We start from the raw sequence: 72,089 nt of genomic DNA, 5'->3' as shown, positions 1-72,089 counted from the left end.
GGTGGCGAGGGAGCTGTTGTGGACGCTGCCCACTCTATTCTGCCGCCCTAGGCGGCCGCCTAGGTCGCCTCTATGGATGCACCTGGGAAATGGAGGCCACTTGAATGGTTTGTGAGCACAATAAAGTGCACACAACATGCCATATTATCTGATAATTGAGGGAAATAATTCCAAAAAGCAATTGACTGTGTAAAGCCACATAAAACAAAACAAAAATACGATGTATACGCCGAGCTCAGCAGCTAATCAGCCGGAATCAGCTGAGATGAAGTGACGGCGACCAGCGAGACCTAGCTGTCACTCAAGTTTCTTTGTACCAGGCTGTAAACACCCTTTTTTCTGCTGAAAGTTAGCCATTTTAACTGGGGTCAATAGAAGTTTGCTCTATTATGGAGCCAGGACTAGCGAAATTACGATTACACATTAGGGGATGAGCCCTACTAAATGAAACACCATGTGATCCTCCAGTAAATGATTCACTAATTCAAATGATTCATTCAGAGTGAGTCTCCAGTAAATAAATCACTGACTTTACAATCTTTTCTGAATGGGGATCAGTGTGTGGATGTTTTCACCTGGATTACCGTAAATTATCAGAGTATTTATTAGAGCATGACAAGTTTTGGTAATTCAACTCTTGCAAAATAAACATTCATCAGTAACCACACAGTCATCCACTTATTTCCAGTTGTCTCCCCATTCAGACCTCATGCTCATTGACAGGGAATAAGAAAAATAATTATGTTGAGTATACGAGGTAGAACATTTGGGTATGCTAATAAAGCTCAGTTCAGACCAAACAATTTTTATTGATGCTTATGACAGCCACTGTGTCAGATTATGCCATTTCGATTATGTCCTGTACCTCAAACAAAGCGATTGTATTCTGACAATGTTCCATGCTAAATTTTAGTTTCCTGTCTTTTATCCATGTCACGTTCATTTTTCGGTCGAACCGCATTAGATTTTTCTGGATGTGAACCAAGACCCATTGGTTTGTTTGTTTATTTGGTGTGCACCAAGGTTTGGATGAACCCTCTGAGGTTCTCCAGGTCAGAGTTTTTGTTTTAAACATGATGCCACTCTGGTCAGTTTTATCTTGACTTTTCTGAGCACATTCAAAAACAACTTTTCTAGCAGCCTCTCAACATCTTACATTTTGTTAGAAGCTTGTGTTTGAGAACACAAAAAAACATATAAATCACTATGAATCATACAATGCCATGAAATTCAAGCTATTTTCTCTACTTTACTGTTATTTTCTCCTTTATATCTGTAATATCAGAAAAGATCAGCAACCCAGCACATCAGAGGTGAATATGCACAAAAGGGCAAAAACATGACGCTAGTTTAAATGCCTTGTTCAAATCCCTGTGGAACAAAATTCGAAATGTTCAAAGCTAAACCACAGTAAGGAAAATCCTCTTCAAGTTTTTTTCCCCATCATCTATGGCACACCAGAGAGCAGGATCGTACTTTGGACGTCTGCACCCTTCACTTCATGAAATATTAAAGTCTAAACACACCAGACAATAACTAGCATTCTGCGCACTGTCCTATTTTAGTGCAGCATCAGAGACACATCTCACAGAAAACCAAACACTCTATGACACGATAATAACTAAAGCATTTATATCCCATTAATGGCTTTATCTCTACAGAATAAAAATGAGATCAATATGCAATTACAGTTAAATGACGGACAATAACAAAACAGAATCGATAAAAAGTGATATTTATATATCACTTTTTAATTTATATGCACATTTGTAAAAATCCCCCACTCCCCCCACAGCAGCAGAACTATTTTCAACATTGCTAGTAATTAAAAATATTTCTTAAAACATCTAATAGTCCTATTGAAATTATTTCAGAAAGAACACACAGCACTGAAATCTAAAGTAATTGATCATCAGAATTCATTTTAAAATATTTTAAACAGATCATTTTTAAAATAACAATAATTTAACTATCATTTATCAAATAAATGCAGGTGAGGGCAAATTCAGGATTTGCTAATGTTTTAGTTATACTCACCTGCATTTATCTAATAAATGCAGGTGAGTATAACTAAAACATTAGCAAATCCTGAATTATGGTGTATATTAAAATTGTCACATTGATTATAACTAGGGATGTCCAGATCCGATCAAGCGATTGGAAATCGGGCCCGATCACGCGGTTTAAGACTCGATTGGAATCGGAAGTCCGATCAGGACTCGAATATATATATATATATATATAGAACACAGAAGCAGCTTGAAGCGGAAAGCAAACAGAGGGAAAACATGCAAACTCCACACAAAAATGCCAACTGACCCAGCTGGGACTTGAACCAGAGGCATTCTTGCTGTGAGGCGACAGTGCTAATGTAACTATCAACTACTATTTTTCTTCTGTAGGCTATGGATAAAATATGGTAATTGAAAGAGTTTAATCAAATGAATTCAACTTTTGGAAATCACCAAGCGACGTCACCACGTCACTACTTTATAAATCCAATAGCTTTTCAGTAGCAAAGCTATTTTTTTAGACAAGTAGCGCAGTAGCGTCCACACAAGCTACATTTACCGATTTACATTTACCGCACATCAATAAGTGACAGCACCAATATTCACGGACCTGTGAGGCCGGTGTCTAGCTAATGAAGGTAAATCCATATGATGGCAAAAATTACGACTTCTTTTTCTTCCTGTTTTGCAATGGTTGACAACAAACTTCTTTGATGCGTTGCTGCCACCTTTCGCTCTGGCCAGTGACGTCGCAAATCAATCATTGGGCTGACACAAGAAACTTGCTTGATGGAAAGATGACTGAGGGAGAGGAGTTATATATACTGTATATATATATATATATATATAGTTTACTGTAGTAAAGGCTAAAGTACACTGCGGTAATTACTATTATTTCATGATAGTTATTAATGATACTAAAGTATTTAAGTTAGTGTAATTTAATGCTTATTCGTAAATATTTCCCTTTACTATACATTACTATAGTATTTTAAATGTGTAACACCTGTTTTTTTTGTTTTTTGTTTTTGCTGTTATATACTATAATTTGTTTCTGTTTGGTACAATATTATTTACAGTAAATAACTAAACTGAACAGTTCTGCCTCATATGATTCATTGACAGTTTAAGTGATCACTAAGATATGAATGATAATTGAAGTTGCTTCAATTTAAAACTGAAAATTGCAAAAATAGCTTAAATGTAGCTAAGCTACTTTTGCAAAGTAGCTTTTAGCTTAGCTTGATACATTTCCCAGGGTGTAGCTTTTAGTGTAGTTAAGCTACATTTTAAGTAGTGTAGCTAATAGCTTAGCTCACTACATTTTTCAAGCAGCTTGCCCAACACTGGTGATTGAACTAGGTATTGCACTCCTGGATCAAAACACAGGCAAGCGCAAGTTGCCAGATTGACACGACTGTACCTGAATAACGAGCCTAAGGGCTGATTTGAATTGTTTTCTAACTAACAGCAACAGCACGCAATAGAAGAAATATTTTTTCATACTAAAAATAGATTTTGGTCAGCGCCAATAGCCAAGTGGTTAAGTGCACTGACATATAGTACCATGGTGCTCACGACCAGAGTTCAATTCCCGACTCGAGGTCCTTTGCCGACCCTTCCCCTCTCTCTGCTCCCAATACTTTCCTGTCTGTAACCTCCACTGTCCTATTCAAATTAAAGGTAAAAAAAACCCTAAAAAATTATTTTAAAAAACAACAAAAACTGAAATTTCTATTTTAGAAACGGCTTCTATTTCTCAAAGGTAAACAACAGGATGAACTACAATCACCTCAGGTACACCTCATGTGCTTTATTCAGTTTAAATGCTAACAATGTGAGTTTGAATGCCATTTCACATGACATTTATTGCCATACTACAGCAGATAGTTTCACCTCACATCTAGAAGATAAAATAAACCGTGTGAAATTGAACTTTAGAACTGTGACTCAGTGCAAGTCAAGTTACAAAACAAATATCAATCATTCAGCATGTACATATAATAATGTTAAAGAGGTTTAATATGTGTTAATTTGATTATAAACCTTACCATTTCAATGGAGTGCAATGTAGTTTTGTGCTTCTGTAGTTCTTGTATGTCTGGTGCAAACAGCCAAATTGCTTATCACTGCAAATCTCATCAAGTGTTGTTAGGACACCGGGTTACAGTACAATGTAACCTGCTTACCTAATGTTTACGCTGGTAATATTTATATTATTTGCTAATTAATAACCACATGTGGAACTCTGAATCTGCGTCTCATTTCAGAGTCTGCTACTGTCCACCGGAGGTCGCATTTCGTTCATGGATGCATGCTTTGAGAGCCTTCCTGACTGAATCTATCAAATACACTGTTTGCCAGCAAGGCATCAAGGGGTGCTGAAATATAATATTGGCTAAACTGACAGTGGGCAGGTTTAATTAACCAAAACAAAGACCATTCACACAGGAAAAGCACATTTTCAAAGCAGAATAACTGACTTTAGCCTTGTTTTTCAGATAAGCAAGTGTTCACTTATTATGTTTCTTAAATATCTGCAAACATACGATGGTATTTTTTGCTTTAAAGAGTCAAAAATCTACATGAGGTTTAAAAAACACCCATCAATTAGAATCTAAATTCTGCTCAAATTAATCAAATCAATTCCTTTCCTGGATAATCCAATTCAGTAGGTCTATGCTTTGAATGAATGCCATTTCCAAACACTTTTGGAGCGAAAAAAAAAACATCCAAGCCACCCAGAAAGACATATGAAGACTGCAGATTGTATTAAACTAGAGTCGCGGTGCCAAACTGAACACATTTTTGCTGATCAGTCTAATTAACCTATCCTGAGTGAGCCACCAACTCCAAATCACTTCCCATCTGTCAGCGCTATGAAAGTGTCATCTTTCCCCCCCACCTCTGTTTTTTCCAGTGACACACCAGCAATCAGCCTGATTCATGAATGTGTGCGAGTGACTGTCGCCGTCCGCGTATTAGCACAGCCAGATATAATTCCCGCACATCCATTAGCATGATGCACTTCCTGTTCGGGGTCTATTGTTGTCCTGTTTCATCACAAGAAAGGAAGGTGAGCCGCAAAGTGCTTTGTAAGGTCAGAGTTATGAATGTGTTAGAAGCTGTTAGCCAGGCCAGAGATATTCATCAGTGAAAAGAGTCTTTATGAGAACAGTGTGGCTGAAAGGTGATGAACCACAGTCGCTCTCTCGACCCACTGAGAAAGATGATTTGTTTTAGATGAGAGATGGGGGGGTTATTTCTTTATCTAACAGTATAGCAGCAGGCCAACTGTTCACACACAATGTGCAAAATCATACACACACATTTACATTGTCTAAAATAAGTGTATAATTGTTACAATAACAACACTATTTTATAACTTTATTTAACCATTTTTAATAATGTTATAATTTATTTGAAATAAAGGCCATTAAAACTATGGAAATTATAGACTAAGCAATCCCAATGTGATGTTAATTTAATTTTTGTTTTGTTTGTATTATTATCATTATTATTATTAAAGGTAATTTCAAAATAAGTTTTATTTAATTTAAATACAATACTACCACCACTACTCCTAATAATAATATCAATAATAACAACAAAATTCATTAAACAGACACAATTTAAATTAGTATACTAAGCAATCTTGGGGTGGTATTATTTTTTTTATTATTGTTATTATTATTACTAAAATAAGTGCATAATTGTTATATTAACTATTGAATAATTTTATTCAACCATTTTTAATAATGTTATAATTTAATTGAAATAAAGGCCATTAAATAGAAAAGAAAAAGAAAGAATATTATGTAAAACAAAGACAAAGCAATTCCAAGGTGATATTAATTTAATTTTTGTTTTGTTTTGTTTGTATTATTATTATTATTATTAAAAGATAATTTCAAATGTATTTATTTTTATTATTAATAAAATAATATTTAATAGAATAGTTTTTTTTTAATTATTCTAATTTACTTTTATTATCATTATTATTTCTATTATTATTATTATTGTTGTTGTTATTATTATTATTAAAAATAATTTCAAATTTATTTCTAATTATAATTATTATTAAATTATTTAAATATAATACTACCACTACTACTCCTAATAATAATATTAATAATAATATTAATAATAATAATAATAATATTAATAATAATAATAATAATAATAATAATAATAATAATAATCAGGGCTTGACATTAACACCCACCAACCGGCAGAATGTGGGTAGATTTCAGCTGTGGCGGGTTAGACAGACACTCCCATTGCCTGGTTGAAAATAATTATCAAATTGGCAGGTTAGAATTTTAGATTATGATCGTTTGCACGGCTGAAAAAAAACAACTGTTTGCGAGAGCAAAAGAAAGCAGGTGAATACTGAATGAGAGGATGATCAGGTGCACGATGAGACACAGGCTCTCTCGTCACTCATTGACAAGGACTTTAGTGTCACACGCACAGCTGATGTGATGAGTCCTTAAAGCTCCCGTGTTCCGTTTTCTCTCGCAAAGCAACCATACTTGGAATTGCAACTGGTGCGATCGGTCCTCTTTGAAATAGACTGGAAAAAGCAATGCTAGCGCATCTGCAGTCCTGATCCTTTCTAGGGCTTGAGATTTTTTTGTATCCATCAGCAGTTGTCGCTTTCGCATTAACCATTCTTTGAACAGATTAGTAATGGGCCTCACATTAACCTTGTGCGCACGATCATCCTTTCATTATCGCACGCAGAATGTTTTTCACCATTTTTGTTAATATAGTTTAATTATCATCCTTTACAATAACCTTGCTTTAGTAGGTTTTATGCATAGTTAACTGGTAATATGGGACCTTTAGCCTGAACAGACCACTATGTGTAGTTTTAGATACATGAGAATATTTTTTTTAAATGTTAATTGTTTTTTAAGAACATTTCTGTTGAATAAAAAGTGCATGTATACAGCTATAATTAGCTTGATTTGACACATTATTTAATATAAATTTGTGGCAAGAAAATAATCAGTTTGGTGTGGCCAGAGAAAAAAAAGGTAAATCCTTATAGTGTTGAGCCGTGAAATGTCATGGGAAATAAAACTAATTGCAATGCAACACTGTGAAACCACAGCCCACTTGCTTATGCTCAATGAGCAAGGTCACACAACACACAAAAAAGTTAAATGAATGAGGAGGCATGTGGACATAACACAAAATTTAAATCAAGTAATTTTAGCATGCCGAAGTCAAATTTATGCATATAAAATATATATTCCCAACAACAAAAATGTGGCTAGTGAAAGTGCAGACTGGACAGTGGAAAACTACTAGCCATAGTGGCTGGTGATCAAAAAAGTTATTGCCAAGCCCTGATAATAATAATACTAATGATAATTTATTATTTAACACAGCATCAAAATTATTTAAAATAAAAAGTCATTAAAATTTGTGCTATTATTCTTAATCTGGCATAGAGTAAAGATTTTATAAAAATACAGTTCAAAAAAGGTGTTACTAATATTTTATTAATAGATCATTGGATGGATGGATGGATGGATGGATGGATGGATGGATGGATGGATGGATGGACGGACGGATGGATTGATTATTATTGGATGGATGGATGGATGGATGGATTATTATTGGATGGATGGATGGATGGATGGATGGATGGATGGATGGATAGATTATTATTGGATGGATGGATTATTATTGGATGGATGGATGGATGGATGGATGGATGGATTATTATTGGATGGATGGATGGATGGATTATTATTGGATGGATGGATTATTATTGGATGGATGGATGGATGGATGGATGGATGGATTATTATTGGATGGATGGATGGATGGATGGATTATTATTGGATGGATGGATTATTATTGGATGTATGGATGGATGGATTATTATTGGATGTATGGATGGATGGATTATTATTGGATGTATGGATGGATGGATAGATTTATTTAATAATTGTTGTTGTTGTTGTTATTAGTATTATTATTATTATCATCATCATCATCATCATCATCATCATTATTATTATTATTATTATAAAATTTGAAATCATTTTAAATATTACAGCAGTCCTGTGAATGGCAATTTTTTGATTTCAACAGTTCTTTTTCAAAAGCTGCAGTATGGGAAAAACCCGTCACTAAAAGGTGGACTAAAAAAAGCAGAGTGTGACAACAGATGTATATCTTTCAAATTCATCCGGCACACGCACATACGCTGGCAAATCTGAAAAAAGCAACAGTCTGTCATGCCAGATTTGTGTTTCCCTTGCAGATGGTTTGTATGTTACAACTTGTACCCTTAAACCTGAGTCCTGCTCACATCCTCATCCATATTCATCATGTGCATAAGGAAATAATGCAGCAATTAGACATAGCTGCACAGAATCTAAAAAGCAATACTGGGAGTTTCTAAAGTAGCAGCACTTTATTTTAAAGTCCAGTTCCACATGTACTAACCCTGAAACTATCCCTAAATTGGTTACTTTATTTTACAACCACTTCTTTGGGTAAAAGAAAAAACTGCATGTAGTGAACATTAAAGTGCAACAATTTTAATTACTCCAATGATGATTACTCTAATGAATAAACTACTCTAATGATGATTGTCATACCTCATTTCAATGGTGCTAAATATTAATTGTTTAAGTCACTAAGGAAGAGGTTATTTGGGAATTAGGGTGGTGTTTCTTCACAAAGACTGGCCTTTGTGAATCATTTTCATGTTCGATTGATATTGCACAGGGAAAGTGGGACACCCTCATCATTTCAAACGCATTTCAAGTGTTGTCAGGCTTCAGCTTCAGCTTAAGATCACTGCTGTTAACCAGCTAAAGAAAAAGGAGTCAATTAAACCATGACAGACAAACATGCAATGAAATCTCATACTGTCAATGATCACTCCAAACATTCAAAAGCAAAAAAAAATTGCATCCACTTCAAATGTGCATCTCTGGCATCTTATTCCATTGAAACCCTGTGTGCCACCTCAGTACACTTCAGAATTAAAGGGACCATTTCCAGGGTAGAAAATTACTGCTTGATTTAATAGCAAGAAATAGTTTTCTCTGATCTTAAATAATGACATCATATTATTAATTATTAAAATTAGGGATGTACAGATAAAATCACGTGATCGGAAATCAGGCCCGATCCTTCCTGATCAGGACTCCAATATATTTTCATTAATTTTTAACACATCTATATTTATGAGGTGGCACAGAGTTAGACTTCACACAGAAACAGCAACGCGTACAGCATGACATCACTTTGTTGCAGAGACGCTATTGGTTAAATGCCGGCAAAGTAGAACACAGAAGCAGCTTGAAGCTGAAAGTGTGAGTATGTCTGCAGTCTGGAGGTATTATAAAGTTGATGACGACAACATTGCCATAGCAAACTGTGGGATATGTAAACTTGGGATTGCCTGCCAGGTATTTTAAGTTGAGGTGCTATTTGTTTTTATATTAGATTTTTTTTATATTTACTGTTGCACTTAAGACCAAAAGTGAAGAATTGATGTCATTTATTACTTGATTGTTTAAGCTACCTCACAGAAGTGCGAAAAACAAGGTGAACTAAATAAAAAATTTGAAAGATCCTGGATCTGTTTCTTACTCTCTTTTTTATTCTTTTTTCTTATGTATTATAGAAGTATCAGATCGGGTTTCGGTATTGGCAGATACTCAAAATCAAATGACTCGGACTCGAGGGGAAAAAAACCTGATCAGGACATCCCTAATTAAAATAATAAATAAATATAAATATAAATTTGACCACCCCTATAATGGTTCATACCATTGTGAATGCATAATCGTGCCAATCAGTCTATGCGAGAAGTGATTCAACAGTCTGAAACCTGTAGATCTAGAGCACAGATCGACACTGCAAGTGTTCACAAGACACTTTTCTTGTAAAATAGGAGTCTGTATAACCTAATCGTAAAGTAAAACTTGACTCAGTTTGTATAGTTTTACCTACAGAGTAACCTCTGTAATAGCTAATTAGAGGTTACTGAAAATACCTCAAAATTAAGAAAAACATACAAACGAAACTAAAATTTTATTAATAAATGTTTTATGTATTATACAAACTAACTAACATTAACAAAAAAATTGATGTCCTGATTGATGTCAGTGTCAAACTCACCCTGATCATTTCCACCAAAATTGAAAATTGACTTAAAGTTTACTCACTCTGGTGGTTCCAAACCTTAATGAAATTCATTTTTCTGTTGAACAATAAAAAAGATATTTCGAAGAATGGTGGGGAAAAAACATATTATAGGTTCACACAGAATGCCATTTTCCATTCCAATGTGCTACTTTTTCATTGTTTTTCAATGAAAATGAACTTGACGATTGTGCTTGATCATTAACTCACGTCTCAAAACTTTTGAAGCACTGCAATTTTAGGCACCGTGTTACGTTAAAAGAACTGCAACTTTTACATGCAGCGCTGCTCAGTACTGTCAGTTCCAAAGCAGTGGACCAATTCAAAGAACTTGGAGGCGGAGCAAGGGTTCCAAGTTTGTTTTCACGTGATCAGTGGCTGCATTTTAAAAAAAAACACAGAATGAAAACATTCCTAGCTTAAATAATGTGCACTTTAGTGCAAGGTTTTAGATGCAAAGACGTGTTTTGTGTTAATGATCCCTATGGATGTTAATGGCTACCCATTTTCAACATTTTTCAAAGTATCTTCTTTTGTGTTCAACAGAAAAAAGAAACTCAAACGGAGCAAATGACGAGTAGATTTAGATTTTTGTGTGAACTACCCCTTTAAAGCTGTTTTTGTTGTCTGTGCATCGGAATGTATGACATATAGATTGAATCAGCACTGCTAAAGCACACGACTCAGCGTCTCTCTTGACAGCTGATGCAAAATACATGATAATGTTTGCCTTGTTTTCCATCACACTCCACACCCACAACATACCATCTCTATTTCTTTGTTCCCTACAGTTTCATGTAACAAGCATCATCTGGATACCATTGGGAACCAGTATGGTAATAGTGGCACTTGGTCAACTGTATGTTCATGTTGACGCTTAAGGCATCAGGTTGGTCCTCTGAGGACCAATGAAACAAGGTGATAAAAACAAGGTGAAGTCAACAGCAGAGCACTGGTCTGTGCTATTAACATACTGTCGCTCTAAACAGATATGAATCTCTGCACAGAGCTCGTCTCTATTACTGTTGGGCCCATAGATAGAGCATAGATCGCCACTGCCCTCTATTGGTACAGTACTATGATCCAAAAAAAGCTGATGAGATGCTGCTGACTGTGATTTAATATGCATTGATATTGTGACTCTTGATGCTGTCATGTTAATAGTTCTAGCTTTGGATATAGCAAACCAGTATTAATTATTATTGATACCAATAAATGAAATAAAGGACTTGCAGAAAAACAGCCCAGGCAGGCATGTTGACTAGTCTTTGCCAGTTTAAAGGAATATTTTATCTATAAATGCAGCTAATTCTAGTGCCCAGTTCTACATGTGGGAGTAAAAAATAATAATAAGTAGAATATCTAAACTGGTATGATGATGAATATGGTGATGATGTAATTAAAATGTACACATTTTAAAAACCTATTGTAGGCAGTCAATATATATCTTTCAATACTGAGTTGGGGAACATTTCAATAAATCCTACATTAAAAAAAAAAAATGTAGAATTTGCATGTTTGTTTTATTAAAATGTAAAACTGTTTTTAACATAAATCATACATAACCTTAGTAAGAATATAATTTGATTTGTAATATTTATAATATGGTTTGAAAGTCAATATTGAAAATCAGCCTTAGACCTTGATCTTCCCGATACTCGTGTCATCATTACCCATCATATCAGTTGATTATTTTAATTTAAACATATCCTTTGTTCAAAAGTCCTTCATAGTTTTAGTTTTATTAAGTATTGTTATTTTAGAAAGCCAATTTTGCTAAGTGTCGATATGATTAGAGTATATCTTGATTTAAGGACAGGTAAGACTTTGAAGTATGAATGTACAGTGTAATGTAAAAGAATTGAGTGAAAAAGAAGTGGACCCAGCACTGAACCCTGGGGTACACCTTAAGCATATTATGATAATTCTGTCAACATTTATTTAACGTCATGTTGTGTCAAACATCTATTATTTCATTTCCTCTGGGGAATAGAGATATTTTGAAGAAGGCTGCATTCACTACTTACTTGTATTTTTTGTAAATATATTTACTATCTGTTTTTTGTCCTGTCTCTGTATTGCTGTTGCACTGTAGAAGCTCTGTCACGAAAACAAATTCCTCGTATGTGTGAACATACCTGGCAATAAAGCTCTTTCTGATTCTGATTCTGATTCTGATAGAATTCAATGGGAATGGAAACAAAATTGCTCTAAAAACAAACCAACATGGGCAATATGGGAAAAACAGCCAACTCATCTTGGTTTTATCTTTAGCAGGGTACCCTTTTTGTACATTATTTGAGAAAGGCAATGTGTAGTTTTAATATTTGCAACTGTTAGTTAGCACAGCATCAGCATACTGAAAGACTCTACTAACATAAAGTATCCAGTTAACTGTGTAAGAGTGCAAATTATCATTATGCATTTGTTTATATTGCAAAACATTTTCACCAAGAAGGTCCATACGGATTCCAGAGTCAGATACTGATAATATTGTTAAAAATATTTAAGTCTATTTTCTCTGGCTCTACTGCTATCAGGCTCTCTTTGGGACCTACTCTCTCCCTCTCTCTTTTATTATTTTATACAGTTATTTTGTAAGTAATTCAGTTGTAGGCATAGCAAATTAATGTCATTAACTAATCTCATTTTCAAGTATTCTGTGATTTACGTTTGATTTAACATCAACACCTAATTGCTCCACATTGCAATACAATACAATCACACAATAGCAATGCTCACCCACATTTTCAGCTATTATAACTGCCCTTATTTCCATTTTTAGGATAAGGGTGCACTCACTGCTATCCTGAACCATGCCCAAGCACGTTTCCCGGTTCGTTTGACAAGTGTGAGTGCTCAGAATCAGGCCCAGACGCGGTTCAGTTGGCCAGCCCTGGCTCAGTTGGAAGAGATGTGCCAGAGCATGGTTCGGTTGGGCTTTGGTGCAGTGCACCACACCTGAGCCTGAAACTGCAGATGTGACATCACTTTTAAGGGGCTGTTTCATATGGATTTATTAATCATTCTTAATTTATTTTCACTGAACGCCAGCTGTCACAGTTTATTAAAGATGCAAACCCCTCACTGCACGATAGCTGCACCTTCAGCAAACCTCCTAATACCTGCAGCACGATGACTTTATAGTAATTTATGAGCATCAAAAGTTGTGGATATGCTCTGCAAAATATTTGCTTGCATGACACTGCATCACAAATGACTAAAACAATATAACTAAAGCAATGTCCACTGTGCTGAGTGAGAGCGCTTCTCTTCCTGTTAAACTGAACAGTCGCATCATTGATGACGTGAGCATGCTCAGGTTCAAAAGGAAAAATGCCATGTGAATGCAGGCCGTTGGGGGAGAGGGGAGGGGGGGAACAGTCGCACTTCGGCACAGTTCAAGGCAACTGTACCTAGTGTGAGTAGATTGCAGGACGATGGTTTGACTAGAAATGTACAGTTTTTACCATCATACAGATAACGTTTTAATCATTCGACAGTTTGATTCGCTGCAGTTGAAACCCATCCTTACAACTGTGAACAAAAAAAAATCTTTTAGTCAGTTCTTGGTAAAACTGGTCTACTTCTAGTCATAAAATTGACTCAAGGCTTATTTGCAGCCATTCTAACAGGCTTATGAATTATGAGTGCTATGGATTTGTACAAGTCAGAATGAAAAAGGTTGAAGAATTAAAAAAAAAAAACACTAGCTCCATGATTTATGATAAAGCAATGTGTCTGAAGTCAGTCCATCAATATTACTGATGCAGAAAGCAACTCGCTTTTAACTCAGAGATTCCAGTTAAGCTACAAGAGCCTTTAAAGTGAAAGAGTTCACAGAAAAATTGCCCTTCTATTACGTACAGCACTATGCAAGCTTGCATATATATTACAAGTTGAAAGAGTATTTTCAGAATATGTAAGCAAGATGTTTAATAAAAAGGCAAACGCCCCAGATCCACTTTGGTTACACAAATGGATGATCGTTCAGTTTCTTTGACAGCATTACATTCTTTGCTCTAGTTTAGCTTTATTTTTCTTCCCATCTTTCCTACAAACAGACTATAAAAAGAGAACTGTAATTGCTTTTGCTATTATAACCTCAATTAGTCAATTTGTTTTAGTCATATTAAAAACACTCATGACTTAAAATCAAGTCATTTAGACGTTACTCCAGGAGCATTTTATACTATATGACAGCACATTTTCACAGTGTAAGATCATACCTGTATATCTTAGGTGTTAATGGACAGGATACTGGTGAGTTTTCTCCAGAGACTGTCAGTATTCATGTGTAATTCTTTTGAAGTATAAAACATCCACATCAAGTCTGGAGTCAGCACAATTCACACACCCTGACGGCAGAGCAAGAGAGAAGCAAAGTGAAATGCTGCTGTAAACACAAGATCAGAGGCAGGATTTTGCTGCTGCTCTAGGACACATCTCTCTGCGCTCATTTACTGAGCAGTTGTTTTGATGTCAGCAGGAGTTAAGCGAACATGCCAAACTTTTCTTCAGGAACACTGCCAAAGAGTCTTCATAAAGAAAAGAGAAAACATTCTAGGTAGCAGTAAACGGTGAAGTAAGCACAGACACGACTGAATCATTTGCATATAAGCAATGGCGTCTTACAATTTATTAGCTTTGGGCGATTCATTGAAAAGTAATCGAAATCGATATTCAGAACCTATAATCTATCACATTTTTCCTGGTCAAATTTTTTCAATTACTTTCTTTTCCATGTGTGGAGTCAAGGGTATTCAGCCATGTCTGATATCTGGTCAAGTAGGACGATGGACCTAGTTTTGAGCCTTACTTTGCACTACAGTGACGATGATTGGTAGCTGCACCAGAGATGCTTTGAGATGACAAATTTTCATTACATTAAAATTATTATTTACATGAAAATATTCGTTTACAGAAGATGCAAGAAATGCACCGTTTAAAATATTATTTACAGGATATACAAGTTATTTTATTTAGATGAGATACTGCTTATTTTCTACTTTTAATATGAAAAACATTGAAAATAATAATTATTTTATATTAAAATTATATATTTTAAATTTTTATAAAAAAAAGTTTGTTTTAGGCAATGCGTGATTTAATTACAGTTGATGTTTAACGTTGATGTTGAATAAATAATCATAGATAGTTGATTTAGATAGTGTTTAGATGTACATAGTGTTTCCTTCGATTATTTTAAAATCAAGCAATGCACCCTACATTTAAAATTCTCTCACTTGTAATATGTGATCATATTTACTGTACTAACAGCCCATAGCCGTGGGGGGGGGAGGGGTTTGGAAGACCCACCCCTTTACTGGCAAAGATCCAAAATTTGTCCCAAATGAGCTCATTTGTCCTATTTTGACCGCTATGCCATCATAAATAGTGAAAATAACCCATCAAAAAAGGCTTTAAGACAAAGCAGAATCCTCTGTTGGCTGGACTTAATCAGTTTTGGTCAATGCTAACAAGTATTTTCACGTAACTGAAGTCATATTTTGCTAATGTATTGTTTTTAAATAAAGAAAACATTTTACAAGTGACTTTTATTTAAAAAATTTTACCTTATTATTTAAAATAATAAATTATAATTATTAATAAATTATTTAAAGCTAGTGTTTCCCCTAGGTTTACATTTGGGGGCGGGGGGGGGGGGTGGTTGTTGTCAATTTAGTAGGACTAGCAAGGAGACTATAAATGGTTGTGTCTGGTTTCCTCTCACAACTGCCTGTTTATGCTGTCTACATATTTGACATGAAATTTTATGTAATTTATGTAGAATTTTATTTGGGCAGAGTGAAAGCGTGAGACAGAGCTGAAAAGCATGTACAAGGCTCGAAATTAACTCATTTACTTGGTTGCACTTTAAAAATTTAGGAGCACCAACCAAAAATGAATGAGCACCACTGCAAATTGTTTAATAACGGATTTATTGTATTTGAAAGCAACAATCAGCACTAACAAAAATCAGAAACAACTATCCAAGTAATTCTCTGATGACTTACTGATATTTGCGCAATAATTCCAAAATGAATGTCTAATAATTTTAAAATATTAATGTTGACGATGACGACAACAAAACAAACAATGAATAACATTTCTCACAATCATTCTGCCTTAAAATGTGCTTGAAAGTACGTTATCTGCTATATAAAGTCATACTGTTACATTATGAAAATAAATAAATTATGGTTTGCAGTAAACAAAAATTAAGCATTGCTGTAAGAAATATTTATTTTGCACTATTGTTTCATACGCATGTCAATTTAATAAACAAATAATATTTCTAATACAAAACAAACAAAATATTATAATAAATCATTCATTACAATGCTGAAAGCTGAAAAGCAGTCATCAGTAACTAAATAGAAAAATAATATACATCTCAAGAAAGAACAGACAAAAGAAAGCAAGTCTCACTTCTGCCACTCTTTAAAAGTTTTGGTTTGGGTTTGTGTCATTTTAAATGCTCAGTCTCATGCTCTGTTTTACATTTTTCTGTGTTTGTGGAAAAAAGCAGGCGAGTCAGCCGGCCCAATATATAAGCAGGCAGAGCAGGATTCTCGCGAAGACCACTGGCACAATACCGTTCTTTGTCATGAGCCGCAGTTTCACTTTAAACTTAAAGGGCACCTATGGTGAAAAATCTACTTTTCTACTTGAAGAACTTGAACAAATCTACTTGAACAAAAATGTGTGTAAGTATAGTGTATAAACTGTCATATTGGGGTGAAATAAACACACCCAGTCCTTTTTTTTTTTCAAATTTAACAACATAAAAACGGTGGACCAATTGGAGCTGCTTTCAGATCGACCGCAACTTTACGTAGGAGAGCGGTCCCCCCGCCCACCAATATTGATTGACAGCTGCGCGCATTAACATGTCCCGGTAGTCACGTGTATAATCATATAATCAAGACAGGACGAGCGCAAAGCAGCTGGGAATAAAAGGTCTGTTCAGTTCGCTAGGATCATTAATCATCATCAAACGTGATCAAGAGTGAGTTTTACAAGTTGAAAATATTTTAAAACAGAGCATGTGTGTTATGAATTACAGCGATTTACTTCAGATGCACTTAATCAGCACAGCCGCGTGTCAGAACTATTATAAAGGAAGACGCTTCAATCGCGGTTTGGAGACGTTAAATCAGGTTTATTTTTTACATTTACAGCAGAAAAGATCTCCAAAGATGCTGTTTGAAATTTTCAATTTTATATAAATCTATGTTTTTTTTAAACTAATGAAGACAGCAGAAGTCAATGATTCATTTGAATTACTTAGCCTGACATGTTTACTGGTCCAAAACATTTTAAACGTTTCTCAAGATAAAATATATTGTGTTCAACAACAAATAAATTCCCCTTTGTTGTTGTTGTTTACCAAGACATTCAAAAAATGGTCATGCCCAACTGAGTCTGGTTTCTCTCTAGGTTTTTTAATTCTTCACTTTCGCCAATTGGTGAAGTTTTTTCCTCACCGCTGTCCCCACTGGCTTGCTTGGTTTGGGACCTGTAGAGCTGCGCATCGATGGATTTGCTCTTCAGTGTTTGGACTCTCAGCAGTGAATATTAAACCACACTGAACTGAGCTAAACTGAATTGAACTTAAACTTTGAAAACTAAACTGACACTGTTTCAATTTGCTATGATCTTCTACGTGAAGCTGCTTTGACACAATCTTGTAAATGCGCTATACAAATAAGGGTTCATAGAATTGAAAAAGAATATATTCTAGAGCAGTAATCACAATACCGTGAAACCGTGATGTTTCTATCCAAGGTTGTCACACCGTCAGAATCTTATACAGGCCCATGCCTAGAGGACAAACTGTAGCAGATTGAGGTAAAGTTGGTTTTACATTCACAAATGCAGACTTTCTCCTTAATAATATAATTCCAGAAAAGTATTCGTTGCAAATTCTGAATTGGAAAATTATATTAGCAGCTAATCACTATCAAGGTACAACATTGTTTACTGTCAATTAAATTGTCCTAATGTTGTTTTGAAGTCATACTTGCATGTGATTTCAGACCGAATATTCAAAATAGCATGGTAAACATTATAGGAAACCCTGTGACAAGTTGTCACTGTTCAAAAATGAACGAATGTATGAAAATAAAAGCAACTTTACCTTAACCTGTAGCAGATCTACTGTTTTACAATGAAATATACATTTAGGCTATTTATCATACTATGCAGTGAGGGGGCAGATTATAAACTTAATTGTGATGTTCTGCTATGTCTGAGAGCTAAACTTTTTATGCTCCTCCCTAAATTCCTCTCCTGAAGACCCTAAACTCTGAAGATCTGCGTTTCAGCATGTTATATCTGTTCATAAAGAGGTGATACAACGAGCCACAACTTGAGAGTCATTATATAGCCTACGACATTTAAACAGTATGCAAGTATTCGTGAGTTTAAACTTGAACCTTTTCCGTTTGGAGTTAAGCAAGACGATATCTACTGACTTTGTCAGAGCGAAGCTTACATGAAACTGAAATTCCACTTACTTATTTATATATATTGTCGATATTTGTATTACCGTTCATGATGTGGAAGCTGCTGGCCTGTGTTTTCATGGCCTCGACGCTGCATGCGCGCGATCTACGGAAGAGACACTCTACATGCGCGCAACAGTGCGACCTGTCCCGCTGCTCATCTTCTCTGGAGTTTTGTTATTTCGGCGTGGTGAAGGACAGCTGTGGCTGCTGTTCGGTGTGTGCGGCGGGAGAGGGAGACTATTGTGGAGAAGGTGGACTTGGAGTGTGCGGTGTGGGAATGACCTGTGAAGCGCACAGTGCTGAACGCAGCACGTGCGTCTGCGACTCCCAAGAGCCCGTGTGCGGCAGCGACGGCAGGACTTACCCCAGCATCTGTAGACTCAAAGCGGAGAACAGACGCGCTGAGATGAGCGGCATACCTGCTGTCATTTTCATCCAGAGAGGGCCCTGTGAGACTGGTGAGGGAATGAAAAAACGTGCATAACATCCGGCCTGTCAGGTTTGACAAAAGATAATCACTTAACTGGAAGCTAGTTGTTCTGTCGACGTAACAATTTAAATTCAATGTAATAAATTTCTTTAAACATCTAATTTGACGAATGACGTTTTGCAATCCACTCATAAAATAAAGGAATTTCATTCTTTAAAATAAAGGTTGGGCAGTATTGCTGTTGCCATAAATAATCAAATATCAAAAACATCTACCTTTTATGGAATGAAAAGTTTCCATGGAGGTTACAGGCTCTTTATAGAACCATCCATGCTAAAATAAATTAGATTAAAATAAACTTTACTTTACGATGAACCTTTATTTTGAAGACATTTTCATTTAAAACCATTCTAGTGAATAAAAACAGTAAAAAAAAAACCTGCTAAAAATAACTAAATAAATAAAATGGTTTTTCCTGGCACCATTTCTGTTTATTACATGTTGCATTGTAGTAAATTATTCCATTTTAAATGATAATCCTTTTTAAATTAAAATGATTCATGTAAAAACTAAACAGTACCTAGGCAAAAATTTTTACTTTTATTGCAAAACTGTTAAAAGTCAAATAAATAGTTCCACAAGTAAAAATATAAATAGTGTACAATAATGTGATCTGCTATTATTCATCATTGGGCTTATTCATTTAAATGATTTCTGCCAGGCATTTAACTGCTATAATTATGATATCCCTTACATTTAAAATAATTAAAACAATGATTAACCATTTGACTGCCGCTCAACTAAACGGTTGACCATGTTTTTACTGTTTTAAATAATGAGTGTTAAAGTCATTTAAAGAATGACTGCTTTAAATAATGGTTTACACACACAGCATTGTTGGTTTACAAAAAAATCTTACTTGCACTACTACACTTGTTTTTTTTTTGTTGTTGTTGTTTTTTTACGATAAAATCAAAATCATGTTAAATTAGAATTTAAAATATTTTATAGCATACTTCAAAAAATAAAGATGATTTAGTATTCAAAAATGGTTTATTTTGATTTTTTATTTTGATTGGTCTTGCACAGATTTTTCATATTAAATGTATTAATTCCGGGACTTTTACCATGAACCGACATATCTACCATTTGGTAGAGGTTGATATTTTAGAAATTATGGGATGTGTTGGAAAAAAAATTGAGTGTGTTAAATAGCGCCATTAGGAGTTGAGAAAGGCAATCCAATTTTATTTATTTATTTATTTATTTTTTTTGGTGGGGTAGTTAAAGTGTTAATCAACAGATTATTGATTGCTTAGTTATGCCATGGTTTCAGTTTCAAATTTCCATTCAAATAAAATTAATCATAAAGAAAAAAAAATACAATTTAATCTACAAATTCTCACAGCTGCATTACATAAAATGTCTATTTCAAACACAATTTTTGTATTTCTGAGGTCTAATCCACCTAAATTTCTACAGTTATATAATATAGCTACTTTTTAAAAGTGAGAAAGTAAAAAAATCAAAAAGTCATTCAAGGGGCATATCATATCAGATATGAGTGAGTGCAGCTTGACTTAACAGCTTCATGCAAAATTCAACCAAATCCCCTCATAAAAAAGTAAAAGCAGGCATTTACGTGATAATAGATTTATGACTCTACCCACAAACCTCTGCAGTAAAAGAGTTGTAGCATTTCAAATCTATTTCAATGTCAAGGGAACATTGATAGCATTCATTTGAGCGCATGCCAATGCTGGCATTCAGCAGATTTACACATTTTAGGGGAAGGGCTTGGTTGAAGTCAACTCTTTCTTTAACACTTGTTGTTACAAGCCTGATCACAGAGCAGTTTTGAGCATTATTATTGCCATGTTGATTTAAAAAAAAATGACTGAAATCTTGAAATTATATTGTTATAACTACCAAAAACTGTATCATTTTAGGTTATTAAGCTTTTTAAATGCCTTCATGATTATTATGCTAAGATACCTGTGGTGTAATTTCCAAATGAAAGTGATCATATTGTGTTTTTTTTCTCACAGCTTGAGACATGTTTTAACACAAATGTTTGTCAAATGCCTACCGTGTTCTTTTCTTTATAGTTTTCAACAATTTAAGGTGATCTGATACAGCACTGACAGCTGATATTTGAACAGTGGTAGATGTTTTTTTTTTACTATCAGAGAATCAAGCAAATTAATGCTTCAGAATGATGTGACGATAAGCAATTATATAACTGCTTTTAAAAGGGCAGTTCACAGGAAATCTAAATCCTGCTGTAATTTACTGACCCTCATTCTTCCATGGAAAACCTTCTAGGAGGTGTTCTCTTCTATAGAGTAAAAGTAGATGGGGTGCAGATGCTGTCAAGCTTCATAAATGACAAAGTGCAGATGACTCATCATCATGCTCTATATTCAAAGTCCTCTGATGTCATCTGATGACTGTGAAGGCACAAGCTTAAATTGAATTTTCTCACTGAAAATCCCGCTTGACCGCTGTGGGCACCTGTTGTATTCATTGTCGTTCCTTTTATCTTAAACAGATGAAATGTAATTTGGACATAAAAAGATATGTATACCATAAATCAATTACTTGTTTATTTTGGTGATTGTTATCAGAAAAGGTTTTTGTTATGCTGGTTGAAAGTCTCTTCACATCCTCCAATTGTTAAATGCTCCAAATGTATTTATATGTAATATTCTGTGGAAGGTGGAGGACCAATAAAGGTGTGTCCCATCAAAACATTAGGTCTGCACATTAAGCTAGGCTGTACTATCTATCTGCCTAAATTTGTAATTGCATACCTCTGCGCACCCTGTTATTTCAGAAAGGGTAACATCATCAGCAAATAAATACACTCACCGGCCACTTTATTAACTGCTCATTAGGACAAAATTCTAATCAGCCAATCACATGGCAGCAACTTAATGCATTTAGGCATGTAGACATGGTCAGGATGATCAGCTGCAGTTAGCTGAGCATTAGAATGGGGAAGAAAGATGATTTAAGTGACTTTGATCATGGCATGGTAGGTGCCAGATGGGCTGGTCTGAGTATTTCAGAATCTGCTGATCTACTGGGATTTCCACAGGAAACCATTTCTAGGGTTTACAGAAAAGGGTATGATAAAGATAAAAAAAATATCCAATGAGTGGCAATTCTGTGGGGGTGCAAATGCCTTCTTGATGCCAGAGGTCAAAGGAGAATGTCCAGCCCGGTTCCAGCTTATAGAAAGGTTACAGTAACTCAAATAACCACTCGTAACAACCGAGGTATGCAGAAGAGCATCTCTGAATGCACAACATGTCCAACCTTGAGGCGGATGGGCTACAGCAGCAGAAGACCACACCGGGTGCCTCTACTGTCAGCTAAGAACAGGAAACTGAGGCTACAGCCTTCCTGAGTATTGTTGCTGACCATGTCCATCTTTTTATGACCACAGTGTACCCATCTTCGGATGGCTACTTCCAGCAGGATAACGCTCTATGTCATAAAGTGCGAATCATCTTAGACAGGTTTGTTTAACATGACAATGAGTTCACTCTACTCAAATGGCCTTCATAGTGACTAGATCTCAACTCAGTAGAGAACCTTTGGGATGTGGTGGAATGGGAAATTCCCATCATGAATGTGCAGCCGACAAATCTGCAGCAACTGTGTGATGCTATCATGTTAATATGAACTCTGAGCAATATTTCCAGTACCTTTTGAATCTATTCCACTAAGGATTAAGGAAGTTCTCAAGGCAAAAAGTGGTCCAACCTGGTACTAGTAAGGTATACCTAATAAAGTGGCCGGTGAGTATATACTTCTTTAATAAATCAGTTTTTTTTTTTTTTCAATTGCACCAAAAAAGAAAATGACCATACCTCTTTGAAATACTTCCTTGATATGTCATTGAGCCTAAAATCAAATCACATTCCCAATAACTTTTGCAGCCTTTGAAATGTTTTTGTGGGATTTTGTACCTAACCTGTGCCTTTCTATACTTTATCCCGAAGGTCTTTCAAAAGCAGGGTGTAACGTGAGTAAAGGTATAGATTTTCACAAGGAATGATGATGTTCTATAGTCACTGTATATTACATATGGATATGGACAACTTATTTAGGCTGCATTATAGACACAAAGTCATAAATGATGTACAGAATGCATATTTTGCTTAACACACCAATTAAGATTTACTTGATATGTTTTGTGTCAAATTAAAAACCGAATCATTTTTGAACTCAATGATAAAGTTTAGGTTTCAGGTGGAACCCCTGCTTTTATGCATACAAATGTTTTCTGGCAACTGGCCATGAGGTTCACATTTGTTTTGTTATGACAGCTATATACCTTGGGATATGTGATCCATCTATGAAAACCATGTGGCATGTTCTGTCAGCTATGCCTTGCCAAATTCAGGGGGGTCCCCAAAGGGCTAGAAAACACAATGTCACAAACTATTCTGCTCTAAAAGTAGACCCAGTATGCCGAAATAGCCTAGGGAAGACCAATTTCATCTAGTTCTAACATGTTTGATGGATTACGTAAACCTTCTATTCACACATCACATCACAAATTTGCATTTATGAAGCATCAGATGTTTTTTTTTGACAGTGTATGAAAAGAGATGATGATTTAAACAATTATGGCTTTCCCTATTAGGTTTTAATGTGCTGCATTGGTGGTTTAGTGCCACAATAGCTCATTTACCACTACATATATATCTGTGTGTGTGTGTGCTTACCTGTTGAGGTTTTCTCCAGGGAAAGCTATACATGTAATGTCTGGACCTTGACTTTCTCTCTGAGGAGCACAGCGGCTGTCAGCTGCCACAGACTTGGAGATAAGCATGTAACATCAATTTCTGTGGAGACTGTGTGACAAGTTTTCCCTCAGTGACTTCAGGTTGCAGGGTGAAGAAATGAGCTGTACAGGGCCTGTTTGCTTTACTCATAGCTTGCGCCCACACGTTACTATTGTTGATGCATGTTCAAGAGCTACAGTATATTCTGACATTTTGATATGCATTTTAGATTTTGGATCTTGCAAGTGTTTTTTGTTGTGTTTTTTTTTTTTTTGTTGTTTTTGGCTTGGTTAAGAAAATTTGTTAGTAGGCAAGTTTTCCATGATAACAATCTGTCTAATAAGGCGCAACGTAATTGGGAAAAACTGATATTGCAGTATTTAGTGTTTTAGCTATATATTATACGATATAAATACAATTTCACCAGATAATGTGAATAGCTCTATTTTGAAAGAATTCACAATTTTTCTGTGATGACTTTGTTCATATTTGGTTCAAATTTTGTCTGTGTGAGTCCTAATGCCCCAAGAAAGTGAAGTGGACACTGTACTGTCAGTGAGCACCGTCTTTTCGGATTTTCGGCCAAATTCCCTCCATCGGTCCTTGCCCATCATGGCCTTCTAATCATGCCCATCCACTGAATTGGCTCTATCACATTACTTACTTACTTACTTACTTATATTCATTGAATATAGCAAACTAATTAAATTATGGATATAATTATCTAATTACAAGCATAGATAAATACAGCATGGCCAAGATATAAAGCAAATCAAATAAACAGTTCTTTATGGTTTTCTGAAGAGTCTTAATAGCACTGTCACAAATTGATTAATTGTATGTAAATAAACACTGTGTTGTTTTCACAATATAAATAAATAAATAAATAAATAAATAAATAAATAAATAAATAAACACAGTTCATCTCTGTTAAAGTAACAGACTTTAAAAATTCCCTGAAGTGGTTTAAAGTTCAATGTTTAACAGACGGGGACATAGAGTAGCCCCTCCCCCTTTTAAAACCTGCCAATTGCATTCTATTTGAATCACAACTATGCCAGTCATAGCTGTTGAACTCGTCGGACTCATGACAGCCACAGTCTATAACAGTAATACCGAGGCATTTCTCCACTTTAAAATACAGTTTTCTGCATAATTCAATAGGTTCCCGTATGTTTTGTCGCCCATGTCAACTCTCGCATATGATCCACTTTATGCTGAAGCAGACCATACCTGCACATTGCACACATGACGTTACCGCGATACCAGGATTTATTAACCCTGACATCATATTTACACTGTACATAGTAAATTTAATTATTTATATAATTTTCAATTATTTTTTTATATGCGTTTAGGTCAGTTGTGCCCAAACTTTTTCCTATGAAGGGCCAAAAATTTGATTGAGGGTGGTGGGTTTATTCATATATAAAGTTTATTCATATGTAAAGTTTATTCATATATAAAAAAATACTTTAATCATATTAATAATTATTTATACATTTTTACATTTTACAATGAACTTCTTACAATAAAAACAATCATATTTATAACACAAATGGAGTTTTAAAAAGTGGAAAACACAAGTCAAGCTGCACTTGCTTTCACCTTGATCGATCTGTTGAGTGACAGACAGCATTTATATTTTAAACATCTGATTCGTTCACAGCATTAAATCACTTAATTTCAGTTTGCTTTTTTTGTAGCTCAACAATTAAACTAACAAAAGGTTATGATAAATTAGAAATGATGAACTCTGTCTGTGCCAATGGCGTAGTGGAAAGTGCATCGACACATGCACTCCGGTGCACACAGCGACCTGAGTTCGATTTCCGCTTGAGGTCGTATGCTGATGCTTCCTCTCTCTCTGCTCCCCAAACTTTAATGTCAATAAACTGATTTCACGTTTTAAACAGCAAAATCGAGGCTGTGGTGGGAAGAAACCCGGAAGTATCGCCCGAGTCACACAGGAATGTTGTGTACCTGGCTGTATATCTTAACAGCTAAGTGACACAAATTTATACTTTCACCGCCTTCCGGGTGACTCAAAAGTCCGTTCTGAATGAATAGTGCAAATAAAAAGGGATATTGGACCTCATTTTTAGCTAAGTTAAGGGAAATGGCACTAGTTAGCTAACGTTTTCTTTGCCAAACACAAATTTTAGATGCCGTTCATCAAACTCAAGTTCATGAACTGATTCACTATATTAGACTTGTAAAGATACAAAATTTCAGTACTGAAATAAAAAAAAATTCCCCGTTAACATTTAAGCACTGTTGATGGCATTCTTAAACACCGCTGACTTGCCATTGTGTTCATGTGCTCAACAGAAATGACTGTGATTGGTCGTGAAGGTCATCAGTTCACGGCACTTCACCGATGTTTACCGAGCGAAAGCACAGACAAGCAACACGCTGATCGACTGATGTTCACGACTTTAACCCTCCAATGTCCATGTCTCTGTGTTTGCGCTTGGTGAGAATCGGTGAGCTGATTACCTTCACGGCCAATCACCATCATTTCTGTTGAGCACTGGTGAGTACTATGGCAAATCAGCGCTGTTCATGAGGAAATGGACATTTTTAAAACTTCAGCACTGTGACAACACTATTACAGACAACACAAGGATGTGCTACAGAGAACTGTACTGTTTTATTCGCTCACCGGATTACATAGGCTGAAGCAGGGAAGCGTGTTTACCTGCTGCCATGAACGAAGACTATGACACTTTGGCGTATTACTCTAAAAAAGATTGTTATGTTGTTTGATGCCTAATATGCTTTTAATTGTTTAAATTAAACTGAACTGAATGATATTAAAGTGATGTTTACACAATATCTGCATTTTAAAATCGCGGAAACAGCTGTAGGTTTGTAGTACACAGCATGTTATTGCGATGTTTACAGTGCTGATCCCACACTTCCGGGTTTCTTCCCACCGCAGCCTCGCTTTCGTGTCTTAAAATGGGCGGCCGTGTGAAATAAGCGTATTCTCACTACTATCCAATTAAGGCGACAAAATAATAATAAAATAAAGAAGTGATGATCTCTGTTGCAGGCATTTGCCCCATTTCCCATCATTCTCCCTCTCTTTTCAGATGGGTTGGCGGGCCAAATCAAAGGTTACTATGGGCCAACTTTGGCCCACGGGCCCTAGTTTGGGCATCTCTAGTTTAGGAGAACTTTCAGTTTGAACACTTTTTGACTTGAATAAATTACAGATTTTTTTAGCATAAGCAATAGCGCTTTGAAGAGAGCGGGACGAATCAGATACTACAGAGCATTTGATTGGTCAGAAAAACATGAGAAACATCAAGTATAAGGTGACATCAAAAAATACTGTTGCTGGAAGTGACAAACCTAAAGATTTGAATGTTTATATCTTCTAAAATTGAATTTTGTCACTGTTTTGGAGCACACTAGATTATAGATTGCCAAAAGACTAACATGTTGATACGAACTATTAAAATTAGATAGTTATTAAACTATTAAAATTTTGATTTCACAGGACCTTCATGTGCTTAAATGCTCAGTCACAAGTCTTAAAGGGTTATTACACCCCAAAAAATGTATTTAGTTAATATTGACTCACCCTCAAGTGGTTTCAAACCTTTATGAGTTTCTTTTTTCTGTTGAACCAAAAAGTTGGAACTTTGGTTACTGGTAGCCATTTACATCAATAGAAAGAAGAAGAAAAAACATTCTATGAAAGTCAATGGTTACAGGTTTCTGACATTTTTCAAAATAACTTATTTTATGTTCAGCAGAAGAATGAAACTCAAACAGGTTTGGAACAATTGGAGGATGAGTAATATTTATTTTGGGTGAACTACCTCTTTAAAAACATGCAAATAATAAAAAAACTTTCACTAAATAAAGGTTAACTATGCAATGACTCTGTAAATCATGTGTTTTTAACTATGGTGCCTGGTCAACTATAATCCCTTCCTGACATTGCACATACTAAGATGTCGATGTTGAAAATATATATTGTGCTTGATACTTTCTAATTTAATTTGTGTCATTTTTGTCTGCTCTCTTTCCTTTAAAGGATCTCGAAATCCAAGCAGCATGCGCTACAAATTTAACTTCATAGCAGATGTGGTGGATAAGATCGCCCCTGCAGTGGTCCATCTAGAACTCTTTAGTCGGTAAGGACAGATGGTGTTGGTTGTGTAGATGCTGAGCAGAGAGTAGATGCTTGGTTTTCTAGGCTGGCTCTGACTCAACTCTTGATGTGTGATTAAATTATGGTGATATAATTGTTTTTGCGTGTTTGTTTTTAGGCAGACTTTCAGAAATTAGAGCAGAGAGTGTATACTGCTGTTTAGATCAGAATGTTTGTTTAGAGAATAACTGAATTTTGCATACGTTTAGTTATTGGTGTATTATTATGTGAGAAAATATGAAGTGTTACCACCAACAAACATTTTAGGTGCTGTATATAAGATTTGGACTCTAAAGCATAAAAATACCAGAATATGTTTGCAGATATTTAAGAAACATGCAGTGAAAATATCTGAAAAACAATGCTGAAGTCAGATATTCTGCTTTAAAAAATGTGTGTGCGTTGTGTGCCGGAACGTCTGACTTTGTTTTGGTCATTTTTACCCACTCAATGCCAGTTTAGCCAAATATATTTCAGCACTCCAGGTTGCCTTATTGGAAAACTACATATTCCATTCATTCAGTCAGGAAGGCTCTCAGAGTATGCGCCTGCAACCAAAAAGCAATGTCTGCTGGACAGTAACGGCCCTGAAATGAGATGCAGAGTTCCACATGAGGTGGTTATTAATTAGCAAATAATATAAATATTACAAATGTAAATATTAGGCGAGCAGGTCACATTGTAGCCCTGTGTCCCAACAAAATGCTACCTGGCAAGATTTGCAGTGATAAGCAATTTGGCTGTTGAAATTGATGAAACATGATAGAAATTTAAATACAGCCATTCAGAAGCACAGAATAGTGCACTTACTGCACACCAACAAAATGGTAAGGTTTACAATCTAATTAATACATATTAAACCTCCTTAACATTATTATATGTACATACTGAATGATTGATATTTGTTGGCTTCCAGTGAGTCACAGCTGTAAAGTTCAATTTCAAATCTGCTGCTTTAGTATGGCAATAAATGTCAAGTAAAATGGCATTTAAACTCTCATTATTAACATTTAACACTGAATAAAGCACATGAGGTGTATGTGAGGTGATCACAGTTTATCCTGTTGTTCACCTGTGAGAAATAGAAGTTGTTTCTAAAATAGAAATTTCAGGTGTTGGTTAGGACAAAAATTCCTTTTATTTTGGAAAATATTTCTTCTATCGTGTGCCATTACTTTTAGTGATTTGAATTGAAATCAGCCTTTAGGCTCGATAGTCAGGCACACTCCTGATGGTGTCATAAATCTGGCAACCTGCACTTGCGTAGACTCCTCAGAGGAGAAGCCGAGTGAAAATGTGTTTTGATCCAGGAGTGCGATACCTAGTTCAAGCACTGGGTGTCAAACTTACATACTACACCTTTAAACACTTGCACAATTTAAAAGAATGTTAAATGCTCTTTAAAATTGGGCTCTTAATTGTGCTCCATCGAAAAAAAATATGTAGCTTAAAAGGGGTAATAATTTTGACCTTAAAATGTTTTAAAATAAATGTTAGCCAAAATAAAACAATAAGACTTTCTCCAGAAGAAAAAAATATTGTAAGAAATACTGTGAAAATTCCCTTGCTCTGTTAAACATCATTTGGGAAATATTTTAAAAAGAAAAAAAAAAAAAAAAAATCAAAGAGGGGCTAATAATTCTGACCTCAACTGTATTTTATAATATAGGGATTTTCAAGATTTGTGAGTCATACAGCTCCGCATAACTCAAAACAGCAACCACAAGTCTCTCCTCCATCTTCAAAAGTTTCCGTTGTTGTCTTGACAACACAAACACTGCAGGCACCTCAACGGAAACCCCGCCTCTGCTTTCATTTGATTGGAGAATGAAAAAGACGCAACTGACAAGGCGTTTTTCCACTCAGAGTTGTCTTTTTTTTTTTTACTGCGAGCGCACAGCGCGTAAGGGCAAAAACGCAAGGCACAGCAAGAGGTTAAAACGAGAGGCGCACATAAGCAGCACACAAAACACTCACAGCCTTTAGTAGATCATTCAAAAAAAGGCGCCTCTCAACACAAAAAGTGAGTTCGGTGTGATCGGCCCCTAAGACTACATTCATTTGATCAAAGATTCACTAAAATGGTGACATTTTGAAATGTTACCATTTAAAACTATATAAAAGCTTTAATTTTAATAAACTTTTTTTCCAGCATCATTACTGCCATTTTTACTGCATTATTATTAAATGATTATTAGGCTTTTTTAATTAATAAGGGGTTTAAAATAGCAGTATTTATTTGAAATGTCATTAATTGCAATAATAATACAGTAATAAATGTATACTATATTTACTTCCAGACTGCCTTTTTCCAACCAAGACGTCCCTGTGTCCAGTGGTTCAGGCTTTATAGTGTCAGAGGACGGGTGGATCGTCACTAACGCACACGTACTGTCTAATAAGCAACGCATCAAAGTGGAGCTGAAAAATGGCATGATCTATGATGCCACAATCAAAGATGTGGATCAGAAAATAGACATTGCTCTTATCAAGATCGACTCAGAGGTAAGAAGCCCAAAATCTGAATCAGGGGACATGGATGAATGACTTAACCAATAACAATACAGCCTCCAGAAGCCATAAGCGATCAAAATACCCTCTGTTGCTTTAGGGGAAAAAATGTTGTCCTGGAATATTACGGCTCGGGCCCTCTGGTTTATTATCAAGCGACTAGCTTCACAGCTGCTGGAGGTAAATTAATCTTGGGTAGGCAGTCCAGCAGATGTTTCTGGAGTCAGCAAGGGCTCGTGCCACCAGAAATTAGATTCTGCTTCTAGACATAGTTAATTTGCTTTCTGATTCTCTCAGGTCTTACAAATTCCAACTTTTCCACCTATATTCCAAGTGATGTTGTAACCATGTCTGTTTGCCACTGACATTATGTCTTTGTAAACACAAACTACACACAACCCTGAAATTTCTCTCCACGTAAAAAAAAAAAAAAGTCTTTCTGACTGATATAGAAGCAACTCCTAAGACCGTCTTCAAAGTCAAGCTCTGATCAGCGGCACAAAATATCATCTGCCAACACCAATAACGTCCCGTCATAACCCAGACCATAGCAACAGCATGTAGCACAATGATTGGTAATCACTTTAATGCAGTCCCAGACTGTGTATGGCTGCATGTGGTTTCAAAAAGGAGGAGAAAAGTGAAGAAAATGTGCTGGGGAGGCAGATGGCAATCTGTTATTTTTGCAGTGCTCAGGCCCCCACAGCAGTAGCCTGCGGAGTCAAGGTTGGGACAGAGTGTAAAAGCGTCCTGCTCTAGAAGCGCTGCTAATCAAGCCTGGTGCTTCAGCCTCAAGTCATAGAAATGCACCCTGCAGAGCGCAGGCAGGCAGAGACAGGCTCAGGATCAGACTGGCTGCTGGCTTCAAACATTTCAGGGAAACTTATTAGACTCCTCTATAAGGGTGACAGCACAGAAGATAGAGAAGTTGTTGTTTTGTTTGCTGTGGTGATAAAAATGCCCATGTTGAAATTATGTAAATGTTAATGTATAAGTCTGTAATGGCCTCAGTTCAAGTGACAACACACTGAGTGCTTGAACTGCACTACTTATAGCTAAAATTATGGATAAACCGGAGAAGGTATGTTGTAAAATAAAATACAGCTTACTGAATTTTTTTTTTAACCCTGAGTTACAGCCGCAGAAATACACCAGTAAAACAGCATGAGAACTAGAATGTCATCTGACTGTACACTGACCTCAACCAAGTCGTTAAGTGTCCAGTTTCATTATCGAAATGTATGACGAAAAATGCTCGGAGAGATTTTTTTTCTCCAATTGCGAGATGATGATACAGTCAATAAACTATAATTGTGACTATTTCACTTGCAATGTCTTTATACATTACAATACAATAAAATCTTTCCCCCAAAAAATTACATTTTTAAACATTTAGTCTTTAGTCTAGCTGTTTTACTAATCATTATACAGCGGGGAAAAGAAGTATTGAACATGTCACCAGTTTTCTTAGAAAACATTATTTTTAAAGGTGCCATTGACTTCAAATTTTCACCAGATGCAGGTAATAATGAAAAAAATCCATATATGAGAGAAAAAAAAATTCAAGTAGTTTACTAATTAAAGGTGCAGTAGGTGATTGTCTTCAGAAACAGTTTTGTTGTTCTGGTTGAAAGTCTCTTCACATTCCAATAGTATTGATTAAAGTAAATGATCTAAATGTATGTTTATGTATTTTTATATTCTGTGTAAGGCATAAGACTAAATGTTCATTCAATTAAAATAGTGTCGGGCAGACATCTCCAAATATTCTGATACGTAGCTCAAACTGTCTGTCAGCAAATGCAGATTGGAGCTACTGCGCACCTGTTTGTACGCAGCTCTGCCGTTTGTGCATACACGTGCTGCACGTTCACGAGCGGGAGAGAGAGCGAGCGCGAGAGTGAGCGGTAAAAACATGCTGAATCGAAACTTTTTTAAAATCCTGGATCAAATATTGGGGTTACTTTTGCACGCTGGAGGAAGGACGATACCATGGCTGAAGTATTTCTCTCAGAAAGGTAATGCTATGTTTTAAAACTTTTTTTGTCACGCAGAGCTGATGTAGATTGGGTTGTTATGAATAGGCTATATGCACAGAAGTGTTGCAATCTTCAAAATTAATTGTTTCTTCGGTGCACCGCGATGCAGATGCGGACAATTCAGTATCGGTTCAGTAATAATCATAACCGGTTATTATGTCCTGACGTCATTTATCTCATATGCGCTATGTCGCCGTAGCTTACTATGGCAATGGAGGCGAGCACGAGTATTTACAACGCTCCAACTACTTAAAAACGCAGAAACTGTGTACACTTTCACTGCGTGTTTTTGCTGGACAGTCTTTCACTGATACTGATACGTGACTTTTTCTCTCCTCTCAGCTGTTACAGCGATACTTCTGGATAGAGGTCTGCATTCGCAGGAATAAATTTCCGAATAAATCGCGGGAGCAGTCGGTAACTCTGGTGTAATTTGAATGGGAGCGGCGGTCTAACAAAATCGCTCCCGAGCGAGCAAGCACGCATGTGTGTTTATGTGTGTGAATGAGAGAGAGCGTGATGCTGTGTGTTGCTTGTTTGGTGCTGTCTATGTTTGTGTTTGTGTGTGTGTGTGTGTGTGTGTGAATGAGAGCGTGAAGCCGTGTCGCTTGTTTGGTGCTGTCTATGTTTGTGTGTATGTGTGTGAATGCGAGAGAGCGCGATGCTGTGTGTCGCTGTCGCTTGCTTGGTGCTGTGTGTGTGTTTATATAAAATCTGGTTCAATTCCATGTCACCGGCTCCTATTATTCCCAGGAAAAAAACATGACGTGTTCAATACTTATTTTTCCTGCTGTAAGTCATTTAACTATAAGTATCTTGATAATGATTTTAAGTAAGGTAGTTAGCATTTTCATCTTCTTTTATTTCTGTGTCAAAATAACCAGTTAGAGCATAATAATGGATAAAAAATGCATTTTGATAAAAATAATAAACTACAGTGCTTCTCTTTCACTCTGTGTCTTTATAGACTCCCCTCCCTGTGCTTTTACTTGGTCGTTCATCAGACCTGAGGCCAGGGGAGTTTGTAGTGGCCGTAGGAAGCCCGTTTTCCCTTCAAAACACAGTGACCACCGGCATCATCAGCACTACCCACCGAGGAGGTCATGAACTTGGCCTGCAGAACTCTGATATGGAGTACATTCAAACAGATGCCATCATTAATGTAACCATTTCACACAGACACCATTTCAATATTAGTGTGACAAGACAGTCAAGTGTGTTTTTATGAAAATAAATAGAATGTCCATATTTCCACTCGCAGTACGGCAACTCAGGAGGACCCCTTGTAAACTTGGTAAGAACCATTTGTTATTCTCTCTCTTATTCAGCATTATATTTTGAACAAAATTCTCACTCTCAGCTGCTTACAGAGCTTGTGTATCTCTATTTGTTTCAGTAAATTTCCCCCCAAGGTTATCATCGCTCTTGTTGCTATTTGTTCAGCATTCGGCGTTAGTATTCATGGTCGCTTACTGTGCAGTGTCTACTATTTCTGTGTCTCCTGCCATCTGGAAATGCAGTATACCCTGGGCAAATTACCTGCAGTGGTTTTTATTAGTCTATTGATCTTCGTAAGAGAAAACACAACATGTGTCCTTGAAGGTGCCTCCGGCTCAAGCATGCATCTGGAGTTGCAATAGAAATATTTTCAGTTATAGTGCACAATGGGAGCTTTAAAATATGTTAAAAAATAATAATAATAATAATGACAATAAAAACCCTGCACAGATGCACCATAAACCTGGAATCAAAGAATGAAACAATACAAGCAAAAAGCTGTATTTCAAGCTGATTTAGTTACACTGATATCTGATTACTGCACTATATATACTGTTAGCTTAAACCACTAAACACACATTAAAAATTAAAATCATAGACTAAATAATTTATAAATATTTTACAAAATATAAAAACGTATTGCCAATTGTCAGAAATGGTGTAATCATCATCAATCAATTTTTGAATTTTAGTTGTGGTATATCTTGATCTCATTGGGAAAATGTGCCCAGGGAAACATTTTTGAGAACCGACAAATGTGTGCTCACTGGTATGTATGGCCGCATTTTGTGTGTAAAACGAACACTACAGGGCAGTACCGCTGACTGCTTTCCTCCAAATAGATGCTTTTCAAGAGTGACTGGTTTGCTTGGTAGCTCACCACAAACTGTGTCAGAATTGGGACGTGGAGTGGACCGGGGTTCGAGACTGGCGAAGGAATATTCCATGTAAATCAGTTAAAATAAAACCCATAAAAGCAGTGTGAGATCAAGGAAGATGGACGCGGTCCACAATGGCTTTTCGCTTCTAGTTTGCTTTTGAAAACACTATCGTTAGGTTTTATCGAAGGGGGTGCGTGGGTCAGTCGATATCAAGCTGATATATTATGCACGACAACAAGGCGACCTGCTTCTCTCACAGATGTCTGCTAGAGAGTTGTTCAGATTTCCAGAAATGTCCACAGTGGCCCCCTAGTGGATTTGTGAGAAATGGCACATACAAGAAAATGCTCTAGTATTTGAGATTAAGTGCATCCCAAATCGCATACTTATGCACTATTCTACGCCATTCTAAGTAGTGCACACTGAAATTCTGAAAAGAATAAGTGCACTATAAATACCTAGATGAATATAAATACCACTTATTCAATCGGTAAAATGAAGTGTGGAATGTTGGACACTTCACGCACTCAACCGTCGCTGCTTTGCTCACGTAGCAGAAGGGACGAGGCTTTCTGCAAAGATGTTGGATTACCTTATTTTGGATTGTGAAAGCAAAATTCTTCTACAAGAGTGATTATACCGCCTCCTGATCATGATTGCGGTTATACTCATGGCAGGTATTATTTGGTAGTTTGGTAATATATTTCACTACTCTGACAATCATCAAACATTATCTGGGAAATGGTTTGAATTTCCGCTTAGTAAAAAAAAACATTAGTGTTCCATTTAAGACAGCACTGCATTCATATACTATGCTGTTGAGTGTGTAAGTGCACAAGTACAAAGTGCATAATTGCATAGTGTATAGTGTGCCATTTGGGACGCAGCTCTTGTCAAAGATGTGCAAGGTGCACTCTAGTGGATTTGTGAAAACAAAAACTGCAAGACATAGTTCAGGGTACGTATTTCTAAAAAACAATTGTAGAAATAGGCACATATTCCCAATGAGTCTGGGTTGCATGTTTTTACAACATAAAAAGGCAGCAAAACAATGAACAAAATTTGATTTTGGAGGGACTCCTGTGAGTCAGTGGTATATTGTATTGTATTGTGACTGAAGCCTAATCTATAGTATACAGTGCATCCGGAAAGTATTCATAGCGCTTGACTCTTTCCACATTTATTTATGTTACAGCCTTTTTCCAAAATGGGTTAAATTGATTTGTTTCCTCAAAATTCTACACACAATACCCCATAATGACAATGTGAAAAATGTTTGTGATTTTTTGAAATTGCTGCAAATTTATTAAAAATAAAAACCTGAAAAATCACATGTACATAAGTATTCACAGCCTTTGTTGTGAAGCTCTAAATTAAAGCTCAGGTACATTCTGTTTCCACTGATCATTCTTTAGATGTTTCAGCAGCTTAATTAGAGTGCCCTTGATTTGAAAAGGTATACACCTGTCTTTATAAGGTCCCAGGGCATGTCAAAGCACAAACCAAGCATGAAGACAAAGGAACTGTTTGTAGACCGGTCTGTTGGAGTGAATGCTAGGCGTTATGTTTGGAGAAAACCAGGCACCGCTCATCACCAGGCTAATACCATCCCTTCAGTGAAGCATGGTGGTGGCAGCATCATGCTGTGGGCATGTTTTTCAGCAGCAGGAACTGGAAGAATAGTCAAGATAGAGGGAAAGATGAATGCAGCAATGCACAGAGACTTCCTGAATGAAAACCTGCTTCAGAGCGCTCTTGACCTCAGACTGGGGTGACGGTTCATCTTCCAGCAGGACAATGACCCAAAGCACAGCGCCAAAATATCAATGGAGTGGCTTCACAACAACTCGGTGAATGTCCTTGAGTGGCCCAGCCAGAGCCCAGATCTAAATCCTATCGAACATCTCTGGAGAGATCTGAAAATGGCTGTACACCGTCGCTTCCCATCCAACCTGATAGAGCCTGAGAGGTACTGCAAAGAGGAATGGGCAAAATTTCCCAAAGACAGGTGTGCCAAGCTTTTGGCATCATATTCAAAAAGACCTGAGGCTGTAATTGCTGCCAAAGGGGCATCAACAAAGTATTGAGCAAAGGCTGTGAATACTTATGTACATGTGATTTTTCAAGTTTTTTATTTTTAATAAATTTGCAACAATTTTAAAAAATCTTGTTTTCACGTTGTCATTATGGGCAATTGTGTGTAGAATTGAGCAAATAAATGAATTGAATCCATTTGGGAATAAAGCTGGAAAAATGTGGAAAAAATTAAGCACTATGAATACTTCCCGGGTGCACTGTTTTTAGGTTATATATGATGAGTATGATTAAAAAGAAATGCTGAAAACTGCAGTTTTACTCCTGTTATGGTAATTTCGAATAGTTCTTTATTTTTATTTTTTTTTATCTCCACTGTGTATACACTACACACATATATACAGTAATTATACTAATAGTTAACCCAATGATAACCATCTCTTCAGTGTCTCAAGATAGCTGTTCATTCATTACACTGCATTTCAATGTTATGCTCCCTGTTTCCGGTTTCAAGGATGGGGATGTCATTGGCATTAACACTCTGAAGGTAACACCAGGAATATCATTTGCCATTCCCTCAGACCGAATACGGCAATTCCTCGCAGATTCCTACGAAAGACAAAGAAAAGGTCTGCAAACTCTGAGTCTATTTTTTTTTACTTGAATAAATTTATGGTTTAGTGCTGCCAATTCTGTCATACTTATGTGGTCTTAAACCCCTAAGATTTTTGTTTATCTTCCGAACATAATAAATTATATTTTTAAGTCAGTTTGCCCCAGAACTCTTAAATGTTTGTAAAGAAAGACAAAAATACATTTATTTGAATCAAGATGTTTAAACTAAGACCTCTGAAGGCATTTATACTACGAAGTATAAACAGATTAAATGTTGGCTTTGTTCACGTATAAAGAGTGCACAGCCAGTACAAACAGAGGCTCAACCATCCCTGACTGACATGCAACACCAAACCTCTTTGGTTCTAGAAGACACACAAATCTGCTGCTTAATACACAGCTTTCACCTCAATGGTTCTACAGTAATGTGCTAAACAAGCTTGATTGCACTTCCTTGATCAAGTTTGATTATGCATGTTTAAACGCCCAAATTAAAATGTGTTCATTCATTACATGAAGTGATCATGTCTTTTCAAAAGCCTTGAATTAAATACATCGGAAAAGCCTCTCTGGTTTGATTTAGAGTATTCTCAGCATAAGGTTGAGTAACTGATGACAGAACTTATATATATATATATATATATATATATATATATATATATATATATATATATATATATATATATATATATATATATATATATATATATATATAAAACTTGCTTTTAGAAATGTTCTATCTTACATGTTATAGTACACTGTAAAAATTGTAATCACAAAAAGTCAAGACAACATATATTTGTGTGTTGCTTTAAGTTGTTTTAATAAGCTATTTAGCTTTCAGCTAACTTTAAGTTATACAAAGTTTAACTTAATATTTTAATCCTAACATTATAATATATTTAATACTATTAATATTTTTTAAATTACTAGAAAAGTTCATTTGAATAAACTAAAAATATTAGGCAGAACGATTGTTTTACAGCGTACAGATTGATTAATCTTAATATATCATCATCTTATCCAACGTTTCATCGAAAGTTTCATATAATTTTGAGTGTTTATTTTTATTTTTTTTAACTACAACTTCAACTGCAGTTTAGCAGTTTTTACTTCCATTCAGTGACATTTCATTCATGTCCAAGTGACAAACTCTAACATACTGGATGACAGTATGAAATAAGGGCTGATAGGAGAGCGTTGTTTTAATGGAATTTGATAGTGCACCCCGAATGAAAAGTAAACCTCAGCATTGTCTCTATTAAAATCGAGGTATTGGTGTCCATGTAAACATACTGAGTGATAGACAGGGTGAACAATCTCTTCAAAAGGGATAGTACACCCAAAAAATGTTATTTACTTACTGTTTACTCGCCCTTAAGGGGTTCCAAACCTTTGGGTTTCTTTCATCTGTTAATAACAGAAGAAATAAGATATTTTGTGGAAGGCTGAAATCCTGTAACTGTTGCCATTCATAGTAGGAAAAACAAATATTATGGAATTCAATGGTAACAGGTTACAGCATTCTTCAAAATATCTTCTTTTGTGTTCAACGGAAGAAACTCAAATGGGTTTCAAGAAAGTTTCAAACAGGAATTTTTGGGTGAACTATCCCTTTAAGCAGCTGTTTCTCACATTACAGGCAGAACACTGACAAAAAAGAAATACATGGGAGTGAGAATGCTTCAACTTTCAGCTGCGTAAGTTTCTTTTAAACTGTTGATGAAGATGTCAAATAAACTTTGCACCATTTTTGATGTGATGCTTCACTTGTTTAATCAGTTTGATTAGGGAGCTCAGGGAGAAGGAGAGCAGCTTCCCTGATGTGAGCTCAGGAGTGTATGTGTATGAGGTTATTCCAGGGACAGCTGCCTTCAGGTAAAGAGATTTGCCTACACCCCTCATCCCACCTCTCCCAATTATCCCTTACTGCACCTATTTTTACACTCATCTAAGCCCAGAGGCCCCTTTCAAATCATCATAACCTTCAGTCAGATCAAGATTTACTGAATATCCTCATCGGATGCCACAGGGGCTTTTACATATTTGCCCAGTGAATACACTTTTTCCTGCTGCATCCCTGTTCTATAATGACTTTCCCCTTGTGGTATTTTGTTTTTGTATGTAAAGTGTCTAGTTTTGAAACACAAATTATTTCACCAAATTTTTAATTCTGTAATATCCTGTCCCTCATTTCATTACGGACTCACTTTCATATGTGAAACAGAAGATATTTTGACAAACTGAATAAAATGCTTTGCCTCTTTGGTTACCAACATTATTCAAAATATCTATCCATTATTCAATAACAGCATCTCACAGAAGAAGAAAAAACAGTCTGATACTTGTTTGGAATGAAATGATAGTGAGTTTTTATATATTGGAATTAGCTGTGTCCTCTTCAATTGCTTTATCTACTTGAACAAATTAGAATTCGTTATACAAAACTAGTTTGCCAAAGAAATTATAGTATGAATTTTTTTAGATTTAGATCTAAAACCTGATCAGTTATCTGTTGCAATTAGCACAAAATTATATATACTGAATTGAACAATTATGAAGAGTATAACTGATTTATTTTATTTTATTTTTTGTAGCGCTGGCATGCTTAACCAGGACGTGATAATCAGCATTAATGGACAACCAGTGTATTCTACGGAAGATGTGAGTCAGGCAGTACAGTCGAATGAAATTCTCTCTTTGATGGTGCGGCGTGCTAAGAAAGAAATCACACTAACAGTAGTTCCTGGAGAAGTGGACTGATAAGAATCACGCCTCTTAAAATGAACTGAATGAAATGAGCATTATAATGATAACAGATGATATCATGAAGTGTTACAGCCCACTGATGCAGTTTGATACACACATATGCAGGTCTTTTGTGTAAGAACTGTTGTATATATTCTTCTGACAGTGTTTGCCATCTTTTTTGTTTATTTTTTTAAGAGTTTTAAGTTGCAAAGTATATTTTATGTTACTGTTATTCATTACCACTCAAAGGTGTATGGGCAGTTCTTTTTTGTTCAGAACTACATTGAGAATAATACGGTTTACGAAATAATGTTACAATTTAAACATTTAAAAAATAGTTTTCAGCATCATTATTCCAGTCATTGATGTCGCGTGATATTTCTAATAAGCTAATTTGGTGCTCAAAAACATTTCTTTTTGTTCTCAATGCTGAAAAGAGTTTGTGCTGCTTAATATTTTATAGAAAATGTGATGCTTTTAAAACTCTTAAAAAATATATATAAATCATTTATAACATTGCAATGTTCTGACTGTCACAAATTAATCTTTTCTTAATGTTTTAATTTCTGTTAATGAAAGCACTTAATAAAAAACTTTTGCATTGTGTTTTAAATATTGATGCATTTAATCTTCAGCAGCTGAAAAATATTCACCAAAAATGACAATAAAAAAAGGTTTTCTGCGTAAGAGAAAAACGGCCACAAATATGAGCCAAAAAAAAAGATTATGTTGCACCGCACTGACCAGCATGCTGGTTTTACTCTACCTCTAGCCATATTCACTGTGGAGTGAAGTGGCTTTAACACTGTATGCTGAAAATGCTGCACTATAAACACTGTAGAGAGTAATGCCTTAGGCTGCATTAACACTGCAGATCTTTTAAATATGGTCAATCCCGATTTTGTGACTATCTAATTTTTTTGATGACCCGCTTGCATCATATTTTAAACAACTCATATCCAATTGTCTGCATTTATACTGTTTATGGCAAAGACGCAATGACCAGGAAAAAAAAATTAAATTAAATAAGAGCGGGCGCTGACTGACAACTGATAATAAGAGCACTTTTTTTCCTCAATTCCTCACTTGGCGGCCATTTTTGAAACGCCTCTCAGGCAGTATGCTCAGGCATTCTGTCTGAATGGGGAAACATCAAATTCTTTAAAACTGCTTGCCAAGATTCCCACTGAATTTCATATTAGGAATCACCAATAAAATTAAACAACAATTATTCCTTTAGTTTCATTTCTAGTTCATTTTCTTTTCATTTCATTTCATTTTCTTTTCATTTTCTTTTCATTTTTAGTTTCGTTCAAATCACACAAAATCTGCAGAACTTAAGGCTGGTCCAAGCCCCTCCTCCAGATTATCATCAGTCTATAGCAGGGGTGTCCAAACTCGGTCCTGGAGGGCTAGTGTCCTGCATATTTTACTTCCAACTCCAATTAAACACACCTGAACCAAGAGGGGTCTGGCTGCAGACTCGGTGCAGTGCAATCGGAGCTGCATCCAATGCTTTTTAATGGGCTCACCTAACCCCACCTCTCTCAGTGACTTCACTCGCTTCATTTGAGTGCATTGTGTCTGACATTGCATCGCTGAGTGATGCAATCTCAGCTTGCATCTTAAAGGCTGCATCCAGATACCGCCTGAACCAGCTAATCAAGCTCTTTCTAGGTATCCTAGAAACTTCCAGGCAGGTGTGTAGAAGGAAGTTGGAGCTAAACTATGCAGGACACCGGCCTCCAGGATCAAGTTTGGACATCCCTGGTCTATAGCAATTGATGATTGGCTCCTGTACCAAAAGGCGGAGCTTTATTTATCATATTGACAGTTACACTTTTCCTCATTCAAAAAAATACGAGTGACATGTCTTGTGTGTTCTAGAGTCTTTATTTTAGTTTAGCCTATGTTGTGCAAGTTATGTGGCGGACGTTACTTTCTCTCAGATTTTTTGTCCTTGTAAATGAGATTTAAGATTTGGGACACTGCTGAAGTCTGTTCTGAAATGAAAGCACCAGAGATTAACGTTATTCGTTATGGTTTTTAATGACAGGTAAAAATCCGATCAACCTGCTTACACTGTAGACACGAGGGTACAGATCCGATTCATATCGGATAAATTTCCACATATGAACAAGGCCTGAATATGATTTGAGCAAATCAGAATCCATTAGATTTTTGGATCTGTACATGGGCCATATCCGATCTGTGCCACATAGGAGAAAAGAATCGGAATTGAGTCACTTGAAGCATGCCATGTAAATGTAGCCTTAGTAAATAAGACATCACAATAACTAAATACTTTTTGATGTAGCTCAGTAGTATAAGGCATTTAATTGTTCAAAGGAGAAAAATTAGCAACCTATTGAAGGCAGAATATTATGTTTACTCAGCTAGAGGGTGCACATTGTAAACAAAGAATGATGTGGTGACTGGGTGTGGAATCATGGGAGATGTCTTCACATCCGTCAAGAAATGTTTATCTAAATGAGTTAATATTTCAGTCAGTCACGGTGTTCTTGCGATGCATGCCTTTGTCTTTGAAAGCTGTTGCCACTTCGTTCATGTGTCTGAGGAAAACATTCAGCAATTAAGAAGATTGCTATTTAACTTACACAACTGTGGTGGATTATACCGCTTTGCTACTACAACTTTTGTATAAACAAAAAATACATTAGAACTGCTATTCGAAGATTATTCATTAATATTAGTAATATTTAGTCACAAAAACTTTACCATTTTTCATATAAAGGCTGGTGCCTTCCCTCACAAAAAAAAACCAATCCTGCTGGAATCCTGCAGTATTTTGGCTCGATGTGCATGGATCCTGTAGGAATCCTAATGTAAAATCCTAAATACAAAGCCTACAGGACGGTACATTCCTAAAGGAGTCCTGTAGCGTTGTTCCTGTATCACTGTGTTATGTTCTGCAGGAAAGTAACACTCCTGCAGTATTTTATGTACTTATAGCATTGCTGTAGGTATGTTTACTAATGTCCTGTATTAGGATTGTGTTACATCCTACTGAAATTATACAATTCCTGCAGGATGTCAAATTCTTGGTTTTACTGGAATGTCAATGTTTATTTCTGATAGATATCATGGACCTGTATTCATGCATTCAACTGGCCCAAATACATTTCTCAAATTCCAAAATGCACACTAAAAACGATACAAAAAGAAAAAAAAAAGTGTTATAATACAGCTAGTTTAAGTCTGCAATTTTCTGTACACAATAAATATCCCAATTATAACGGTATGCTTTATATAAAATATAGCTAAATATCATTGTAGATATATAAAAAACTATGATATTTATTATTCCACATGTTTAAAACAGAGCTATTTATCATTGCAAGATAATAATTTACATTTCTTATAATTACAGTACATATTACAGTTGTTGTAATTACAGTACTTTTCAACATTTATACATGTACCGTGTATACACATTTCTCAGACAACATCAGGACACGGTTACGCTGCAACACTGAGTGGTGAAGCACATAAGAGGTGTCAAACATATGCATGTAATCATATTTAGATATTTTATTGGCTGTTAAGTCAAAAATGTCTGTTTTTCCAGACTTATTCGTTTCTGCAGAATAATGGGCCAGATTCTGTTCTCACCAGTCTCCTATTATCTTTAAGCTCTTATGACTAATAAATAAATAAAAATGTACATTCTCTGACATCTTTGTTGTTGTTTAAATTGGAGACACATAACATTGCTTAGAAAAGGTGTTTCTTATACAATATCCCTTCAGCAACCCAAAAGGATTAGTAAACATAATAGTTTTTAGGATTTCTGTAGAATTGGTCCTTAAAAAGGTCTTATTAAATTATTTTACTTAATAGAATGGTAAATAATTAATGCAAAGTATTTTTGGTTTCATTTTTCAACCAAGTGCATCCAGAAATTTTATTTTCGGCCCAAAATGTTTATTTTTTTGCATTGCTTTAATTTTGGCTTGTGGCAAAAATCCATGTTTTCATGCACTGCAAGTAATTACTATTTACTGTCTTCAAATAAGGAATCAATTTCACTATCTACAGTTGAAGTCAGAATTATTAGCCCCCCTTTGATTTTTTTTTCTTTTTTAAATATTTGCCAAATGATGCTTAACAGAGCAAGGAATATTTCACAGTATGTCTCATAATATTTTTTCTTCTGGAGAAAGTCTTATTTGTTTTATTTTGGCTAAAATAAAAGCAGTTTTAATTTTTTTAAAAACCATTTTAAGGTCAGAATTATTAGCCCCATTAAGCAATTTTTTTTCGATAGTCTACAGAACAAACCATCGATATACAATAACTTGCCTAATCACCCTAACCTGCCTAGTTAACCCAATTAACCTAGTTAAGCCTTTTACAGTACTTTAAACTGTACAGAAGTGTCTTGAAAAATATCTAGTAAAATATTATTACTGTCATCATGGCAAAGATAAAATAAATCAGTTTTTAGAAATGAGTTATTAAGACTATTGTTTAGAAATGTGTTGAAAAAACCTTCTCTCCTTTAAACAGAAATTGGGGAAAAAATAAACAGGGGGGCTAATGATTCTGACTTCAACTGTAGATGTTATTTTAAAGCAATAACGTAAGATAAGTTGCAACATCCCAAACCACCCCGTTTGTTCAGCAGATCGTCTGTCCAGCAGTAAACAAATTTCACACATAACGAACAGGAAACATGTAAGTCACAAGATGTGAAACTTTTTACAGCCCTTCACCTAATAGTGTGAACAGCGTACGGGAATTCTGCCAAGACTTGCGTGCTTAATAGACTCTTTTATTGTATGTATTTTTAATTGCAAGCTGTTTCCAAACATCTGTCTGTTGACAGCTCTTTGTAGGAATTCAGTCTAAAACAAGATCTGTAAATTCTCTGCAGCTGTTCAGGCAAAAGCTGCAATCCTACTAAACGTGTAGATTTTTTTCACGTCGTTTAGCAACGCAAAGCATGTTCAGACAGATCATTCAATATAAAGAACTAAGACAGAGAAGTGTGTTTTGAAGATACAGAACATATATCCTAATCAACTTTATGTTGTTTGTTTAATAAAGACTACACTCAGATGGGGATAATTACTGATATATCAATTAAGAGACTATATTTATTTACAACACAGCTTCAAATAAACACTTTACAAAAGAAACGCAAAAGAACAGTATTTTACAGCTAATAATGGCAAATGAGGCCCATGTAAGCCCACGTGCATACAGTGTATTTATGAAAAGTGTATGAGAGACAGCCACCTTTATGTCAGTAGAAAGTGCACCAGTTGCTGCTGTCACTGGGAGTCAGTCCACCTGTTATCAGGAGAATCAGGTCCACAAACCACCAGATGCCAAGACCGCCCAGGGTGAGCAGTTTTCCCACCGCAGTCCCTGTGTGTCCGAGACAGAACCGATCGACGCCGAAACATCCCAGGAAAAAGGAGTACAGTAGAGTGGTGATGAAGTAGTGTCCTGTGTATCTTAAACATAAAAAAGTCAACATGTTAAAGGGGTAGTTCAGTTCAAAGAAAAAAAAAGAAAATTTCCTACTTATTTATTCTCCCTTGTGTGGTTTTAAACCTTTATGAGTTTCTTTCTTCTGTTGAACACAAAAGAAGATGTTTTGAAGAATGCTTGGGACCCATCAACTTCCATAGTAGGAACAAATATCTACTATGGAAGTGAATGCATTCCAAAATATCTTCTTTTGTGTTCAACAGATTAAAGAAACTCGGGTTTTGAACATGTGAAGAATGAGTAAATAATGGCTAATTTAATATTTTGGGTGAAAAATCTACATGGGAAAAAAGGAAAGCGCACTCACTTTTCTTACTAGCATGTTGATGGGTAAAGTTAATAATAGAGAAAGTTTCTGTTTACTGTAAAGCTTGTGAATTGATATAGTTCTGCTTACTGAGGGTCAGCCTTGAGAATTAACAAAAAAAACAATCACACATGCACACTCTCAGCAAAAGGGATTCACAGTACGTCACTGCCCTCTTGTGGCAACAAAAAAAAATAAATCTAACAATCCATTGAAAAACAGAGGTCAACTAACAGGACATAGGTTGTGTGACTGGCTGTAAAATTATCTTAAATATTTACTTTTACAATAAAAAAATATTTCAAATAAAATACATTATCAAATTTTTGACCTTTTTGGCAAATAACTTTTTCCGTGACTTTCCTTTGTGATTACTGCATATGGATTGTCCACCACTTGTGCTAAATAATTACTGACCACCCTAAAAACAACTTTTTGGTGAGTCACCAATTTGTAAAATAAATTACAAAGACCACTTCTTTGTTTTTGGTTTTTTTGTTTGTTTGTTTTGATAGTGAACATAAAAAAAAACATTATATAACTATTTTTGTTTTAATGTTAGATGAAGAATTATCTAATATTTTGGTTGCCACCGAACAAGTTCTTCTGAATAAAAATGTTTCTTAGCTGTATAAAAAAAAACAGTACATTGCAACAAAAGTCTCTACTCTTAAAAAGAAAACTTACAAACAATCTGAAAATGCTGCTAAATTATTGCTATTTTTCATAGCATGAATCCTTTCACTTAGCGTAAATGTCATTTAATGAATGAAAATAGCCTTGGCCTGAATCAAAAATTAATCATTTTTTTTTACATTTCCAGAACATCCACAGACTGAAACTTTGAATTATACTGTTTCACTCACTTGATGCATGGTTCATTGCCTCTGAGAAACTCTCGTGGTCCAGCACACTCAATGCCATCCAGTGCTGTGCATAACACCTGGGTATGGTTCACATCTTTGTACACTTGACCACCAAACTATGTGAAAATGCAAATGTATGTTTTTAACTTGGCTACAAATCTTTGAACATTAGTATGTGAGCATCTTCAAGGCTCTGAGCCACATATTATTTGTGCAAAAAATCTTTTCAATGCAAAAATGTACTTGCCTTTACGCACCCATAACCCAGTTCCTGAAAGGCAGACACATTTCCACCATGATCAATTGGATCTTGACAGAATATGAATTCCTCTGGTCTGAATGAAACAACAGCACAAATGACCATCAAATAAGCCGTATCAAAATTTGTACCAGTGCCCAGTGTTTTGTATTGGACAGCCAAAACGTAGATCTATTTGATTATATCATCACACACTCAAGCCAAAAAAAACAACATGAAAACATTGTGGAATTCTCAAAAATACTTTCTTAAATTTACTACCTTGTTATGACATCCTTCTAAAAGTAAAATAAAATACTGCTAAAAATTATCACTTTATGCAAGGTTCATTTCTAGAATTCAGATATTAAGTTGTTTTTTCAACTTCAAGTAAAATTTAAGCACTTTTCAGGGGCATTTTCAAACTTTTTCAGCACTTTCAAGTAGAGCAATTTACATATTTATATACACCTCATCACATTATATCAGATGCTTTGTTATTAATATAGTATTCTAAGGAACATTCTGATGGCATGTTTGCTCAATGTAATTTTCTCACATATTAAATTTATAATTATTTTCATTTTTAAAAAGGCAGGCAGATCACATGTCCACACTCAAAAGATATCATTTTATGCAAAAGGAAAAATATATTTCATTTAAATAATTAATTATTATCTATTTAGTAAGATAAATATTATAAGTGCAACATAAATAAATTAAGCAGATTCAAGGCCCTCATTAAAAGTCTTGGAAAGAGTCAATTAAAATTCAACCATTTTCAAGAATTTACGTTTTTAAAATAAATATACACTAACTGGCCACTTTATTAGTTACACCTTACTAGTACCAGGTTGGACCCCCTTTTGCCCCCAAAACTGCCTTAATCCTTCGTGGCATAGATTCAACAAGGTACTGGAAAAATTGCTCTGTGATTTTGGTCCTTATTGACATGATAGCATCACACAGTTGCTGCAGGTTTCATATGAAGTTCATATGAATAAAGTATAATATTTAACACAAAAAACATGTTTTTTTTTATATATAGAAATAAGACTTCTTAAATTTAAATAATAATATTCTGAGTGTTTAAAAAAGTTTAAGGATAAATTAGTCATTAAACTTTGAATTAGAATATTACATTGTTGCTAATTTGTTTCAAACTAATAGAACTAATAAACAAACTAATAGCTTTGGGTCATGACTGAATGGACAAGATCTCGGATAGAAGCGACCGAAATGAGTTTCCTTCGCAGGGTGGCAGGGCGCTGCCTTATGGATAGGGTGAAGAGCTTTGACACCTGGGAGGAGCTTGGAGTTGAGCTGCTGCTCCTCCACATCTTGAGAAGTCAGCTGAGATGGCTTGGGCATCTGTTTCGGATGTCTCCTTGACGCCTACCTAGGGAGGTGTTCCAGGCATGTCCCACCAGGAGGTTAGCCTGGGAACGCCTCAGGATCCCCCCGGAGAAGCTGGATAAAGTGTCTGGGGAGAGGGAAGTCTGGGGTTCTCTCCTAAGACTGCTGCCCCCGCAATCCGGCACCAGAAAAGCGGTAGAAAATGAACTAATAGAACATAAATTTCAGATATTTGTGTCATGAGAGGGATATTTCAGAAACATTTCAGATTTGGGGTGGTGTCATAATGAAAAAGGGTTAGTTTGTTTAATAAAACTATGATTTTTTTCGTCCCACCTTGTGTTGTCCAATCAAAAAAAATCCATTCAGGCATTTCCAAGTTAGTTTAGCGTGTGTGATTAAAAAAACAGCATCTATTAGGCGCTTTGGCGAATTTAAATAGTATGTCCAATACAAAACTTACCAGGTAAGATATTAACTTACAGGTATCGACAGAGCACGACAGGAGACGGAGGGTTATACTCGTACTGCTCCGTGTGGTTTGATGTTTCGGTAGGAATAACGTTACCACTCTCCGTCACATTTTCCTCCGGTTGTTCGCTGAACAGAACTGGTTTGCTGGTCGTTACCCTGTTTCCGGGTGGCTCAGTTGAGTTTTGCGAGTGAATCCCTTCTAGACACTGTAAAAGCAGCACTGTAATAAGCAACAAGAACTGTCCGCATAGTAAAATATAGCTGACTGAAATCTGCGGCATGATTTCACAACAACAGTAAAGCTGAACGGCTAAACGTCTTCCAGCTAATCAACGAGATGGCAGCTGGCTAGCGGTGATTCTGTCAGTTACATCTGTAAACCACTGTCGACATATTATTGGACTAATTTTATTATATAATAGGCGAGTTACCATATTGTGCGCTAAAATACCATGTTATACTGCTACCACAAGCTAAAACTGAGCCGAGCGATTTGACATTAGCGGCGCGTTGTGATGACGCTCTCTGTGTATTGTTACGTCATTTCATACTTTTTTGGTGTTTTTATTATTTTATTTTATATTTATTTAAAGAAGAGTATATAACATTTAACGATAAAAATATATATGCCAGGGGGTAAGTATAAACAAAATACAAATATACAAAATGTAGAAAATAACTATAATATACAAAATAACTATATAAATACATTATAGAGTTCACACATTTTAACGTGCTTAATTAGGTTTCTTATTAGTAAATTTATATTTATGAATGTAAAATTTAGTTAACAATATGATATAAAAAATAAAAACGATTTTCCTCTTGATTAGGATAGACAGTAAAGCCAAAAAATATTTTCCCATAACAATGAAATATGTTTTGAACAATAAAAATTGTTATTAATATATTTTTGTGCCTTAATAAGTGTAAAGCCGTCTCCTCATATTCATTACAAAAAAAAATACAGCTTACATCAATCCCAATTTAAATTTTTGTAAATAATGTTTTGCTGGATAAAATCTGTGAAGATGTTTATAGAGTATTTCTTTAATTTTATTTCCGTAGTAACAGTCACACTTTTTTCAGCAAATAAATTCACATTTAAAACAGACATCTAATTCTTACATCGGATATAAGGTAAAATAATGATTTCCTTTCAGAAAAGAGTACAAATAGCTTCATTATTACTCTTGGTATTTACTGTAAAACAAATTTTGCCAACAGAAGATTACATTTTTTTTCAGTGTTGTTCATATCTAGAATGTTTTGAGTTCCTTAATTGATAATGTAACTGAAAAAAGGCTGTAATTTTATCTAAATAGTGCATTGTTAACCAGATAAGTGCATTTAAAAATGTTGTATTCTGCTCAATTATTCTGTAAAATAAAATGAGAGAGAGCAGGAGAGAGCGAGAGAGAGAGAGAGAGAGAGAGAGAGAGAGAGAGGAGAGATGAGAGAGAGAGAGAGAGAGGAGAGGAGAGAGAGAGAGAGAGAAGAGAGGAGAGAGATGAGAGAGTGAGAGAGAGACGAGAGAGGTAGAGAGGAGAGGATGAGAGAGAGAGAGAGAGAGAGAGAGAGAGAGATTATAACTGTTATCTCACAATTCTTACCTCACAAATTTGTTTTTGGAAGGAACTGGCTTGTAATTTTTTTATTTATTTAATTTAAAGTTAATTATTGTTTTACTGTATTTTTAATAATTCCAAATGAAAGACGTAGTCATTGTTATTTTTTATTTTTGCTGTTTCCTTATTAAGAAACGTTAAAAAAAAATTATTTGTATTAAATTTTATGACAAAATATAAATCCCCTCTCACTAGGTTAATAGCATAAGTTATTTTTTCTGTTTTGTTCTATTTTATTAAGAATAATCATTAGCCATTTCCATGCAATCAATCTGAGGAGGTTGTTTGTTTTCTTATTTTTTTCTTATTTTGTTTTAAATTTGTTTGTATTTTTATTTATTATGCAAGAAAGAACATTTACAAAGACACAATATGAACAAAGAGACAAAAAGGGTTACATACATAAATCCCAGCAAATTATACAAGTTTAAAAGATTTACACCAAGAAAGAATTGTCATGCAATATAATTATTAAATTATTTTAAGGAGTTCACATAAAAATCAAAATTATTTCTGAAAATAAATAAGCAAGGGTGTTTCTTGGAAAATGTACATTTATGGATGTTATTTTAGATTCATTTAATGCCACAAGGACAACATATATTTTATATATATATATATATATATATATATATATATATATATATATATATATATATATATATATATATATATATATATATATATATATATATATATATATATATATATATATATATATATATAATACATTTACATGAAATTAATTGTTTTGCAATTTGTAATTGCATGTTTTCAGTGCTTTTTTGTTTTGTGATTGTTCTAAAAGATTTACATTTAATTTGAAGTCATTCACAAAAAGGCAAAAGTTTGGTTTACATTGAGGCCACTTTTTCTTATGTTTATGATATTTTCCTAATAACAAACAAATTAAAATGTTGTGGTGTTATTAAATGCCAATATATCCGTCAGTAAATTTGTTAGGACATTTTAATCACAGTGACCTCTTGTGGTGAAATTCAGATCAAAGAGAATCAGATTCACATTCGCATGAAAGCTATGTGTTTAATTGTTTACAAAAACCTCCTTAGGAAAACTGGCAAATAAAACAGCCATGAGGAGTATGGTTTTTCTTTTATTAAAATCTATGACTAGTAAGAAAAAGAAAACCAATATAATAATAGTACTAGAAACTCCTAGTCCTGTAAGATATTGCCAACTTCTTAAACATAAGCTAAAAAAAAATAAGATGCCCTTATATATGTAGTCTACTGTAGCATATGTAGATTTGGGGGGAAAAGGAGGATAAAGCACAGAAACCGGATTGAATATCTTTAATGGTTGCTCTGCAGCTCCCTCATATATTTGATGCATTTCCACACTTTCACACAGCAGATAAAGACTAAAGAATAAATAGCATATATTAAATCTCAATCCAGATCTTCAGTTGATCCACAACACAGTCACATATATCATTGCAGCTGAGTTTGTTGTTGCTCCAGCACAGACATCTCTAGAGATCCTGACACTGTGTGTTTTGATCCTTATTAGCTTTTAATCTAAACAAAGTTGATCCAGGAGTTGCAATGCTAGCATGTTCATTTATATCAGTTTCTCCGTATGGGATAAATACTGAGGTGGTCTGTGGTATTTTTCGCCCATGCACCCACACTGGTACAGGATAGGGTCTGCATTGGGGCTGGTAGCTAATGTTGAAGAAAGGCGGCCGGTGAACCTGGTATGAAGCTGCAGAAGAGCTGCCAGCAGATGTGGTCATGTAACCCTGTGGATAAGGAAAACCATTTCCATGCGCCGAGACGAGCACTCCCTGTGAAATCAGATCAAACAATCAATGAGACAATAAATAAAATAATAAATGTGTGTATATGAATTTACACGCAAACTGAAAGCAATAAAAACAACAATTATATAGTATGCTTTATGTCTTACATTTATTTTATGTACAGTTGAAGTCAGAATTATTAGCCTATCTGTAACATTTGAAATTTTTTAAAGTTCTGTTGAACAGAGAGAAGACTTTGTCAACACATTTCTAAACATAATAGTTTTAATAACAAATGAAGAGTTCAGATGCAAAATCCTCTAAATGCCATCTGAAATTTGCTCCTAAAATGAGCATTTTTCTCAGCCTCCTATGTTTATGTTCAAGTATTTCACTTTAAAGGCAATGAAAATAACTTATTCGTCACTATAAAAGTAACATTTCTGAGCTTACACACAAGAGTCAGAGAAAAATGCTCATTTTAGATTAAAATATCAAGCGGCATTTAGAGATTTTTGCATCTAAACTCTTCAAATTTCTAATAACTGATTATTTTTATCTTTGCCATGATGATGGTACATATTTTACTAGATATTTTTAAGATACAAGTATTCAGCTTAAAGTCCAATTTAAAGCCTTAATTAATTAAGGATTAACCCTAATGAGGTTAACTAGGCAGGTTAGTGTAATTGGGCAAGCCATTGCATAAAAATGATTTGTTCTGTAGCCAATTGAAAAAACATTGCTTAAGGGGGCTAACAATATTGACCTTAAGCTAGTTTTATAAAATGTAAAAACTGCTTTTATATCATCCAAAATAAAACTAAAAAATTCTCTAGAAGAAAAAATATTATCAGTAATACTGTGTAAAATTTCCATTAAATATCATTTAAGAAATGTTTGAAAGGTTATAAATATGTCACAGGAGGGCTAAATATCTTACCCTCAACTACACAATATATATTAATCTTAATTGAATTAAAATTGGTAGTTTTAATATATGATCAGTGATATTCAATCAAATAAGTTCCCACGGTGGATAACAGCCCTACCTGAGAGGTCATTCTGTGCTGCTGAAAGTTCGGCGGTAAATCTTGCATGCCAGTAAGTCTTTGTTGTGAGGATGAGACTGAAGTGGTGTAACCTTGACCCTCTCCTTCATTTGACCTTCTAGGTATCCAAGAACCAGTTGCTTCAGATGCCAAAAATGGAAGTGTTCCAACATAATTAAACTGACATAAATTTGACAAGACGTGTGACGGCACATGCAGAGAATTAATTAGGCCTGGAGTGGGGAAGTAAAAGTGTCGAGCGAGCGAATCCTTCTGAGAAGCATCAGTCACATCAGCTGCAAACTTCTGTTGTTCAGCATGTTTTTTATCCAAGGGTAAATGCGCAGGTTGCTCTACACTGTGCTGTTTCTTGCTGTTGATCGCAGGGTTTCTGTCTCCTTCGATCTCCTCATTTGGATCATCCTTGCACTCTTGCACTGTTGTGGAGATTTCTCTGGAGTTTTGTTCGTCTTGAGAAATTGACTGGATTGACTCAACTTCGTTGCTTTCCTTCTCATCCCCATATCCATCAATGTCACTCTCATTTGTATCTGAGTAAGTGTAGAATAATGGAATAAATAACTTATGGATGTGTGTTAAAAACAGCACCAAAAACATGGTTAATAAAATACATTATAAAAACAGTATTAATAAATATTAGCCTATTTTATATAATTATATAAATGATTGAATTATAATCAGTGCTTGATAATGATTAATCAAGGTTAATCACACCAAAATTAGAGTTTGTGTAGACATGCGATATTTATTATGCAAATATACTCTAAATACACACACATAAAATCTAATTTATACAAAACAAAAATATGTACATATATATTTTAATCTATATATAATTTGTATTATATATGTGTGTGTGTGTTCTGAAATATATGCAAGCATGTGGGTTTTTCTATTTACATAATAAATATTTACAGTACACACACACATATATTCTGTCAATTCAAACTTAAAGATGTGCTTAATTACAAATTAATCATAGCCCAGCTTCATTTGTAATATAATTAGAATGTGAATTTATATAAATAATAAAATATAAAATATGTTTATAATAAATAACAGTTTGATATTTGTTTAATGTATAAGTATATAATATAAATTGTAACCTGTTGAAGTTGATGTAACAACGTTACTTTCTTGAATCAAATAATTTGATGAACTTTGGTCGAAAGACGAGTCGTCTGTCAACACACTGGCTTTTTTGGATTCCACATCACACCTCTGATGCAACATCTGCTTCCTGAGAATAAAAAACTAGTTATGTCAGCGGATACTACAATTATTTCAGACAGTGCTGCTTAAAAGCTTACACTAAAAATCTACATTTTAAAATAGAATTTAACCCTGGAAATAAAAAAATGTCCAGTTCATATCAAAACTAAAAGGAATATAATGATTATATGATTTTACACAATATAAATTAAGTAAATCTGTACCAACAGATCAACTCTGATTAGCTCAAATCATTATTATTTTATAAGGTTTAACTTACTCAAGCTAATAAGGGTTATGAGTTTAACTTTAGTCTGCCGATAATAATTAAGAAATCTAAAAGAAAAACACTGACCTTTTCTCTCGTCTCCCATTTCCAGTCTCTCTGAATCCTTTAGCAAATGGGTTATTATCGATTTTTAGCTGGGTTATCTGTTAAGGTACGATAAATGTTAATGAAAATATCGCATTTCAAGTATTGGGAATTTTTTTACAACCTTATTAAATGAAGCATTTAAAACAGTACTGTCACCTTTTCATTTTGGTATGCCGTCACAGCAATAAATTCAGTCTCAGGAAACACATATGTCTTGAATGTGCTGTAAGGAAGTTTGAGGACATCATTGGCTCGAACAATATGAAACCTTGGCTGATATTTATGCATGGAGTTTAAAATAGTCTGCAAAACAAAATAATATAATTTTAAATAATCATTTTACAACAATCACGACATCTGCTCGAATTACATCAAATTATTTTTAAATTAGTGGGGAAATTTCCACCAATTTTTTTTTCAATCTCAAAAAAAAAAAAAGTTTCCCTTATCATTTGCGAGTCAGAATACAAGTCAAGAAATACCTCTACAAATCTGTGGTTTTACAATTAAAATAAAAACATGATAACCACAAATTTACCATAGTTTTTCTTTAATCATCAAACTGTTTTTTAAATGGTATCGAATGCAAGATTAATTTACTGTAGCATACAAAATATGGCAAAATTTTACTTTCTGACAGGCAACTTGTTGAATGTTTCATATTCCTTTTACTTTTTCTCTTTATGTATGTTTTTTTCGGTGAAAATTTAAAAACGTTTAAGAAAAACATCACAATAAAAAGTGATTCACATCTAAGCTTAATACTCACAAATCCATGTTTGTCAGATATATTATTTGTCAGTTTGAGTTTATGAAAGGTCACAGCTTTGGACATCCATTGCTCTCCGGTAGAAGGACTGTCTGGGTGGATGTACATGCGCTTGGGCATTTCTGGGTCGGCCTTTCCAGCCACCATCCAGCGGCAGTTGTGAAACTTGTATCTGTAGTCATCGGCCGCGACTATATCCATCAGCAGGATGTACCTCGCCTTCCTGTCGAAGCCGCTGCAGCGCACTTTAAAGGCTGGGAACATGCGCCTCAAAGAAGCAAAAGATACGAGTGTTCAACTCAAAATACAAAGCATATTTTTAAAATTAAAGGTTCTTGATTTGTACCCGTAAACCCTTTAATATATAGAAGGTTTTTTTTAGATTGTGAAAATGTTCTTCACACTTTGAAAATATGCTTATTTGAGGAGACTTTCGCTTAAACGTTCTCCAATTAACAAAAAAGGCTTCTTCTTTGGCATCACTTTAAAAAGTCTGCTTTGACTCTTCCTGTAGGTCCTTTATTTTTAAGAGAAACAAATCTAAACAACCAGGCGACCTGTCATGGTGCATTTCAAACGACATTTTTCTCATATTTCACCTGTAGTCTATAGTCGACTTAAATCATCTTACCTTCCAGACTTTGTTATGACCATCTCCGTGCCGACTTTGTGAAACTGCCCCCACAGTTCATTGCCTTCCAGGTGAACTACAGGTTCGTCCTCAGGTGTCTGGACGGGGTCTCTGGTCCGGCCGGAGAGGAGCGCTGGAGCCGCGGATTCTTTTAGCGCCAGACGGATCGAGCTCTGGAGCGCGTTCGCGAACTGCTGGTGTCCGTATCCAACAGGGAAAAGCTGCGCCTGCTGTCCGAGCATCGGGCTAATAGTGAAGTCAGTGGGACTAGCCGGTATAAAGTGGTGATACGCCATTCTCTCAACTTGCGCTGCGTTTGTGGTTATTTCATCATCAGTATCATCATCAGTCAATCACCACAACTCCTCTGTGAAGTCTCTTTATGGGGAACCATATTTTAACTGATCAAAAGTTGTAGAGACTTCGTCTAAATTAAAACTCGCGTTTTTGAGTGAGTCCATCATTCTCATGCCGTCATGTCTCTGTCCCGTTGAGTGAAAAACCCAACTGCAGAGACAGTAAAGGTTGTTTTATGGGGTCTCGTGCGCACAGATGAACTCTGGGGACCTTGTGCCGAATCTCCAGACGGCATGGTGTTGGTTTGTGGTCGGGACGGGACAGTTCTGTTAGGGCTTTCTGATTGGCTCTGTACACACATCCAAACCAATTGTGCTTCATAAGGGCGTGGTGAATCGATTAAATGAAGAATCAACTGCAACAAAGTGATTTGGTACAAATGGAGTACAGGCTCAGCTGTCCGAAATTGAGTGTTGCTCGCGTTTTTTGAATATTGTTAATTGAGATGTGAAACAAAGCTATGAAGTGTAATTAAGTTAAAACGTCTATTTTGACACTTACAGAAGCCCCTCATATTATTTCTACAGCAGTTCTTTCTGCAGATGAAGACAGAGAGACTGGAGAACCCAATAGCTATCATGTTAAAATAAATAAATAAAATGTTTGAATGCCATATATATATTTTAATTTAGGCCATGAATTTCATAAAACATTATTTACATTATTTCTGACATGCAGATAGCAGTAGTAAAATAACAAATGACATAATTCTTTCTAAAGCTATTGAGATGTCTGTTAGATTTAGTTTTTCTAAATGAAAAATTTCTGATAATATCTAAACCAAACTTACTGACTGATTAAACTGCGCATTTTTTTCCAGAAAAGTTTACACAGCTGTAATATACAAACAGCTGTAATATACACTACCGGTCAAAAGTTTGGGGTCAGTAGGATTTTTAAATGTTTTAAACTGAGCTTCTCCTGCTCAAAAATACAGTACAAATTGTAAAATTGTGAAATGTTATTGCACTATAAAATAACTGTTCAAAAGTAGCTTATTCCAGTGATTTTAATGATGAATTTTCAGCTTCATTATTCCAGTCTTCGGTCACATGCTTCAGAAATCTCTCTAATATTAATTAGTATTGTTATTATTATTGTTATTATTAATGGTAATAGTAATAACAACAATAATAACTGGACTATTAACTTCATTTGAAAATTCATACAATAAGTAATAAATAAATATTTAATAAATAAGTATTGGGTGCAAAGTGGAGCAGTGGGCAGCACGTTTGCCTCACAGCAAGAAAGTCGCTGGTTTGAGTCTCGGCTGGGTCAGTTGGCATTTCTGTGTGGAGTTTGCATGTTCTCCCCGTGTTAGCGTAGGTTTCCTGTGGGTGCTTCGGTTTCCCCCACAAGTCCAAAAACATGTGGTACAGGTGAATTGGGTAAGCTAAATTGTGTGGATGGATGTGTGTGGATGTTTCCCAGTGATGGGTTGCAGCTGGAAGGGCATCCGCTGTGTAAAACATGTGCTGGATAAGTTGGCGGTTCATTCCGCTGTGGCGACCCCGGATTAATAAAGGGTCTAAGCCAAAAAGAAAATGAATGAATAAATAAATAAGTTAACTATTTAAAATTTTGTACATTTAATAAATGCTGCCTTGATGAACAGAATCATTTTCTTTAAAAAAAAAACTGATCCCAAACTTTTGACCGGTCGTGTACACTTTTTGAAAATGTGTTACTCTGACACTGTATAAACCAGAGATGTCCAAACTAGGGCCCGCGGGTAAAAGTTGGCCCAATGTAACCTTTGATTTGCCCCGTCATCACCTCTGAGAAGAGAGGGAGAATTTTGGGGAGGGTTGGTAATGCTTTTAATACACAGTCATTTCTAATTTAATGTAAACTTTCATTAGCCAGTTTTATTTTTGAGCTACAAAAAAGATTTTCTGAAGTTCTCAGTGAGAAAATCAAAGTAAAGGCAGGTGCAGCTCGACTAGTGTATTCAGCATTAAACTCCATCATGTTTTAAATGCAATTCTTATGTTTTCATTATACACTCTAAGAAAAAAAAGGTACATGGTGGTGCAAATAATGTTCCTTGAGGACCGATATTGTACCTTTGTAAAAGCTGTCCCTTATATGGTACAGAAAAGACCTCTTATGTTATTGTTCTGTACCTTTTATGGTACAATTGAAATGCAGGTACACAATTGTTCTCATATAAAAGGTACATAAGTGTTGTACAACCCCTTCTTTATTACAAGATCTATCAAAATAAATATAACAGGAAATTGCAAAGTGATTTTATGAATAATTTCCAAATTAAAACACGAATCATCATTTAAAAGCATCTGTTTAAAGAAACTCATAAACAGCAATTATTAAGTTCTCTAATACAATAATACAAAACAACTGGTAAAACATAAAACTATAGGTATTGTAAACTAAACATTTAAGGCATTTTAAACACGTTTGGTAAGCATTTTTGACACTGTTAGGTACAAAGTGTTTTGTCAATGTGGTAGTACATTTATGGATCAGATTTGTACCTTTGATGTAGGTATAATATTATATCTGCAGGTTTTAAAAAACAAAGGTCCATGTTGGTTTCCTATGGTACAAATCATGTCCTTAAAGGTACAAACTGCAATGGTACAAATTTGTTTCTTTGTCTTAAGGTACATGTCTGTCCCATAAAAAGGTACTGCCCCAGTGATAAGGGTTTATAATAATATTGTGCCATTTTTTCTGAGTGTAGGTTCATTATAAAATGTAAAATATATATATAATGGATTAGTTAATATGCTTAAAGTAATGTTTTCTATTTGTTTTTAAATAATAAATGAGATAATTAATCATAGAAACTTTGTAATACAGCTTGATATATTTACCTTCGGTCCACGGCCCTCAATCAAGTTTGTTTTTTTGCCCTTCATAAGAAAAAGTTTGGGCACTCCTGGAATAAACATTAAAAGCTGCCACATCATAGCGGCAGTATCTCCACATCAAACAAGAATACAGGACATATTAAAAATATTGGCTTAACGGATGGTCTTTTTAGGATTGTCACATTAAATTACCCCTCCCTCTCACCTCCCACAAGACCACCCATAATCAATCTTCCACTTGTAATCGACATGCCTGAAACAGTACAAGTGCAAAATATAGTACAGCATGAGCTGTTTAGTGTTTCCATCACATATTTTGAATATTTTTCAAACAGCCATCTCATTATAGCACCGTTTTGAAGGAGTCCCCTAAAATAACCACCGCTTCCTGCTCACAGACTTCATCCCCTGATCACACTGAAACCATAGGCTGAGACATGAGTGGGAAGTGACTTGCGTATGCTTTTGATTGTCCTGGCTGTATTAGGCAGTGTATTCGGTTACACGTTTTATTGCAGAAGAGTTTTGGCTGAACATTTCACAAAGACTCAAAAAGTGGATGGAAACCAGCAGGACACAAACTATCATTGTGTAACTTGGCATTGAATTTAAGCATTTTTTCAGTCATGTTTTAAATGCTAAACCACTCCTACCAGTCAGGAAATCAGGCTTTGATGTTTTCTGTGGTCAAACTATCATGGCGCCAATTTGACAGTCCATGTAATGGGAAGTCTCATCAGATGCTTTTTAATGAGGATCTATTTCTGTTTACCACCTCAAGGCATCAGCACTTTGGCAGTTCTTTTAGTAGTAGGCTAACAGGCGTCACTTTTGTGTGTTTTTTTTAATAGTCTGTATAGCGTAAAGTGCCTGACAGCTTCAGTATCGGGACAGTGTTGAATTACATTGTAAAGTTTTATTGTGCCATGTTATAGTCCACTGTTTTTATGCTTTTCCTTTACTATGTACACAGCCCTGGAAAAAAATGAGAAGACCACTTCAAAGTTGTTATCGATTCTCTGGATTTGTCATTATTACAGTAGGTACATGTTAAAATGTTTGTGTTTTATTTGATAACTTACTGATCATTTGTTTTCACTATTAGAGCAGTAGAGCATTCATTTGCAGTAAATGACAATAAATCAATATTATATTCTTTTTTTTAGAGCTTGAATATTGGGAATATAGGTATATACTTAAAGTTTCACATATTTGTTTCACATATTTTAAATTAAATTAATTAAATTAAGGGGTGGCTAAGTGGTTAGCACTGTCACCTCACACCAAAAAGGTAGCTGGTTTGAGTGCTGGCTGGACATTTCTGTGTGGAGTTTGCATGTTCTCCCTGTGCTTGCGTGGATTTCCTCCAGTTGCTCTGGTTTTTCCCACAGTTCAAAAATATGTGCTATAGGTGAACTGAATAAACTAAACTGGCCATGAGTGTGTGTGTGTGTGTGTGTGTGTGTGAGAGAGAATGAGTGTGTATGGATATTTCCCAATACTGGGTTGCAGCTGGAAGGGTGTCTGCTGCGTAAAACATATGCCGGAATAGTTGGCGGTTCATTCCACTATGGTGACCCTGATAAATAAGGGACTAAGCCGAAAGAAAATTAATGAATAATTAAATTAAAACTTATAAACTGTAACAGAGTTGAGAATAACAAAGTTGACATTTTCCACCATTTTGTGCTTTAACTCAAGATACTGACCTCAAACCAGATACCGCATGGCATGTCTAATTCTAAAAGACAATTTGATGTTTTTCATCATTTTATTGTTTTTAAAAAGTGAATGAGAAATTCACAGAAATACCCAAATAACAGAATTGAGAAATAATTAATTTACTATTGTGTATCCCAAACATATTGTACCAATGAATAAGAAAAAAAATGCCTCAATGTCTTACACAGTTGAAGTTAGATCACTTGGAGCAAGTCACATGCTTTATGTTTCAGTGCTTTAAAGTTCACCATGTCTCTTTATAACAGAGTTGTCCAGAAAACAGGGAAAGACAAAAAAAAATGTGTTTTTTTTTATAACTTGAGTCACAAATAATACAGAAAGTTGATGTTTCATGCAAATTGTTATTTAACTTATAATTCCTTACATTTATATATTGCTTTTATTGACACTTAAAGCATTTACCACACTTTTGGAGAGAATCTCCTCATCCACCACCAGTGTGCAGCATCCACCTGAATGATGTGACGGCAGCCATATTGCACCCATATTTCTGATATGGGGATGGTTAGGAGGCTATGATGGACAGAGATCAGTGGGAAATTTTGGCCAGGATGCTAGGGTTAAACCCCTACACTTTTTTGAAGAACATCCTAGGATTTTAAACGACCACAGAGAGTCAGGACCTCGGTTTAACATCTCATCCAAAAGATGGCGCTCACTGGGCAGTATAGAGTCACCTTCATTATACTGGGGCATTAGGACTCACATAGACCGCAGGTTGAGCGCCCCTTGCTGGTCGCACTAACACCACATCCGGCAGCAACCTAGCTTTCCCATGTGGTCTCTCATCCAGGTACTGACCGGGTGCAGTGGCTTCAGTGGGCCACCATGTGAGAGTTGCAGAGAGCTAGCTGCCGGCTAAACTTGGTAAACACACACAATAGATGAAAATGACATATCATTTCATGATAATTCAGGAGGTGGAGACAGTCAAAATAGGTATAGTGGGAGTCTTTAATTTAATAATTCATTCATTCATTCTCCTTCGGCTTAGTCCATTTATTCATCAGGGGTCGCCACAGCAGAATGAACCGCCAACTTATCCAGCATATGTTTTACACAGCAGATGCCCTTCCAGTGGCAAGCCAGTACTAGGAAACACCCTTACACTCTCACACATACACTACGGCCAAGTTAGTTTATTCAATTCACCTATAGCACATGTCTTTAGACTGTGGGGGAAACCGGAGCATCCGGAGGAAACCCCCACCAACACAGGGAGAACATGCAAACTACACAGAGATATGTCATGTGGCCCACCCGGGACTCGAACCAGCGACCTTTTTGCTGTGAGGTGACAGTGCTAATCACTGAGCCACCATGCCACCCCTACTTTAGGATTTTTAAGACAAAATGTCCCTAAATACACAAGCATTATTTTTTAGAGATAACTGATAGCCATTGTATAATTACTCAAAATAGTTTCATTAAAGTTTTTTGTTTTGTTTTAGAGTGGGAATGAAATCAATATTTGGTGGAATAACCAGGATTTTCCATCACAACAATTGAAAAATGTTAATCAGAACAACTGCCTTTTCCCCCTCATGATAAAACAGCTGTTCTATAGATGAAGGGTGTTGAAATCTCCCCTCATAGAGATACAGCTTTATTTCGAACATTGCCTACATTCTGAAGCATTTCAATTATTTCACGGCCTGCTTCTGTAATGGATAAATCTGCAAATTTATGACAATGCTTTGCTATGACAGTTTTATGTCTTGTGTTCAGCTGCGCTGCCACGATGGCTGAGACTACTGAGAAAGATCCACACACTGGATTACGAGAGCTATGCCATCTGCGGCCATCCACTACTGATGACCCAAACTTTATTGGGCAAGGGGCAACCCCGGCTGTCAATCATCCATACTTCAAAGAGAGAGTGGGCAGAGATCTGTGGGACGGAGAGAGCGCTGATGCCAGTCTGAAGTTTGTGAGAACACTAACAGGCATTGTGTGTAACTGAACACCGGGGATAAACAGTTGCTTTAAACACCCAGTACTGACCACTGAGGTGTGACTGGCTGAGAAGCCAAAAGATTTTAATCCTTAAAATTGACAATACGTTTCTATTCTATTCTACTCTGGTTTTAAGTATAAGATGTTTTCATAACATTTGGCTTACAAGTCTTTGGCTTAAGAGACAATGTTGGGACGAAGAATTTCAGGAAAGCATATTAAAGTGTTAAAGTAATTTATTTTGCACTTGAGGTGATCATTTGGCACATGTGCAAGTTTATTATAGTAAATTGAAGCAGTAAATGATTTAAATGTATTTAGGGAAGAAAGAAGAACACTGTAAAAATGCTGGGTTCCACACAGCTCCTTCATGTTGTCCCAACACAAACTTACAAATTCAATTGGGTTGAACATAAAACAATTAAGCTGTTCCCAAAAAAAACTCAAGAATTGTGCTAATTCTGCTCATTTTAATAAAGTAGTCCGAACATGCAGCAAAAAAATATAATTCTTATTAATTATAGAAATAAAACAAAATGATTAATATTTTCCGTTTGAAACAGTGAAAGCTCACAAAATATGTCACATCCACATTAACAATTAAACTTCAGTTACTAACAGCTTCACTGTTAAAAACTGAAGAGTCTGAATTTCAACATTTAGAACACGAATAGTTGTTCATTTCTCTAACAAACTGTGCAAAAGCTTTTTATAAGATAAGATTTCATTGCGATTCAGCCAGGATCTGACTCTTGAACTCTGTAGATTACATATTTTGGATATACACTTTGCTTTAGTTTTTATAAACACAACACAATCCTGTTTATTTGAACACCACCCCAAGACGGTTGTGGAATTTAGTTAAGTTAATTTTTGCATCACAACATAGTTGTGAATTATTTATTTATTCATTTTTTGCCACAACACAGTTGTGAGGATTTCTGTTTTGTATTTGAGCCAAACCCTGGTGACAATTAAAATGAACTCAAAATGCTCAATAACTCAATGTCTAATTGAACAAAAGGCGACTTGATTTCTGAATCCAAGGAAATTAGATAATCCAGTGGTCAAAATGTCATTATTATCTATGAAAAAATGGGGATAATGTACAGTCTTAATAATGCTAGCTTATTTCAACCCAACTTGGGTCAAATTTGCACAAAATTTCAACCACTGGTTTAGAAATCTAGTTTTAGATCATTTTTAAAAAATTGGATTTGATGCAAGTCTAATTTGACCCAGATGTGTTGAAACTCTCCTTCATTCTGTTCTTTATCAGGGCAGTAACTAGAGTTTAAGCACAAAATGGTGGAAAATGTCAACATTGTTATTCTCAACTCTGTTACAGTTTTAAAGGTTTTATTTTAATTATTCATTCATTTTCCATCGGCTTAGTCTCTTATGTATCAGGTACACCATAGTGGAATGATTCGCCAACTATTCCAGCATATGTTTAACGTAGCGGATGCCCTTCCAGCCACACGCTCATTCACACGCAAGCATACACTACGGCCAATTTAATTCATCCAATTCACCTATAGCGCATTTCTTTGGGCTGTGGAGGAAATCAGAGCACCCATAGGAATCCACGCAAACATGGGGAGAACAGACAAACTCCACAAAGAAATGCCAACTGACCCAGCCAGGACTTGAACCAGCGACCTTTGTGATCATACGAGAAACAGAACAGCATTTAACAAATATTAAATGTTAATTGTTGTATATACTTGCCTAACTGGATCTTTATTTTCTCTAATTACACTAATTTTGACCTTATTTATTCCTTTATCAGGTGAACAACCATAATAGCCTAATTTCATTAACATTGATTAAAATAATTTGATAATAATTATCAAAATATTGTTTTATCATTGTTTGTCATGTTTTTAAAAAGTCTTTTAATAACCTCCAGTAACACTGAGTAGGCTATATTAATGAGTGCCCTAAAGGGTTAAAGAGACGGCATTTCTGAGGGGACTTTAGGGGTACCCTTTGTGGCCATCAACTGGTGAAAATGGAGATTCTTCTTCTCACTGTATAAAAAAGCTTTTATGGACTGTTTCTGGAACAAAAAACGATTCCTAATGCCATCACTGTGAAAACCCCTGTCTGTACTTTATTTTTGAGAGTGTGTTTGTCTGTTTTGGGACATTTCCAGGGACAGCTCTATTCAGAGACAGATAGGACACCAAAATTATGTGGGACGTTTGGACATCCTGTTTTAACAACAAATAAAGCAGTATCAAAGTCGGGAGTTTGTCGATGTTTGTGATGATGACGGCATGCTGTTTGGAGTCACTTTCCTCCAGTGAATGAGTGGCCTCAATGCGTGGCCATCTCTCAAACACCTCAGCTGTTTATTTAGAGGGGCTGTGATGAATAGTCGGCCGCTAACAGGCTGGTGCTACTGGACATGTTTGGACAGTGGAGGTGGGAGGAATGTAGTTAAACACTGGCACTGAGAAGGTGTGAGGAGAGAGAGAGAGAAAGAGGTCCAGAGCATGTCATGCGGTGTGGTCATAGATGGTGCAGTTCAAAAATGAAAACACGACAAGTGTGAGTTAGTTTTAAGAGTAGAAATCAACACATCTACTCAGGCAGGCTTTCAGTGAGCAGCTCAAGTAGCAGATGAACGACCACAGAGGGAAATGAACATAAATGTGAATCTGCAGTGTTGTCATCAGTCTGATATATCCACGTACTTATTGATATAGTCCAGGGGTGCCTTTTTCGTATGAAGTGCCAAACACCAAATATGATAGCCGTGGGTCCAAGATATGTCATTATACCAAACTAGATTACATTAAAGTTGCCATGAGTAATAATTCTTAATTCCTTTCATTATATAAAAAAATAAATAGAAAATGTTCATTTGAATCGTATTAACTAACGCAGTGTAACGTTTTTTAATTATAACTTTCTGAGCTAAAAACATAAACAATCAAATTAATAACACAGAGGCGTTCAATGCTGAATACACTAATTAAGCAGAGCTGCCTTTGCCTTGAGTTGCTCACCAGTCTATGGGACGTATGTAAAATGTAAACTAAATCTGATTCATATACCATTAAAACTGAATCATTTAATTTGAGCTTTTTTTGTAGCTTAACAACAAAACAAACAAATAAAAGGTTACATTAAATCTGAAATGACAATCTCTAAACCATTCTCAGATGGGATGGCAGGCTAGTTTAAAGGTTACTATGGGCCAGCATTGGCCTGCAAGCCCTAGTTTGGGTATCTTTGATACAGTCTCTGTTAAACCTGCTACTCAAAACCTATGTTCAAAACGATTACCTCAAAACACTGAATTAAAGTAAATGATAGTAATTAATGTTTTATTTTGCATTAAACCAATAAATGAACTCACACAAGTTAAGTAATCAAAGTGTCATTAGTAGGCCCACATGGAATCTGTGCGCACAGAAATCTGCAGATGTTTAGCCCATCATTAAGTCTATATATTTACTTGTGTAAAAAGTGTGTAAATTTATACTTATTCAGTTTTTAAATTAATTTCAGTAATATTATTGTCTAATATGTCTATGTCTATTACCATAAAGTAATATTTTCAGGTTTTTTTTTGTAGAAGTATGAGAGACTTGCTTTGATTACCAAATAAGTGGATCTAATTGGATTTGCATTGTAAACATTGAATAAAAGTTTAAAAAGCTATTATTTTTAATTTCATATATTACGTTTTTAGTTACGATACTCCCAAAATCATTCCGCATAAATTATCAGATTTTTTAGCAGAAGTTCTGCTCAGAAATAGCAAAAACTGTCCGCAGATACTGTGTGGCCCTAGTCCTTTTGGCATGTACTAATGTTATTATAGTTTTTAACTTTCGATTCATCACAGGCAAGCATCAGTTTCCCATTTCCAAAGAGATATTATAAAGCACAACTAATTTTATATCAGCATGATTTTTGAAAGCATCATGTGACTGAAGGCTGGAGTAATGATTGTTTTGTTTTTTATGGGTTTTCACCGTTAATTGGGATAGGAGAGTTGAGGTTACGGACAGGAAAGTATTGAGAGCGGAGAGTGGGGAAGGGTTGGCAAAGGACCTCGAGCCAGGAATTGAACTCGGGTCGCCATGAACACCATGGTGCTATATGTTGACGCACTTAACCACTAGATTATTGGTGCCAACTGAAGTAATGATTTTAATCAATTAAATAAAAAATATATGAGTTACATGAGAGTTCAGAGAGATCATTCTATAAAACGCATAATTTTTTTAATACAGCAGATGTAAAGATGTGTCGTTTCTGAATAATGAAATATAGTTAACATGATCTTTCTATAGGACAACCCCTCTTAATACACTTCAGATTTATTGCTACTCATGTTAAAGGTTGCTTCCATTTAAAAAAGCTAAATGTTTGTCCTTCTACTTGTTCTCTCATATTGTATTCTTTTTAAAATCCTTACAAAATTGAATTCATTATAATCACATTGATCTCTGGAGGTTCAATTACTTATTTCCACATTGTAAAGAATGGAGTTTGAAGATAACCGTTTTCAGTTGAAAGCCTTTTAATGATTTTTAAAAGAGCTATTTTATATTTTGTGATCTGTATTTACGAACAACAGCAAAAGATACAATAAAAAATGAGTTTTGAAGGTTACTCGAGTGAATATTCTTGGAAATGCTTCATCCTGCTGTATGAACGATTGTTTGGCACATTGTTCGAGGCACCGAGAAAAACATCTTATGCATTTGTACTTGATAAAGAATAAAATCAATTTCATTGCCACATCTGCACATCCAGAATCAAATACAGCTTTCTTTCAATACCACTGATCGATGCTAGGAGGTCAACGATAACTGCAGGCTTCAATGTACTGATTCAGATGAAGGTCAGTCCTTAAGAATCTTAAGAAACTATTCTAATGCTCAGAAACCAGAATCCACCACAAATATATCTGCACTGTCTGCATTTTATTAGCTTTTATTATTATTATTATTATTTAATATATGCAAACTCATCATTGCCAAGTGTCATGATTAGTGTTTACATTTAAAATTATTCATTTAAAAACCAAAAAATAAACAATAAATAAATTTAGTGTAGAATCGGAAGTGTTAGGGTTGGAGGATATAAATAAAACCATGTCTAATCAATAAAGTCTTATGTGTGTTACTCTGTTTAACTGATCCGGGATCATTGGTAAAATATATTTTTAAAATGTAAAGATTTAGGTTTTGTTCATGGGAAAACCGAGGCCATTATGTAAGGCTCGAGGGGAAAGGGCTCATTGAAACGCAAGTAATCCCATGAACACCGAGGCCAAAAAGACAGTATTGATGTTTTTGTGCAGTGAAAACCTACTCTGGTAGATTAGGAAAGGTCTGCCAGGCTCAGTAAACCTGTGATTAAAAGCTGTAGTAGTCCTTAGAGTATTAAACATGAATCTGGGTAATGAACACAGAGCGAAGGGGTAAATAAAGGAAGCTTTTCGGCAAATTAAATTAGATGTACTGTAAGCATTGGTTTATTCTGGGGGTCTTACATTTGGCATGTGACGTTCTAATATTTGAATGTTTCTAAAGAACACAACAAATGCTAAGATTTTATGTTTGAATGAGATTTTTATGCAAATGTTTCTACAGATCATACTTAAAATGTACGTACTATCAAAGTTGTTTGTCATTTAATTTGCATTACTTATTTCCATTTTTTTAATTAAAAGTAAAATTAAGCGGTTCTTCGTTATTTTAACTATAGTTCTCAAAATGAACAATAAGAAGAAAAGTGCTGTGGACATCGCCTGAATTTCTGAATCAATAAACCATATATAACCTTTTATAGCACACTCCTAAATGACTTCATTAGTGGATAATTCCCTGAATTAAATCTCTTTCATCAGGTGCGGTAAATATAAATCTGCATTACTCATTTATATTACCTCTGGAATTGCAGAATGACATTTACATCATCCATAAACCTTTTTTTAAAATGATTATTATTATTAAAATGTGCATTTATTTGTATACACTGTAGATATTCTATGTTTTTATCTTCAGTATGTATGATACCCTATAATTCACTGGATTAAAACTGTATGATTTTAAAACATTTAGGATGATTTTTATTTCATGCATCTGAATGTTTCTTCAGAAGAAACCTTTTGTATATTTGCTATAAAAAGACCTTGAAGCTTGCTTGGATTTCTGAATGTCATCCATTTCTTAATAGCATAATAGTTTTAATGTGTGAAAATTGATTCCCTTCCCTTTGCTGCTAGTATTTTTTTCTATTTCTGTTCGCTTCGAACAAGTGATTTACTCCCTTTATATTAAAATGCCTGGATTGATTTTGTAATGCAATAAAGCCAATAAAACTATGCTTATTCAAGCTTTGCAAGGGCTTTGCTGTGTTTATTTGCCAAAGTGTATGGGTGAGGACAAAGTGTATGGGTCAGGACAAAGTCCTTTGTAAAAGGAGAATCAAAAGGCGGAAAGGAATAAGCTCAGCCATGCGTTTTGTTACAGTTTTTAAATGCATGAATAAATGTATTTGTCAATTGTCAATTTTCTTTTTTCCAGTTAATTCATGTGACTATTTAACTATTGAAAGATTATGGGTTAATTTACGCTTGTTTTGTTTGTTAAATTTGTGATGATGAAATGTTAACAAAGAAGATTTTTGATTTACTGTTACAAATTGCCGTGAGATTGTGTTGGTTATGCTCGGGTCTGCTAGCGTTCGTACAAATTAGTATGAAATCTGAAGCTGTAAATAAAACACATTTATTGGTGTTATTTCAGTATTTAAACATAAGAATTTTATGTTAAATTCAAATGTTCCTAAATTGTCTGTTTTCCAATCGTTTGTGGAAATTCAGTTCAGATGCAAAAACCTCTAAATGCAGTCTGAAATTTTCTACTAAAATGAGCATTTTACTAAGCTCCTGTGTGTAGTTTGAGAATTTTCACTTTTTAGGGCAAAAATACGTTCCTTTCATGGTTTTCAATGTGAAATAACTCAACATAAACATAGAAGGCTGATAAAAATAAGCAATTTCCATATAAATTTCAGACGGCACTAAGAGGTTTTTACATCTAAACTCTACAATTCCTTCAAATTTCTGAATTTAATCTTTAATATTGTGGATTTTCACATTTATTTTTTTCATTCCTTAAAGTCAGGCACTGAACTTAAGATGTAAAGAATTATAAGGCCTTTCTGAATCAATGTACTGATTTATGAACATTTTTAGCTCATGCTGAAGACATAAATTGAATGAATTTGTGCGTTTTGTGTCTATTGTGTTGTTATTTAAGCACACGCACAAAAGGTTTTCTGGTTTGACTCAAACCTCAATGGCGTCTAAGAGCTTGAGAAATGTTTGGAATTTATCTTGTCTGCTTGTGAATCTGTCATCAAACCTACAATTGTCTCCCAGCATCGCGTTTAGTCTACTTTCAGTCCCCATGCAGCAGTGGCTTTGTTAACTCTCGGTGAAACTCTTTGAAGTGGCTTCCATTAAGAGTTTGTGGAAATATTTTGTAAAGCTCTGCAATGAACATACATTAAGTATCACCTTGTCAAACACTGGTGGGAAAAAAATGTTGGGTTTCAAATGCGACTGTTTAATGTGAATGATGCAACCATTCAATGTTTTTAGTAACAATTAATATTTTTATTCTACAAGAGAAAGTCACAATGAAGATTGATAATTAATTTAAGAGTTTATATTTCATCCAAATGCTGTTCTTTTGAGCTTTCTATTCTTTCTGACAAAAAATCTTTAAACATTGACAATAATACGAATATAAATATTAATAATTATATTACCAAATGAGCATATTAAAATGACCAGTTGAAAATAAACTCAATTATAAATCAATTTACATATATTTTACATATTGTTTTTACTGTATTTTGATTAAATAATTGCATTAATTAATTGTTTTTTTTTTCCTTGACAAAAGTCAGAAAGCCAGACAGGCAGAAGAAAGTCAGCAGAGCATTCATCGCTATGATGGAGTGAATAAATAAATAAAATGAGCAGACGACAGGCTTGCTTTAATGTTAATGAGGCATATTGATCAAAGTCAACAGTAAAAATCGGCAGACAGTTAATGGGTGAGTGGAGGCTTCCTCTGGAAGAAAACGTCAAATCTGGAGTGAATAAAGACTGTCATTAGAGGAAGGTGATTCAGGAAATAAGTGTTAACCTAAGTGACAAGATATGCTAATATCCTTAAGCTGAAAAGCTCAAACAGCCTTTAATATACATATACAGTTGAAGTTAGAATTATTAGCCCCCCTCTGAATGTTTTTTTCTTTTTTAATTTCATATTTTATTTCCCAAATGATGTTTAACAGAGCAAGGAAATTTTCACAGTATGTCTGATCATATTTTTTCTTCTGGAGAAAGCCTTATTTGTTTTATTTCAGCTAGAATAAAAGCAGTTTCTTTAAGCTATATATATTTTTGATAGTCAACAGAACAAACCATCATACAATAACTTAATTACCCTAACCTGCCTAGTTAACCTATAGTTAAGCCTTTAAATGTCACTTTAAGCTGTATAGAAGTGTCTTGAAAAATATCTAGTCAAATATTTTTTACTGTCATCATGTCAAAGATAAAGAGAGAGAGAGAGAGAGAGAGAGAGAGAGAGAGAGTTGGGGTAACGCATTGCAACTATGCGAGTTACATAAAAATATTACTTTTCTAAGTAATAAGTAACACATTCATTTAAAAAAATAAGCAAAAATAAAGTTACTTTTTAGTTTAAATAATTAGCT

General features: G+C 35.1%; 3 protein-coding genes across 4 annotated transcripts; 1 reads left to right on the top strand and 2 right to left on the bottom strand.

Moving 5' to 3' along the window:
- Positions 1 to 18,537: 18,537 nt before the first annotated feature.
- On the top strand, positions 18,538 to 40,715 carry htra4 (HtrA serine peptidase 4). Its single transcript, XM_056457839.1, has 9 exons — positions 18,538 to 19,164; positions 27,987 to 28,086; positions 30,404 to 30,608; positions 33,621 to 33,815; positions 33,915 to 33,947; positions 37,361 to 37,475; positions 39,104 to 39,161; positions 39,244 to 39,339; positions 40,059 to 40,715. The coding sequence occupies exons 1-9, from the start codon at positions 18,753 to 18,755 to the stop codon at positions 40,222 to 40,224; spliced, it is 1,380 nt and encodes a 459-aa protein (XP_056313814.1). The 5' UTR covers positions 18,538 to 18,752; the 3' UTR covers positions 40,225 to 40,715.
- A 1,371-nt stretch (positions 40,716 to 42,086) lies between these two features.
- On the bottom strand, positions 42,087 to 49,471 carry tm2d2 (TM2 domain containing 2). Of its 2 annotated transcripts, XM_056457838.1 has the most exons (5): positions 48,983 to 49,471; positions 47,153 to 47,240; positions 46,906 to 47,021; positions 45,475 to 45,695; positions 42,087 to 42,215 (listed from the first exon to the last, which is right to left on the bottom strand). In XM_056457838.1, exons 1-4 carry the CDS (start codon positions 49,252 to 49,254, stop codon positions 45,482 to 45,484), a joined length of 690 nt encoding a protein of 229 aa, XP_056313813.1. In that variant the 5' UTR covers positions 49,255 to 49,471; the 3' UTR covers positions 42,087 to 42,215; positions 45,475 to 45,481. The 2 variants fall into 2 exon arrangements, with proteins under 2 accessions (XP_056313813.1, XP_056313812.1); XM_056457837.1 differs by lacking the exon at positions 42,087 to 42,215 and having other exon boundaries at positions 42,243 to 45,695.
- A 2,394-nt stretch (positions 49,472 to 51,865) lies between these two features.
- On the bottom strand, positions 51,866 to 57,033 carry tbx3b (T-box transcription factor 3b). The gene is made up of 7 exons (XM_056456913.1): positions 56,425 to 57,033; positions 55,794 to 56,061; positions 55,181 to 55,327; positions 55,004 to 55,080; positions 54,543 to 54,676; positions 53,416 to 53,966; positions 51,866 to 52,408 (listed from the first exon to the last, which is right to left on the bottom strand). Exons 1-7 carry the CDS (start codon positions 56,718 to 56,720, stop codon positions 52,094 to 52,096), a joined length of 1,788 nt encoding a protein of 595 aa, XP_056312888.1. The 5' UTR covers positions 56,721 to 57,033; the 3' UTR covers positions 51,866 to 52,093.
- Between the last annotated feature and the right edge of the window lie 15,056 nt (positions 57,034 to 72,089).

The sequence above is a fragment of the Danio aesculapii genome, chromosome 5, assembly GCF_903798145.1.
Source record: "Danio aesculapii chromosome 5, fDanAes4.1, whole genome shotgun sequence".
NCBI lineage: Eukaryota > Metazoa > Chordata > Actinopteri > Cypriniformes > Danionidae > Danio > Danio aesculapii.
Note: the sequence above shows the minus strand (reverse complement) of the source record. Positions and strands in the feature narration are given on the sequence as shown.

Excerpts from the sequence above, each read along its gene's own strand:
- htra4 (XM_056457839.1), top strand. The coding sequence starts at position 18,753 with ATGATGTGGAAGCTGCTGGCCTGTGTTTTCATGGCCTCGACGCTGCAT. Across the intron at positions 28,087-30,403 it reads CATCTAGAACTCTTTAGTCG|ACTGCCTTTTTCCAACCAAG; the intron begins GTAAGGACAGAT and ends ATTTACTTCCAG. Across the intron at positions 33,948-37,360 it reads GAGGACCCCTTGTAAACTTG|GATGGGGATGTCATTGGCAT; the intron begins GTAAGAACCATT and ends TCCGGTTTCAAG.
- tm2d2 (XM_056457838.1), bottom strand. The coding sequence starts at position 49,254 with ATGCCGCAGATTTCAGTCAGCTATATTTTACTATGCGGACAGTTCTTG. Across the intron at positions 47,022-47,152 it reads TGGGTTATGGGTGCGTAAAG|TTTGGTGGTCAAGTGTACAA; the intron begins GCAAGTACATTT and ends ATTTTCACATAG. Across the intron at positions 45,696-46,905 it reads GGCAATGAACCATGCATCAA|ATACACAGGACACTACTTCA; the intron begins GTGAGTGAAACA and ends TTTATGTTTAAG.
- tbx3b (XM_056456913.1), bottom strand. The coding sequence starts at position 56,720 with ATGGCGTATCACCACTTTATACCGGCTAGTCCCACTGACTTCACTATT. Across the intron at positions 55,081-55,180 it reads CGGCATACCAAAATGAAAAG|ATAACCCAGCTAAAAATCGA; the intron begins GTGACAGTACTG and ends GTACCTTAACAG. Across the intron at positions 54,677-55,003 it reads AATGGGAGACGAGAGAAAAG|GAAGCAGATGTTGCATCAGA; the intron begins GTCAGTGTTTTT and ends TTTTATTCTCAG.